At 36.1% G+C, this 72,089-nt stretch overlaps 6 protein-coding genes across 7 annotated transcripts in view; all 6 read left to right on the top strand.

Moving 5' to 3' along the window:
* Positions 1 to 8,291, top strand: part of LOC128226871 (heat shock 70 kDa protein 12A-like) — a 10,464-nt gene extending 2,173 nt beyond the window's left edge. Inside the window, exons 3-9 of one of the 2 annotated variants that reach the window (XM_052936966.1) lie at positions 591 to 797; positions 967 to 1,087; positions 1,663 to 2,324; positions 2,742 to 3,032; positions 3,369 to 3,590; positions 3,671 to 3,806; positions 5,052 to 8,291. In XM_052936966.1, the coding sequence (XP_052792926.1) occupies positions 591 to 797; positions 967 to 1,087; positions 1,663 to 2,324; positions 2,742 to 3,032; positions 3,369 to 3,590; positions 3,671 to 3,806; positions 5,052 to 6,139 (2,727 nt within the window). In that variant the 3' untranslated portion in view covers positions 6,140 to 8,291. The remainder of the gene's footprint in view (positions 1 to 590; positions 798 to 966; positions 1,088 to 1,662; positions 2,325 to 2,741; positions 3,033 to 3,368; positions 3,591 to 3,670; positions 3,807 to 5,051) is intronic. The other variant, XM_052936967.1, reaches the window with a different exon arrangement.
* A 9,449-nt stretch (positions 8,292 to 17,740) lies between these two features.
* On the top strand, positions 17,741 to 28,133 carry LOC128226907 (heat shock 70 kDa protein 12A-like). The gene is made up of 9 exons (XM_052937019.1): positions 17,741 to 17,767; positions 19,517 to 19,782; positions 20,245 to 20,453; positions 20,753 to 20,873; positions 20,978 to 21,642; positions 21,870 to 22,160; positions 24,802 to 25,023; positions 25,144 to 25,279; positions 25,967 to 28,133. Exons 7-9 carry the CDS (start codon positions 25,003 to 25,005, stop codon positions 26,986 to 26,988), a joined length of 1,179 nt encoding a protein of 392 aa, XP_052792979.1. The 5' UTR covers positions 17,741 to 17,767; positions 19,517 to 19,782; positions 20,245 to 20,453; positions 20,753 to 20,873; positions 20,978 to 21,642; positions 21,870 to 22,160; positions 24,802 to 25,002; the 3' UTR covers positions 26,989 to 28,133.
* Positions 28,134 to 28,487: 354 nt separating this feature from the next.
* Positions 28,488 to 34,474, top strand: LOC128226023 (monocarboxylate transporter 13-like). Its single transcript, XM_052935922.1, has 5 exons — positions 28,488 to 29,042; positions 32,729 to 32,872; positions 33,143 to 33,934; positions 34,155 to 34,205; positions 34,353 to 34,474. Exons 1-5 carry the CDS (start codon positions 28,826 to 28,828, stop codon positions 34,472 to 34,474), a joined length of 1,326 nt encoding a protein of 441 aa, XP_052791882.1. The 5' UTR covers positions 28,488 to 28,825.
* A 211-nt stretch (positions 34,475 to 34,685) lies between these two features.
* LOC128226567 (monocarboxylate transporter 13-like) lies at positions 34,686 to 36,758 on the top strand. Its single transcript, XM_052936509.1, has 3 exons — positions 34,686 to 35,424; positions 35,644 to 35,694; positions 35,849 to 36,758. The coding sequence occupies exons 1-3, from the start codon at positions 35,163 to 35,165 to the stop codon at positions 35,968 to 35,970; spliced, it is 435 nt and encodes a 144-aa protein (XP_052792469.1). The 5' UTR covers positions 34,686 to 35,162; the 3' UTR covers positions 35,971 to 36,758.
* A 138-nt stretch (positions 36,759 to 36,896) lies between these two features.
* On the top strand, positions 36,897 to 48,226 carry LOC128226565 (DET1 homolog). Its single transcript, XM_052936508.1, has 5 exons — positions 36,897 to 37,301; positions 41,468 to 42,332; positions 44,112 to 44,591; positions 44,839 to 44,986; positions 47,012 to 48,226. Exons 2-5 carry the CDS (start codon positions 41,486 to 41,488, stop codon positions 47,205 to 47,207), a joined length of 1,671 nt encoding a protein of 556 aa, XP_052792468.1. The 5' UTR covers positions 36,897 to 37,301; positions 41,468 to 41,485; the 3' UTR covers positions 47,208 to 48,226.
* Positions 48,227 to 51,957: 3,731 nt separating this feature from the next.
* LOC128226022 (octapeptide-repeat protein T2-like) lies at positions 51,958 to 53,314 on the top strand. Its single transcript, XM_052935920.1, has 3 exons — positions 51,958 to 51,976; positions 52,534 to 52,720; positions 53,020 to 53,314. Exons 1-3 carry the CDS (start codon positions 51,958 to 51,960, stop codon positions 53,312 to 53,314), a joined length of 501 nt encoding a protein of 166 aa, XP_052791880.1.
* Positions 53,315 to 72,089: the final 18,775 nt, after the last annotated feature.

Here is a 72,089-nt window from a genome sequence, read left to right as displayed (position 1 = left end):
GGAGTAGCATCTTTTACCTGTTATGCTGAACCTTACCGAACTCCTCACATGTCCTGTAGTACATAATGATTTAATCTGAAATGTTCTCACTTATTGAAATCCAATGCAATATTATACTCCTAATATTAGTTTTATGTGTTTATAAATTAATATTAGTTGCCTATTCAATCTTGAAATTAAGCTCGTCTGCCAATGTTTGCAATTTAATGAGCATCTACCGAAATAATATAATTGGTCTTTGGTCTATGCTTTCGCTTAAATAGTTAACAAAGAATATTTAATCGTAACTCTTGTTAGAAACTTGACATTTCTTAATCATTTTTACTCATGACCTACGAATCACTAAGGGCCATAACATTTGATTAGGTAACATACAATGATTATTTTCGTCACACTCTCCACAAAACTTCGGGATCCTTGAAATGGGTAAATTGGAAGCTTTTTACATAGTCCGCGTTTCATTTCCTCCGTTATAAATCCACGTAATAAACTACCTTTTTCTGTTGGTCTTTTACTTTGCTGTTCGGCAATAGCACGGAATATGCATATTTAAGACATTTAAGTAGTTCATATGTCTTCTTTTATTATAGTTGATAAATGACGAAGTGCATATAGCTGATGAGACCGGTGAGCTTTTCTCTGCCAACAAACTGCTGGGAGAAATTGTTGAGTATTTAAAAAACAAGCTTTTAACGAAAATTCCTATGTACAGCTCCATACCTTGGAGTTGGGTCTTCATTGTTCCAGCAACTTGGAATACCAAAGCGCAAACCTGCCTTACAAATTCAGAGATGCAGGTAAGGAAGCCAATGTTCAGGAGACTCTTCTACAGTTCGTGTTTAAACCGTTTTCGTTCGCATAAGATGCAAAGAGAAAAAATGAAATATTGTCTTGTTGTTAATAATGTTGACATAGGATAATCAAGTTTAAAACCCAAACACAGTTTACTTTTAACACATTTTTCAGTCGAGGTTGAGCGTTGATACATTACCTTTATTGTCGGACGCAGAAGCTGCTTCGTTCGCATGTCTAGAAGAACTGAATAACATTGGAGCGAACAAAAAGTGCCTTTTAATTAATTGGAATGGTACGTATCTTTATCAAACAAGTGTTAAAGTACTACTTCTACTTTTGATTCTTCTGCTACTGCTACTACTAATAGCACTAATACTACTGATAGTAATACTACTTTTACTACTACTACTACTACAACTACTACTACTGCTACTACTACTACTACTACTACTACTACTACTACAACTACTACAACTACTACTACTACTACTACTACTACTACTACTACTACTACTACTACTACTAATACTAATACTAATACTACTACTACTACTACTACCACGCCTACTACTTCCACTTCTTCTACTAATACTACTACTACTAATACTACTACTACTACTACTACTACTACTACTACTACTACTACTACTACTACTACTACGCCTACTACTACTATAACTACATTTTCCTGTACTCTGCTACAACTTTTACTATTATTACTACTACTGCTATGCCTACAACGCCTACTACTACTACTGCTGCTACTATTACTACTACGCCTACTACTTCTACTACTACTTTGGTGTTAGATTATTATTTCTTTTGCATAATTTTGTGTTTTAATGCATAATTAATGAAATTCTGCAGAAGCTTACACAGAATTTGCTGAAGTTGAATCAAGTTTTGATAAGACGACAAGGGTTTCTTTCCTGGAAAGCAAACCTTCGAACGACATGGATACTGTTCAGGAAAACATCCAATCGTTTATGGGACTTGGTGCCGATACTGGGTTTCAATTTGCAGACTTCACAGACAAATCGGAGTTCACCCATAAATTGAAGTCAGAACTACGAAGCGTATACCTTGAAAAAAGCGGTCATATGAGTTTACCATTACTTCATAATTTTAGACAACGATTTAGTGAAATGAGTGACAGTAGAAAACAAGAAGTTTTCGGAGACACGGCACAAATGCGTGGCAATAAACTTCGCATTAAACATGAAATGATTGCACCATTGGTAATCGAATCATTGGAAAAAACAGTTGGATATGTGAAAGAAATAGTCTCAAGACCAGAGAACAGAGGCGTGACAGACATCATATTTTTCGGCGATTTTGCCAAATATCCAATTGTAGTCGACATATTGAAGAGCAAGTTGAACATATCGATCCATGTAGCAGATGATGTTGAAACGGTTATACTTAAAGGGGGAGCTTTGTTTTGGCTATCTCCAGAGATAGTTACTTCAAGAATTTTGAGAATTCCAGGCAATGAAGATTACGCATCAAATATATGGACTGAACCGAAGGTAAACACAATTAACTTTAGATGCTATGTAATTAAACGAACGATGTGTATTCCTAATATAAAGCCAAATCAAAATATGTATAATGTTATCATGACCGTGCATTCAATGGAAGGATCCAACTGTTTAAGACCATGTGTGTGCTATTTTTGGGCAAGGATGTTTATCCGATAAAGTTATAAGACAAATTTAAAATATTAGCATAATGACTACAGTCTAGTATAGTTTATTCTGAGTGTTAATGTCCGTTCAAATGAGCAAGATCTCTCTCAGACCCGCTTCTGACCGTTGAATACGATCTGCTGTCGTGATTTTACAAACGCATAAAATGTGATCGCATTTAGTAATATATTTTACAAAGCGTTGACGTTAAGCAATGGGACTCATGGCATCATCGTTGTTCCATTATTTATTTTCTAGGTGACAGCACAGCACCTGGTCATCGCTGCCTTCGATTTAGGAACCACATTCAGTGGATTTGCTTACTCCATAGGAAATAACCCGACAGAAATATGGGCGAACAAACCTTGGTACAATGGTGAACAACTTCTCTCGCTGAAAACGCCGACTTCTGTTCTCCTTAAACCAGATAAGACATTTCATTCATTTGGCTTTGATGCAGAAAACGAATATTCTCATCTTGCTGAAGAAAACAATCATGAAAACTGGATGTTATTCAGAAGATTCAAGATGTTGCTTCATCAAACAAAAGTAAGCATTTTAGACTTTTACACTTCATATTAAGATTGAAAGGCAAAATAAAAAAATATGTTTCGACATTACCATTGCAAACATTAAAGGATGATTTTTCACTTATGTTTTATTTTATATATGGTTGGCAGTTTTTTACCGTCTGTAGATTTATTTTGTTGCAATAATCCCCTCGTTTTTAATTTATGTTTTGATGAAAAGGCTTCCTGTATAGAAACATAATACAGCTTTAATAAATTACCTTGATCAAAGCGAAAGTTTATTGTACATTAGTGAATGTTGTATAAGGAAATTAAAAGTGTATGGTTTATCTAAATAACTCCTGTTCCCTGAAAGGATGGACTTCATAGAGAAACAACAGTTGAAGATATTAGCGGAAGGAAAATGCCTGCCTTGACCATCTTTAGTATGGCCATTCGATATTTGAAAGAACAGCTGATGGAAACGCTTCTATCGAGCAAGGCTGGCATCTCTGAATCTGATATTATGTACGTCATAACAGTACCTGCAATCTGGAGCGATGGTGCAAAACAGTTCATGAAAGAGGCGGCAATAGAGGTATGTTTGTAATTGTGTTTGTATCATTTATTGCGGTAGGATGTCTACACTGGTGATTTCTTATGTATTTCTATATTTAGGCTGGTATTGACGGTAAACAGATTGGTTTGGCTCTTGAACCAGAGGTCGCTGCGATTTGGTGTCGGCATATTCAAATCGATGTGAAGAACGAACTTTTAAAACCGGGAACACGGTTTATGGTCGTTGATGTAGGAGGTAAAAGAATAACAATAGTTGTCGAATTCGAAGGTCAATGATTGGATGATGATAAATGCAAAACATTTAATATTGAAATTTACTGAAGGGTTAAGAGTTCCATAAGTACAAGAAATATGCAATATGTCTAGGTGATGTTATTGTAAAAATTATGCTAAATAAAAAAACCTGAAGTTTAAATATTCTTGAACGGCACTGCATTGAATGTTCATTAAAGGTGTACAATTTAGGTTCATGCACACAAAAAATATGCATAATCATGTTTAACACATTTGACTTTTATGATAAAAACATAAAAACATATGATTGAGGTACAGATACAAATATAAGCCTTTATAAATGTGTGTTTCTTAATAGCTACTTGGCCACAAATTCCGTAGTTAAAAGAGCCCCAAAGTATCGTTAATATGTGTTAATCTGTTCCTCAATCATGTGTACTTTTGTTTTGATGATAATACTCAAATGTCTTAGACTCGATGATAAATTAAAATTAAAAAACATTTGTTTTGAATCAACCTATATTGTGCGTCTTTAACACCTTACACTTAATACATTTATTATAGATTGATCATATTGAATCGATTTTTTTAGGAACATCATATCTGTTTAAAATTATCACAGGATTTAATACCATAGTCTTGCGAAAATCAATAATAGAAGGACCTCATTTTGTTACGGGTATATCTTATATAGTATCGACTTTAACAGCATGTGAGAGCCTGAAAAGCATGCATAAGCTTTTGGCTTGAATGAGAGTAACCACGTATTGTGGCTTTTATATGGTGAGAGTTGCCAGCAACAGGGGTCGGAGTATGTAAACGCACTTGCTGAGCAATTTATCTTGTTTAGGATTGTGTGCCTTTTCCCCTATGAAACATTTAAACACGTATATGCAGCATCCGGGTTGGGCGAATTTGGAGTTTTGCTACTCGAGGGAGTCATGTTCACTACTAACTATTATTTTTCGGCTTTGATGGTTTTTCTCCAAGAAATAATAATCATTACCCCAGCAACATGACTGAAATCAATCGATTTTGATGAAATTTTTAACATTTAGCTATAATACTATATTTTCGTTTATTCAAATAGTTTGCAAATGCTATGAAGGAAACTGTTCGTGCTTATTTAACTTAAACTTAAATACGAATAACTTAACATACCAAATTAGATATAAAAATTTCTTTAGTGCCTTTATTTAATTTTAATAAACTTGATATACTCCATTGAAAACATTTTGCTTTATAGGAGGAACCGCAGATGTATCTGTACAGGAAATAACACCCAACGCCAGACTGAAAGAAATACATCGTCCAGATGGCGGGGCTTGGGGAGGAACGAACGTGGATAATGAATTCTTTAATTGGATTGAGTCGATATTTGGACAAAAAGAACTACACAACTTGAAAAAGAAGCAGATCTGCGAATTTTTCGACATGGTGAAAGAATTCGAATACAAAAAACGCAACATTCGCAATAAGAATGTCTTTATTCAAATTCCATTTTCACTTCGAGAAGACGCCATCAAAATAGAGAATCAAATCGAAAATCTTGGTCTGTCCACACAAGTCAAACTGATAAAGGATAAAATACAAATAGGGGCCGATGTTGCAAAGGGTTGGTTTAGTGCAACAATTAACAACATAACCTTGCTCGTTAAGACGATTTTAGAAGAGCCGCATTTAGACAACGTCCACTTAGTGATTATGGTGGGAGGATTTTCGGAGTGCAAGCTTTTACAGTCGGCTATGAACGACGTTTCGCCGAATGTAAGAGTTTTAATTCCAGAAGATGCTGGTATTGCGGTTTTAAAGGGAGCAGTTGTATTTGCACGTGAACCTCGCGTGATTACTTCAAGAGTAATGCAATGCTCGTATGGTATTAACAAACCTGTTGAATACGACGCGAAAGAGCACGATTGCTCAAAGGCCGTGATTGAAAATGGGAAGAAGGTTGTTCATCTTTTTGAACAATTTGTGAAAATAAACGATGAAGTACGAATTGGAGAAGAAATTGTAAAAGGTTTTAAACCAACGTCACTAAATGAAACCAGGTTGGACATTTACTCCAGTCCTCACCCAAACCCCCGCTATATTTCCGACAGAGGGTGTACGAAAATCGGAGAAATCATTGTAAAGCATGAAAGTGGAAAAACAATGGATGAAAAAATATTTGATGTCCTCTTCGAATTTGGGAAAACGGAAGTGTTCGTCCGAGTAATTCTGCGCATTTCTGGGGAACAATTTGGAACCAAATTGGATTGTCTCGAAGCTGAAGGAAAAACAAAACCTGTTTCTGGTTCATATCTGAACTCCGACGAAACAAAAATAAAATAGCGAGTACGATATATAACATTGTGAAACTGGATTAGAAAACATTCCCTTACATGTAGCTGTCAACTATGTGTAAACTGATATTATAAGATGTGATTTAACCTGATTCATAAAGGACAACTAACAATGTTTATACATAGGATAGTTATATAAAATGTATGCACTATTAGAGGAATTGCAAAATGTAACTTGTCCGTTTAAACTACTTTCTGAGTGCTACGTCATCCAGGGGTGGTATTCAATATTTAACTGAAGTTAATCTTATGGTCCTACATCATTGAATTCATTCACTCTATTGGTCAGTTATTATTGACAAGAAATCCGATAAGCTACATCATTCTTAGATCAATATCAAAAATCAATATTGAATATCAGCCCTGGTGTGTGTATAATGCATAAGTTTTAGGCGTTTAGCCGTAATCGTGGACGCATATAAATGTATCATTCAACTTATAGATTCATTATGTTGTGTTTATTATTAGTTTAAACGTATTAATTTTACAACGATGTTAAAGGTTATGTTTATGTCTCTCGTTGGCACAATGCTACGCGAGAATGTGATCTTATGTTGTAGGTTGTAGGTGAAACCGGAGTTCCCGGAGGAAACCCACTGCTGCACTTATTGGTTATGTTATGCCTGTAAATTGTTGGAATGGTCTTATATAGCAGTGATAAAACGACTGTGTCCTAAGATTGTATGAACAATTGCTTGGTGTTTAACTACAAACAATAAAACAATAATGTTTTTTATGACAAACTTGGGGAACATAATATAATAATATAAAACACATATAATATACTTTGTATTGAAACCGGTAGAAGCTTTTTTTGTTAATGAAAGAGGAGGTACATGTTATGATTCTTTTTAGATGAATTTCATGTTCATCTTCAATGTTAAATATTAAACCAAATTCAAATAAAGATAATAATTAACTTACTTAAAACTAAGTCAAAATTTCAAAGAAATAATTCAATCCGAAAACTGTTCTATATAAAGAAGGGTCGCAACGTTTTCCTAGATACCATTTGTTTAGTTTAAACTTATTTATTTTACAACGATCGTGAAACGTGCTTTTGAAACGTATATTAACCACTCTCGTTGGCAAGATGTTGCGCGAGAGTGTGGTCTTGTGTTGTGGGGGGGAGGAACCGGAGTACCCGGAGGAAACCCACTTGTCCGACTTGGTGACCACACACCAAACTCACATGCGCCCAGGCTGGGAATCGAACCCAGGTCGCCTAGGTGAGAAGCGAGTGTACTGACCACTGCGCTGCTACAAGAAACTCATTGATGTATAATAAGCAAACGTCTCAAAAGATCGTATGATTTATGACAGTTTTATTATTATTTTTATGAGAACATTATTAAGTTTTCCCTTCTCACTGTCATACCACTAATTGTTTGTACATGTTGACTTGTTACATTCTACCAACCATGTTTTTACCAGTTACATACATACATACATACATACATACATGAGTGGGCTTATGCCACAATACGTGTTGTTTTGGATTGCAAGGGTTTTCTGTGTATAAAGCCTTAAGCATTTGGTGAAGTTCAAAAAGAAGGCAATGGTAAAAAACGTTATTGCATCTGTATAACAGATGTTTCTAACGCTGTTCAACTTCACATTAACAAATATGCATGGTATTTTTTCGTGTTATAGTTACATCATGTTGTTTTAATTATCATGTGTTATTGAATGGTGTTGAATTGAAATATAAAATGTTATGTCAATGTATCAGATACTCACATATGTGATGTTTGTATGCCTTCTGACCCATATTATATTGGTAACATGTGTAATGATTTATGCAAAAATAAAATAAGTTTTTACAAATTGCTTAAAATACTAAGACGACATATATTTTGTTGTCTTGAAAAGAGTGTATTACATTTTACATCCGAATTCGGTTAAAGTAAAATGCAGATATACAAACAATATTAACGTTCTGTATAATGAGTTTCTGTATTTACAGATAAGTAGTCAGCAAGAAATGCCCCATTCATATGATACCAAACTTGGGTCAAAAGACTACGACATTTGAATTAATGGTTGAACCATCTGATAATCGGTAAATTGGTGTGTTGGGTGCATTAAACATTTCTCTGAAATATATCATTGAATAATCATGGAATTATGAATCGTGTGTTTTGCAGATGCCATGTCATGATATGTAAATCATAAATAAATATTAAATTATCATCAGCTTTTCGTGTGTTACATATTTGATGGCAGAGCCTCGTTTTTATCGTTTTAAAATGAACTCGTTTAATAAATTCGATGCAAAATAAACCCTGTTATGAGACTCTCTATTAATATCTGTACAGATCATCCAACCTTTCACACTAACACGGTGAGACTGTTCTTCACGTCCTTTGGTCAACAAAGTTTAACTAAAAGTTCACCAACTTCAAAAATCGTTAAAAGTTATATAATTTCATCATTACTGGCTCGATCATACTCCCTTCACATCCAATGATTCAGACTACCTACTAAATGTAAAAAATCGCCTTGCATAACTAAGCTCATTTGATCAATGACTGCCTTTACCTATTCCAAATTTCGACTAACGAAGCTAAATACAATCTTATTCTAAAGACAAACAACATTTCAAAAGCTCCTGACTTATTCTTATAAAAAAAAATTACCAATTTGCATTCCCCATTATAAACAAATGACTTTCCCTGAGATCTGACTTTTTATAAGCGTCTATAATAATGACAAAATCAATCAATCAGACGTTTGATTTCACTGAAACAACGTTGATGTTTTAAGGATGCTATTCATATTTCTGCTGTCTAACTGTAATCAAATAAACGAAAGAGAAGAGCTGTTTTACCGACCAGTCATATTGAAATATCTATGTTTATAAACTGTATAAGCGTTACCAAAACAAAGGGAACAAATGAATGAAGAAACTAATAATTTCGTGACAGAAGTATTGGTATGCGTTATCCAAAATAAGCAGTGTATATAAATAACATTACTTCAACTGAATGAAGTGGTAATAATATACGTAAATGTTAAAAATTACTTGTTCAGAATGACAGGTTCAATGTGCACGAAATCGCTGATGTGATGCATTTGTGTAATTTTAATCTTATGGGCGTCGAAAAGGCAGGGCATATATATTTTTAATAGAATGCTTCTTTTCATTCCGTATGCTCGGTAGAGTTCTCTGAGCGAATTATACATTCGGCCATTTTCGAGAAACAAGAAGCTGGTTTGGCCTTCACATATTGGGCATGAGCCTTACATATAGCACTGGTGTCAATAGCAAGAAGGCTCGGTAAAGAAATGTTCTTATTAGTATCCTTATAATATTCTTAATATAAGTAGATGTATCTTGGGATATTGGATCCCACTACCTGGAAGCAACAAGTGTCGATCAAAGCTTATATGTCTGTTCTAATGAACGTTCAATTTAGCTATAGTAATTCAAGTTAAATGTGTCATATTGAACATGCAACAAGATAGAATACTATAATATGTACACACTAGGGATGGAAACCGGATACCAAATCGGTATCAAGATATTTGTATCAAGTATTCGAATACTATCCTGATACTCGTATGAAATTGTTTTCATAATAAGTTAATTTCCTATTATATGTCACCCTCCTTCTGTTATTTGACATAATTATCCACTTAATTTATAATCGTCATATGGCAATTTCACTTTTTCATTCATTCTTTTTCAGTCTTAATAATTTATAATGTTATAATCAAAGCTAAACAACTCATTTCACGTCATAAAACTCATGATGAATACCACGTAAACACCTCGCGAATTTGATTGTCACTTCGGCCGAGGTGGTTGCTTGGTTACTGCCACGTGCTTTCGAGTTTGTTATTTATCAGCAGGTTTCATGTTAAATGACGCTTTGATTATTTGATAGTCGATTGTAATTTTATTTCATTACATTGTTTGATTTAATACAATACCTACAGTTTATGCGGTGTTTTGTAATGAAGGATATAATTGCGGAAAAGATAAGAAGACAAAATGTTTTTGTATTTATTGTTCAGATAGCAATAATTTCTTCATGCATATTCATCAAAAATACGATTTGTCATTAATAGCTTTGATTGTACGACCCTTATCTTGTGATTGGACGATCAGTTCCTACGGATTAATGATCAAACCGTGTAATATCAACTTGTGTCAATTAAGCACATCTGAGATCATAAAACAACACTTGTCATTGTAAACAAGGTCATAGAACTTCACAGGGTGCTGCACAAGGACAGAATATCACGCCTTGTGCAAACACCCAATTAGCAGAAGATTTGTGACACATACCCGCTTCGCGACAGACACTGTTGATCACCTGAAAAGTTGTATAACAATTGCTATGTCTCTGCTAAGCTATTTCTGCCGAAATTTTAATTCTTAATGAATATTCGAATACCCATTTTGGTATCCGAATACTTGCGTGATAGCCGGATACTCGGATATTCGCTTCCATCCCTAGTACACACACATAGGAGTACAGAAGGATCATCACGACTGTCCGTGTGTAGTCTCCAAAACTGCCTGAGAGCTTTTCGATCACAGAAAGCCTAGTTTTGCGTTATCGACTGCATGCTCGGGTTATACCTTGCAGAATTATGACACTTTACTGCTTTGTTTTATTTGACATATAGAACCAAGACTTTAAATTATCATTTCCTGTCCAAAGCGCTGATTTTTGAAGAGTGTATTTAAAGGGGCTTATTCGTATTTTGGCACTATTCTTTTTAGTTTACCTGAGGACAAGGTGCTTAGTGTAACATATTGTGATAGGATGATTGTCCGTCGTCGTCCGTCGGTCCGTCCGTCGTCAACATTTTTATTCAAAGAACTTCTCCTCCTAAACCACTGGGACAATTTCAACCAATCATCACAGGAATGTTCCTTCTGAGGACCTCTTCAAGTTTTCTTCAATAGAAGATAAGGGCATGTAGAACTCTGGTTGCAATGGCAACCGAAACAAAAAAAACCTGAGTAAAACTCAGAAACCGTTGGCCTGATTTCAAAAAAATAAATTTACCTTATGTGACCCTATATCGAATTTCTTCACCCTAAGTTGATTTGTTAAACAATGACCGCAACAATATGCCTATATGGTAAATTTTGAAAATCTTCTTCTCAGAATCCGCTGGCCCGATTTTAAAATAAGTTAACAAGTGTTTCTCAAATATCCTCACCCCATATTAATTCATAAAAACCATGGCCGCAAGAAGCGGGGCGAATTAGGCGGAAGGCGTCCAGTATGTTGTCCGGTCAAAAACTTTAGAACCCTTTGATTAAATTTTGTCAGAATTTGTATGGGTATACTATGTAGAACAGGTTCGAAAACCAGGTCACTCATATCGCTCAGATCACTCAAGAGCTATCACACTTTAAATATAGTTATTACCTAATAGGTTTTGTCGTATTAATAACTTAAAAGGCCTTTGTCCAACCATCACCAAATTTGGTCAAAATTGATATAGGCATTTTATCTCAGACAAGTTCGATTACCAGCCTTTTGCTTGAGTCATTCGAGAGTTATCGCCCTTTAATTCTAGAAAGCTACATATCATAACTTAATTTGGTCAGAGTAAGAATGGGCATAATATCAAGTTCGATATCAAGCCGTTAAGCTTCGTTCATTCCAGAGTTATCGCCCTTTAATTATGGAAATTGCCCAAACCTAGACTTGCTTGACCAATAACCAGCATTTGGATTCAGTCATTCGAGAGTTATCACCCTTTTAGTATGGAAGTGTCCAAATCATCACAAAATAAGGTGAAAATGTGTATGGCATAATACCTCGGACGAGTTCTATAGTTACTTTTTAATTAGCCAAGTCGCTGCAGTCAACCTAGAGTTATAGTCGCTTATTTTCATAAAAAAACCTTAAATTGCTCTTGTTCGATCAATAACTTTAGAAGCATTTGTCCAATCTTTACCAAATTTGGTCGGTATGTGTATGGTCATTATACCTCGGACGAGTTCAATAACTAGCCAAATCGAAACAGACACACAAGAGTTATTGCCCTTTAATTATAGAAATGTCTAGAGCACTTGAGTTTTAGTCTGGCGAGCGATATAGGGCCATTTTTGCACTCTTGTTTCTATATTACGTGAATTAAAATTCATTTTCTCTAAATTTTGTTGAATTTAGTTTCAATGAATCGATATTCAAGCATGCCTATTCAGATATGAATGAAGGAAACCCTTACGGGCACTTGTGCGCTGGCTGTTTTTTCCTACACAATATTTCTAAAATCTTGTTAAAGTGAGTATAGAAAATTCAGGACAAGTTTGAATATGGCTCGTTATGTCCCAAAGCTTAAAGAAACACTGACTGCCTCAGGGCCATATTTCCTCTTAAGTCTAAAGTCTTATTAAATCTTATTTCAATCAAATTTCTAAAATCAAACTTGGTCAGAATACTTGATATTTTGATATCTAGGTGAAGTTCTTTTGAATAATTTTTTAAACAATAATTATAATAAGGTAAGAGATGTTGGTCATTCAGCAAGTCCTGTCATAAGTTCTGCTAACAATGCCACCTACATTGCCCTTCTTTAAGTGCCGTCTAACATCTTCATGAAACAGCAGAATCACACTTAAACTGGAGTTCGAAAATAAAACCTTAGAGAGTGTGCAAATTTTGATAAAACTTATAAATTGATGAAAAGTGTTATATATTTATATGACAAAATGTTTTGTAATGAGAATTAAATAAAAGATATGCATCTCCCGTCAACAGGCTGTGATCAGATGACACAATAATACGTTTTGACCTTGGACAAAGAAACTTCACTTATTGCTCGCTCTTTACCACTATATGACCTTGACAGTTAAGTGGTAGTTTGCATTGATCCATGTTTTGGGGGTCTGTAGGTCGGTCTAGCCCAACCATGTTTTGAAATGAAGTCAACACTTTAACTTATGAAGGATTGGATAAAGGACTATGAAACCGATACCATATAATTTTGTGTCAGTAGGTAAACATGGTACACAGTCATGACAGCATTTTGACGGAAGACAGCGAAACCATGTTTGGTATATTGCTCTTAATTAGTACATGTAGATGACTTCTTTCGTTGTGATGTCCATTTTCAATAAAGACCGTAAGCAAAAACTCAAGAACGGTTTGACCTAGAACCATAAAACCTGTGACAGGTTGTCATTTTTCTAGGAGTCAATATTACGGTCAATTGTCTTATAAACTTGCCCGCACACTTAATAAAACGGATTGGCATAGGACCATCAACCATCACTGTTATGTTGTAACTGATAATAATATGATCCCAATGTTTTTAGAGTCAATAGATCAAAGTCGTGGATAACGTTCCTATGATAACTTTATCTGCATACTTCTTGAAAAACGTTTTGATCTGGGACTATTAAATTCAGTGATAGGTTGCCATTGAAGAGAAGATGACCCTATTGATTTTAAGGTCGAAGGTCAGTTATCAGTCTTATGAAAATCCACAATATCTTGAAAACTGTCTAATTCGAAAAAAAAATGATCTGGAACCATGAAACTTATGTTTCATGTTGGTATTGACTAGCAGTTGAACATATTCATTTTGAGATCAACAGTCAAAAATAAATCTTTTAAAAATAAACAATATATTGAGAATTGTTTAACCTAAGATCTTTGCACACAAATGGTAGTTTTTTACCAGTAAATGACCCATAACTTGGAAACTATTTGATTCAGAACACTTAAACTTCAGTGGTAGATCCTGATTGTGTTTGTCAATAATTTTAAACATTTCAAGCGAATCGACATGCTTGAGAAAGCGGCGCTCAGAAGGGATCATGTTTGCAAATCATATATTGTAGTCAAGACTTTTAATACACCACACGATCAATTTCTTTAAATTCGCGAAGCCCAGAGCTTCCAAATATCAAAAGAACGTGTTGAAAAAAATTGGGACATCTGTTACTGTTACTGTTAATTGTTAACTACATGTGTAACATGCTGGTACCCAAGTTGCGGTGAAACATTTCTACTATGTTTTTGAGACGTTGTTACCAACTTTGGGAAATATGGTTTTCACCCCTTCGTGAGGATGTTTAGACTGCATTGTTGGCAAAAAATGAAAAGTATTTTACTGACATAAGGCTATTTTCACAATGAATGTTGAGAGTCAAATCGTCCTTATAGCATCAAAATGGTTTAACATTACTAGGGATGGAAGCAATTCCGGATATCCTGATATCACGCAAGTATTCGGATACCAAAATGGGTATTCGAATATTCGTTTAGAAATAAAATTTCAATGAAATAGCTTAGCAGAGACATAGCAATTGTTATACAACTTTTTAGATGAAATATTTCAGGTGATCAACAGTGTCTGTCGCGAAGCGGGTATGTGTCACAATCGTCTGCTAATTGGGTGTTTGCACAAGGCGTGATATTGTGCAGCACCCTGTGAAGTTCTATGACCTTGTTTACAATGACAAGTGTTGTTTTATGATCTCAGATGTGCTTAATTGACACTAATTGGCACTAGTTGACATTAAACGGATTGATCATTAATCCGTAGGAATTGATCGTCCAATCACAAGTACACGCATGTAAATAAAGAAAAATCAGATCGTCTTTGTGTCTTCTTATCTTTTCCGCAATTATATCCTTCATTACAAAACATTGCATTAAATCAAACAATGTAATGAAATAAAATTACAATCGACTATCATATAATCAAAGCGTCATTTAACATGAAACCTGCTGATAAATAACAAACTCGAAAGCACGTGGCAGTAACCAAGCAACCACCTCGGCCGAAGTGACAATCAAATTCGCGAGGTGTTTATGTGGTATTCATCATGAGTTTTATGACGTAAAATGAGTTGTTTAGCTTTGATTATAACATTATAAATTATTAAGACTGAGAAAGAATGAATGAAAAAGTGAAATTGCCATATGACGAATTATAAATTAAGTGGACAATTATGTCAAATAACAGCAGGTGGGTGACATATAATAGGAAATTTACTTATTATGAAAACAATTTGATACGAGTATCCGGATAGTATTCGAATACTTGATACGAATATCCGGATACCGATTTGATATCCGGTTTCCATCCCTTAACATTACTGAATACGTTTCAACTACAAAAGATACCGAGTCAAAATGTCCCTATTTGGTTAAAATTATTTAATGACGCAATTGGTGGCGTTTTCCTTGTGCGTGAATGATTGGATAGGAATTAATCGAAACGTTTTACAGTTAAAACGTCCCCATTTGAGTAAAAACACGTGATAGATGCGCAGTTAAAAGGGTTTAGCCAGACGGAAACATTTGTACTTGCTATATTTTGAAACTTTGCTCGCATAAAGGCTGGGACATATTTTGTTTTTTAGGCAGTTGGATTTAATGTGATATAGTTATAAGAAAAAAAGACATATAGCTCAAATGTTGGTCTGGCAGTCGGTCGGTCGGCACAATGACCTTGAAACATGTTGACCTTGACCAATAAAACTTCAGTGGTAGATTTCCTTTGACAAATACATGGCCCTTAGTGCTTTATGTGTCAGTATGTTAAACGTCATTGCCAACACTGTTTAAAGCTATCGTCTGGAGGAAAACTTAATAACGGTTTGACCTATGACCAAGAAGTTCTACTGGTCGGTTGATTGGACTGGACCAGAATCTTTTTATTTTAAAACTTGAATGTATCTTAATATATAACTAGCATCAAATGGCGCTCAATTGTATATAGTTTAAACCATTCATAAGTACGTTATATCATATTGGCTTTTTTTCCACCATACGGTCTTGAACATATTTGTTCATACCACTTTCATGGAATTGACGATGACGAACAATCTGGTATTTCGGAATGGATTTTCATTGGCCCATGGAAATTTGCAATTTTCTGCACCTTGCATACGTTCTATATGGACAAAACGGGACTGACTTAATTGGTTCCAACTAGACCAACCATTTTAAGGTCCATTATACAGGCATTTAAAAGAAATGCCCATTTATCCTATTTACATGTGAACCGTAACAGGGGTTATAAACATTTCTATGTAAACTATGTTAACTTTAACCTGTATATTATCTATAAACATTTAAATATGTAAGGAAAAATGCAACGTTGAAAAACGTACGTATGGATTTTGTTTGAATCATATGAAACCCTATATATTATTTTATCGTGTCTCATACATCGATCTAATAACAAGGCTTCGTGTTAATTAGGTGCAACATTGATGTTTATTTACAATCAGTTGAAAAATGGAATACTTTGAAAGCATTCAATCTGTTATGAACAACCTTTCTGAAACGTAAGAGGAAAAGCACAAACAGTGCTCCAAAATTTTATCAATAGTCTGCAAAAAAAGAACAACCTCAACAAACACTTGTCCAGAAAGTTCCATCACATGATACTGCCACTGACAAAGAAAATCGACCAAAAATCTACATGCACACTTAACCCGACCGTAAAGGCTGGAAAATGTGCAGCCACCCTCTTCAGCGACCGTTTATTATATTTTTGTGGTGAACATCAACATCTCAATTACAAAAGAAATTAATTATCTCTTTGCCGGTTTAGTTCTAAACACTTTAATATCAACATGAATTAAATGCATCAAATGCATTGACCATGTGGCGATTATTTGCACACTGTGACCTGTAACTTGCGGAATAATTGTCATACGATTAGATAATTGTTATGTGATTGTTCCTTGTTGATGTACCCCCTAAAAAGCTTTTCTGTTTTGAATTAATGTTAAATAACTAAATTGCAATTAGTTTAACTTAATGGTATTGAATGAATTTGAAAAGTTTTGTGAACTATTTTTGCATATTTATACACTGCATTGGTAGTGTGCCGATGTTTATCGAAAAAAAAACAGTTATGTTAATATTTCGCTTCCATTACACTGTTGCAGTATTGGCCTTTGCTCCTTATACTGTGGTGCGCATGTAGCATCTACGTCCCTGACAGTGGTGGATTAGTGGTATTTTTTTCTAATGTTGCGGTAGTGGCAAACACATACTATGTTTTTTTGTTAGAATCCTTCGCTTCCTATAGAGTGACAGGCACGTTGCGCCAGTGATTTATTGGAAGTCCTCGCTTGCCTCCGCTAGTCTTTAAGATAAGAAACTGAAACGTGGTTTTGACATGTGGAGAATCAAGATATACGTTCGATTTAAACAAATTTACTAATATTTTATCAACAAATTGAGATTGGTGATTTATTAATTGTACAACTTTGAGTGAGTGGAAAAAACTATCAATTTGCCTTAGTTCATATAAGTTAATGACCCAGGGATTGCGCAATAGCTCCAGTAGGTATACTTTCAATCACAAATATTTGGTGTAGTAACTGTTTTGTACCATATCCTCAAGCTTACTGTGCAAACAGTAGCTTGCGTATATTGAAATATCGTTGTAATTCAAATTTATCCGCATGCTTCTTCTTGAATGGTACTATTGGCTACCGTACTGGTGTGAGAATAAGAGCTTAAACGAAAGCAGATGAAACTATGGTATAACGCAAAGATATCGTTAAAGGCCTTATGTTTCATTATCTGTATGATGACATTACACCGATAACGATATTCGTTAAATAAAAATCAGGTGATTAATTAACTTCCTGGATAGAATGTGACCTTAGGTAAGTTTCTTTTTTTTTTGTCAAATTAGATATTTAAGCATATACAAATACACGAATATTTCTGTATTTTACCCTTCGTGCATATGTGATAACTATTTATCAATGTTAGTCATTGTTTATAGAATGGAACTGAGATATATTCACAATCAATTCTATGTAGTCCAGTTTCACGCATTAAGCCGTAAATGTACTTTTGTATTCATAACTATTCGGTTAATCCATATAATGGCTAATTTGTTTATATCCACCATAGCTCGTAATGGTAAAGTTACGGGCGTGTTTTATTTTCCATTTACGGCTGCGTTAGAAAAGAAAAACGGATTGCACCGGTTTTTTGTTAACCGACCAATATTTTTTTCTATTAAATCTGATCAATGATAACATTCACCCGAAGCCAATCAAAATTAGGACCAATACACAACCGTGTGTAATATTCCAGAATTCTTGGGGAGGATGTTGGGGTTCAGTTCAAGAAAGTTTATGCAATGTCTGACATGTTATATTATCCCTTACCGACCGGCTGTTGTTTATGGCCCTAGTGCCACAACATTGTAATTAAAATGTAAGCAACACATTTTCATCCTACATATTTTTAATTCAATATGTTACTCGGAACATATATTACTAAATTCAAAGGGTAAAGGGTTTGTATCGGAAGGTAATTGAGTGATATGATGAAAATTATCATACTCTCGATAAAAGTTGTAACTTGACCATATAAAAAGGCCTCTTATTAATAGATAAAAATATGCAATCAATTAATGATATGTAGAGCAACATTGGACGACAAAATACCAAAGAAATATATTGAAGTAATGATAAAATGAAGTTCGTAAACTTTTGAAAGTCTGCACAACATTTTGTAATAACTTGAAGCTGAACTCTATCCGATTACGCCATTAGACAAACGCGCACTACATACACTTATTTAAATACTAAAAAAGTTAAATTTGCTCATCCATGGTTTTTGGTCAAACTGAGCATGATCAATACAGAAAAAGTTGCGTCTATATCAGCGAAAACCTCATCTTAGGGTAAGGTCTACTTTGGAGTTTTGTTAAATATATACATATCGCATGGACGGAAAATGAACTTATACGATAGTATATTCCAAATAAAAACTAATGCATTTGTTTCTGCACTCAAATCAATTATACCTTTTCATAACGCTTCATGTCGATACCATGTTTGCCATTGAACAGTAGAGTAAATAATCAATTCGCTTGAGAATTTTAGTATCGGATAACATTCTTTGTTGTTTGATTTTTTAATACATTGCAGTAAATATTGGGTTTGATTGTACGCTGATATCAGTTCATGTTCAATCTTGTTCATAGTTATGTGTAGCTGCGGACTGAAGATCTTTCCTTAATTATTCATTGCGATAATATATTGTCAGTGTCATAGCTCATATTCCTAATGTTATCGGTCTTGCCCTGGTTCTGCTGAGCAGGCACATAATATTTTTATTGTCAACATTCAATTTCACCTCGTAGTTATATACCCTTATATCGTCCATAATGTTTAAAGCATTGATCAGAAAAGATTGATCGCAAAATGAGAATTAAACCTACAGAAATCAAAGTGATTTTATAAAATTGAGATTTTTTAAAGATTGAATTGCAATTGGTTTAATTCTATTTAAAAAGGTAGACCTCCGCACATTGCAGTTCCGGCGTACATAAATGTTTTTTTTTTGTTATTTTAAATGCGTTTAAGAATTTGTAGAAATTTAGAATATTTTTACAGGAAGAAACAAAATGGCATTGGTAGTTGCTGCAGTCAATTTTGGGATACGAGAAACCTGCATTGGTTTCGCTTTAAAGGGAGAAAAAGCCGTCCATGCACTTAATTTTTATGATGAGGATGCATTTATTCATATGAAAGTTCCTTCATGTGCCCTCTTGAATCATAAGGGTCAGCTGGATTGTTATGGCTTTACAGCACTTGCAAAGTTCAACGATCTCAAAAGTGAAAGAAAAGCGTAGGATGGAAGTATTTTCAAACATTTGGAGGTAAGATAAAACCATTCTTACCAATATTAATTTTGATGTGTGTGTATATGTGATCGGCCGTATGACATGACACTGCGGTTTCGCTTGTTGTATGTCTGTTGAACCTTGAGCCTCTTAAAACGTTTTCAGTTAATAGTTTCCAAATTATTACTCTACCAAATAATACATGTAATAAATGAGATAAATACAATACATATGCAATAAGATATACATACAAACCCGTTAATGAGAAAGGTCAAGAAGTTTGATTATAGATACTTACCCGGTGGTCAGGAAAATATTTCTTGAGCAAGTAACTTATAAAATAATCACAACGAATAGTCAATTTTAAATTGGTCCTTTCACGGACTATCATCCATATTTCGGGAATCTATAAACGTTAATTGTTAAAAAAGTTAAATTATTGTGTTCCGCCTGTGCATATTTGGTGTCCAATGTTTTTTATTTGATCTGCTGTTGTAGTCTATAAATGGCGAAATCTACATATCCGATGAAACCGGTGAACGTGTTTCTTCAAACAAACTGTTCGCAGAAATTGTTGGGTATCTTAAGGACATGCTATTCTCGCATGTTCTTAAGCATTTTCCCATTACCGATGTGACCTGGGTTTTTAGTATTCCGGCGTCCTGGATTCAAGGGCAAAAACATGCCTGACAAATTCGGGTGTACAAGTATGAAAGCCATGTTGTCAATTCCTTTTTCGATTTTAATTTAATTTTTTTAAAACGCTGAATACATGTATGTATTTTAACCATATACAGTTCTTATCAGAATCGACTATAATATTTATAATAACTATAATTATAAACAAGGGTTTATTTACAGGCGGTTTCTGGCGATATTTAAGAATGCAAAGTTACTTATTCCTTCCGTACCTATGATAATGCCTATTTTGAAAAATCATGTAATATTGTAACCTTTTGGAAACTGGGTTTAAAGTTTGTCTACGTTCTACTCAAACAACTTTTAGGTGGGACTGAGTGATGATCATATTCTCTTGATAACGGATGCGGAAGCTGCTTCGTTCACATGTCTAGAGGAACTGCATAACATTGTAGCTAACAAAAAATGCCTTTTGGTTAACTGGAACGGTAAGCAACCAGTACGTTAATGGCATATATCATTTAATAATTCCGAACACAATATTTATATTTTTAAAGTTTACTTACAATCAATGTTATATTATTTCCTGCAGAAAATTACACTGAATTTGCTGAAGTTGAATCTAACTTTGATCAGACGATTCGGGTGACTTTCCTGGAGGGAAAACATTCAGCCGACATGAATACTGTTCAAAAAAAGATACTTTCCTTCATGGGGATGTTGTTAGATGACGATACTGGAATTCATTTTGACGACTTCAGAGACAAACTAGATTTCAAAAGAAAATTAAAATTTCCACTGAAATAATTATCCCTCGAGGGAACCGGTAATGTGCATTTGAACTTGCCTCTGTCTTTAGGACAACGGTTTTGTGAAATCGATATGAGAAACAAACACGTTTTCGGTCCCACCGCAAAATACATAGGCGGTAAGCTTCGCATGAGTAATGAAATGCTTGCGCCGTTGGTACTTGAAGCCTTAGAAAATACAATCGCATACGTAGACGAAATAGTATCTAGACCAGAGAACAGAAATTTGACGGACGTCATTATTTTCGGCGATTTCGCCGAATATCAGATTGCGATAGACGCATTACACAGAAAATTGAAACAAAGGATTCATAAACCAGAGGATGTTGAAACGGTTATATTGAACGGCGGATTATTGTTTGGGAGGTCTCCAGAGATAGTCACTTCAAGAATTTTGAGAATTGCGGCTGACAATGAGAATGGGTCTGACATATGGGCTGAACCGAAGGTAAGAACGATAACGTTTTTAGATTACAATTCGTGTGAACTCGCATGGGTATTCTTTAAAACGGGCTTACGTTATCCTTTGAAGCTTAAAGCGGCATTTTATTTCAGTCAGGTTCTGTTCCTTAAGAAAAAATCATGTATGTTTTGTAAGTCAAAAATATAGAGAGACATGTTGCTGTCGAATTTATTATCAGGGTAAACTTTTGGGTTTGATGTATCATATTGTAGGTGACTGCAAACCATCAGGTGTTTGCTGCCTTCGATTTCGGAACAACATACAGTGGATACGCCTATTCAGTTAAGAACACCCCGGCAGAAATATGGGCAAACAAAGCTTGGAGCTCCGGTGAAAAACTTCTTTCGCTGAAAACCCCAACTTCTGTTCTCCTTAAGCCAGACAAAACATTCGATTCTTTTGGCTTTGAAGCAGAAAACAAGTATTCAAGTCTGGCCGAAGATGACAAACATGGAGACTGGATGCTATTCAGACGATTCAAGATGTTACTGCACCAAACAAAGGTATATCCTTGCATAAGACAGCGGACTTTAAATAAATGATAAAGAAACAATGAGATTAAACATCGTAAAAGATAAGCTAAATATGCGATCCCTAGGGAAGTGTTTAATTGCGGTGCTTTAAGTCGTCACTTCTGAAGGGCAATTATCCTAATTTCTCAATTGGGATAAAATAGAAGGCCAAAATGTTTCTACTGATTGGATTGGCTTGATTTATTGTTAATTGAACGGAGATAGACAATAATCTTAAGGAAAATGTTAAATAGATTAATCTAATAAGTGTCTTATATTGATGAAATGTATAATGAAGGCTGTTTTTAATATATGAGTCCATTTAAAACTTAAACTTCATAAGAAATGGTTCCTCCACAGACAGTGAGAAACCAGTTGTAGTACGAATGTGACACATGAAGTTTTTATAAGAGTATTAGACTGAAAAGATATGACTTGGTAAGTACATAGTATCGTAGTCATTACCTTTCTAAACGATGAAAACAGTTATTACTATAAAGAGATCATACTGCAATCAGGCGCTTTATTTACGGACATAAAATTTGTTCCATTTTTGACAACACATCAGTCTCAGTATCAGTCGTTATTAAAGAGCATGTGGGCATTTTCACAATACAAGTTCTATTCTATATTTCTCCAGTTCTACTCAATATTTATTAATTATAAAAATATTAATGCTTCTGTTTCGTATCGCAATATAGTAACTTAACAATATATCGCACATACCTAATTTATTTTGACAGCCATGTTGTAGTCGTTGACATTGGCATGCAATTGTTTAAACATTGCCTGTAACTTAAAACCATTCAAAATATTCACAAAAAGATAAGTACACGTTTTGTCGCAATACGCACGTGTTTGAAAATGCCAAGAGCTCTAAATGTAATGAATATTAAGTAATGCCACTTTTCAAGCGAAAATTAAAAAATAAAAGACGAGAATTAGCATCCGCTAGTAGTTATTTTGTTAATCCAACCTATTGTCGTGTGTGTTTTGCGCAAATGTCATCTATATGTATTTTTTTTTACTTTACAATGTTACCATTGTATTTGTAGCATCAAATGAATAACTGTTCCTGTAGTTTACATTGCAAACTTTTCCCTTTGGGCTTCACTTGTATAATCGTCTCTGTAGCTTCAATTGCATAATTGGCTCTATAGTTTATATTACATACTTGTTCATGTAGTTTTAATTACACAATTGTCTCTATAGTTTTCATAGCATAATTGTCGCTGTAGTTTTTGTTGCGTTATTGGCTCTGTAGTTTTCATTGCATAATTGTCTCTGTAGTTTTCATTGCGTAATTGTCTGTGTAGTTTTCATTGCATAATTGTCTCTGTAGTTTTCATTGCGTAATTGTCTGGGTAGTTTTCATTGCGTAATTGTCTCTGTAGGTTTCATTGCATAATTGTCTCTGTAGTTTTCATTGCGTAATTGTCTGTGTAGTTTTCATTGCATAATTGTCTCTGTAGTTTTCATTGCGTAATTGTCTGTGTAGTTTTCATTGCGTAATTGTCTCTGTAGGTTTCATTGCATAATTGTCTCTGTAGTTTTCATTGCGTAATTGTCTCTGTAGTTTTCATTGCATAATTGCCTCTGTAGTTTTCATTGCGTAATTGTCTGTATAGTTTTCATTGCATAATTGCCTCTGTGTAGTTTTCATTGCATAATTGTCTCTGTAGTTTTCTTTGCGTAATTGTCTGGGTAGTTTTCATTGCATAATTGCCTCTGTAGTTTCATTGCGTAATTGTCTGTGTAGTTTTCATTGCGTAATTGCCTCTGTAGTTTTCATTGCGTAATTGTCTGTGTAGTTTTCATTGCGTTATTGACTCTGTCCATTGCATAATAGTCTTTGTAGTTTCCATAGCAGAATTGTTCCTGTAATTTACATTGCATAATTGTCATTGAAGCTTCAATTGCATAATTGTCTCTGTAGTTTACATTGCATAATTGTCTCTGTTGTTTACATTGCATAAAATAAATAATGATAAAATCGAAACCATCAAACTACGTATATACCTGCAATTTCGAATAACTGATTTACAGAATTCGGAAGTAAGCGAACAATTTTTCACAACATAAGTGTGTTCATCTGTTTAATTGATATGTTTTACTTCATTAGTTTTATATTTTCAATTTTGCAATTATTGAATATTGTCTGAAGAGATAAGAAGTCTGACAAAAATAGACCAGTTTTAACTTCCGGTGAATGTCACATTATTTGTAAACTGATTTGATTTGAATTGCCTCTCTAGCTTCATTTGCATAATTGTTCCTGGAGCTTTAAGTGTGTTTTTAGCTTCAGATGGATTTTTTTACTGTAGTATCATTGCATTATTGTTCATGTAGCTTTAATTGCAAAATTGTCCGTGGAGCTTCCATTGCATAATTCTCACTTGAGCTTTAAATGCATGCTGTCCATGTAGTTTCCATTGTAAAATTGTCCCTGGCGCTCCCATTGCAAATTTATCTTGAATTTTCCATTGCATATGTATCCCTGTAGTGTTTTTTTGCATATTTGTCCCTTTACTTAGCATAACATTATTATCACTGAAGTGGCCTTGTCGCATGTTTGCCTTTACGTTTATTAACAATGTGGGTCATCATCATGTTTTTCTTAATTGTCTTTAAGGATGGACTTCGCAGAGACACAACAGTTGAAGATATAAGCGGAAAGAAAATGCCCGCCTTGACCATTTTCAGCATGGCCATACGATACTTGAAAGAACAGTTGATGGAAACGCTTCGATTGCGCATTACTGACATCTCACAATCTGTCATTTTGTTCATGATAACAGTGCCTGCCATCTAGAGCGATGGTGCAAAACAGTTCATGAAAGAGGCGGCACTACAGGTACGGTGGTCAACTTGATAATACGAATATCTTGCTGGCCAGATTTGCATAACAATTAAACTTGCGTGATTATGCCTGTTTAGATATTGCCAATATAACATCGAACGTATTATAATACAGGCGGGAATAGACAGCCAGCAGGTTGGTTTAGCTCTTGAGCCAGAAGCTGCTGCTATTTGGTGTCAACATATTCAAACCGACGTTAAAGGAGAGCTGTCAAAACCCGGAACGCAGTTTATGGTTGTAGACGTTGGAGGTAAATAATTATGCAGTTACTATTATTTACCATGTGTCTCTCTCTTGTGTTTTTAATGTCTGTTCTTTTGAACATGGTCATAGTGAAACGACTGCTGGGGTTGTCCGTGTTTGTAACATTGTACATATTGAACGAAAAGAACTGAACTCACGGACATTAACACTACGCAAAGTACAACGAACGTTTTAAAACATGATATTAAGTACAAACAAGTACAAACGTAATTATACCCGAAATGCGTGTGCATAGGTATAATTTATCATTGGTTGTTAGTCTTCGAAGCTACAATGTTGAGTATAAAGCACTGTCAACCGTTAGTATTAATTTTAAAGTTTTATTCTTAACTGAGTAATCTGTGATTAAGAGGAAAATCAATAGGTCACACCTAAAACTCAAATTTAATTATAGTTGAAATTCTACAAATTATATTTCCTTCTGATACACTCCTGGAGATGAATGTTGTCAAAATCCAAATATGTGGCATATTGAATCAAAATGATTTGGTATATATATAAAGGCAAAGGTCATGTATAATCATGTATCATGCAATGCCGAAATTACCTCATACAAAAATAAAAACCTTGTTGCCGTGTGAGCAGACATATTTTAGCCCGACTGTTTCTCAAAGAAAACCTTTGAGACATTATCATAGCATTGATGTACTCTGTATCCGGATATTTGTTGCAGGAGGCACAGCTGATATTTCTGTCCAAGAAAAAAAGCCAGATGGACGTCTGAACGAAATCCTCCGCCCAGACGGTGGGGCGTGGGGAGAAACGAACGTGGACAAAGAATTATTCGACTGGCTTGGGTCGATATTTGGACAAAAACGAATTCGTCAATTCAGAGAATCAGAGTTTGGCGAACATCTCGATCTTCTCAATGAATTTGAAATAAAAAAGCGATCTATTGGTAACAACAATGTTGTTATACGGTTACCATACTCAATGAGAGAAAATTCCAAAAAAATTAAGAAGTCAATCGATAAACTCGGCCTGTCTGAAAAGGTAAGCCTGACAAAAGATAAATTAAAAGTTGACGCCGAGATTGCAAAGCGCTGGTTTAATGCGACGATCAGCAACATAGCATCCCATATAAGCAACTTAATACAGGAACAGTATTTTAAGGAAGTCCGTTTAGTGATGGTGGTCGGTGGATTTGCAGAATGTAAGCTTCTACAGTCGGCCATGATTGAAACGCTGTCGAATGTTCGAGTTATAATACCAGAGGAGGCTGGTGTTGCTGTTTTAAAGGGGGCTGTGGAATTTGCTCAGCGACCTCACGTGATAGCTTCAAGAGTCATGAAATGCTCGTATGGTATAAACAAACCAGTCGAATACGACGCGAAGGTGCATGATAGGTCGAAAGTCGTCATTGAAAACGGGAAAAAGGTTGTTCATCTTTTTGAACAATTTGTGAAAATTAACAATGAAGTGAAGATTGGAGAAGTGGTTGCAAAGGGTTTCAAGCCAACGTCTCTTAAAGAGACCAAGGTCGACATTTATTCCAGTCCTCACCCAAATCCCCGCTATGTTTCCGACAGAGAGTGTACAAAAATTGCACAGATAAATGTGAAACATGAGAGTGGGAAAACAGCGAATGACAAAATAGTTGATGTCCTCTTTGAATTCGGGAAAACGGAAGTATTCGTCCGAGTTATTCTGCGCATTTCTGGTGAAGAGTTTGGAACCAAATTGGAGTGTCTCTAAACTGTTTGCTATCTGACTAGCAAAATAAAACTTCTTCTTGTAACTATCTGAACCTCTACAAAACCACAACAAAGTAAAAAAAGTACAAATGATCCTCAATATGTGTATGCCAATCAATTATGTGTACACTGCTTGTGTTATACCAGAGTAAGAATGTCATGTTTAAAATTGTATTTGATACATAAACGTGATACACTTTTACACAAATGATGTTATGAATGTCTGTATTCTTCTGGGCTTTGTATGTTGTAACAATTGTTAGCGCCTTTGATACATACACAGTTTAGGGGTCTTTAGGTCTTTAAGCTTGTCCTTGTGTTTCGCTTAAAACCATAAGTTTTCATCTTGTTTGTTCTATGTTAAGACAGATCGAAACATTTTAGTTTAAAAACATTTTCAGCAATATATTAATTTATGAATAGCTGGGAAATGTTTCTAAAGATCACATGACTGATTTCAAATGTAATCGTATCAGTAAGGCATTACTGTGTTCTCCCATGACGCTCTTTTACATACATTTGTTCATACATGTTTGATTTCTTACCAATAATTATTGTATTTGAAGCTATGGGTTTATGCTACCTTTAGTGAGTATCAGTAAGCCTGCAAAGAGCGATTCGCTAACAACGTTTAAGTACTTCTGTAACTTGTACGGATAGATACATGGACGAGTAAAATGACACAAAGTGTTCCGCTATATCATGATCATAATTACTGAAGGACGATGACAAGTCGTTTATAATATGTTTATAATATGTATTCTATAGTATTGGTGAAGTTGAAAATGAATGATATGGTAAAACAAACTGTTATTAATGAATAAAACATGTAACAACTGCTGTTTCACTTCACGATAAAACGGTAGTGTTACATGTGTGTCATCAATATATTCTCATAAAACGATAGTATAATAGCAACTATGTTGTTAAACTGTTTTCTTATATGGTGTATTAATTTTTCTTTGATAAAATACATATATTTTCATGGACTTATGAGTCGTGTAGTTTGGAGATATTATGTCGTGAACTGTAAATGAAGTACTAAATCATCACTAGTACATCGTATGTTATATATCTGATGGTTTATTATATCTATACATTGTGACCACGACTGGAGTTTTTAATTGAAAATTATGTTTTTCATTTGGCTCTGATGACATTTGAATACATTTTTTTTTAGAAAAAAAAGATTACTATTTCACCATAAGTTATGTTAAAACAATCGTTCGTTCTGGGTGCGTTGTCATAATAAAATTTGATATTCAACAATCATAAAGCACAGTTATTGAATTAAATATCGAAATCTCACTGGTTTCAACTGCCGAGGTAAAGATAGTTGACATATATGGATATATAATATCGTAAGATATTTGTAAACTGTATAAGGCCATTTATCTAGCTATGCACTACTGATAAAATACAATACAAAATTTAACCCGAAGACATAGAACACTGCTTGCATACTTATAAATCAAAACGATCACTGAAGTCGTGTGTGAATCGAAGTAAAGCGAACGGCTGTGCATTATTTATGGTTTTGAAAGGCTTCTAAAGTATATATTTGTATTTGTACCGCATCAGAGTATTTATTATTCCGGGCTTCAACCTTTGGTGACAGTAATGTGTTTGGATAATATTTCAATAAGATATGTGAAAGTATGAGTTTACCAGGTCGAACGTTAATGTTAAATGCAAAAACTATACATGTTGTGTTGATAACAAAATATGTAGCAGAGTTCCAGAATAAGCCGTGTATATGAAAGGCGTATATTTAGACAGAAGGTTGATGTCTTAAAAGATTAACATTTGAAACAGTGCGTGTTTAAAACAACAAATAAATGTTTGATTCAAAGGAGGACAACTTGAATTTTAGGGACATCGACAGAGGCTGGGCATGGATAGTTTTGATAGCGTGCTTTTTCTCATTCTGTATCCTTGGTAACGCCCAATTTTCTGTGGGGATCATGCATGCAGCCCTTTTAGAGAAACATGGAGCTAGTTTGGCCGTCACATCATGGGCAGGAGCCTTGCATGTGGCACTGGTATCACTAGCAGGTAGGCTCGGTAGATTCGTGTTCATCCATGTGGCACTGGTATCACTAGCAGGTAGGCTCGGTAGATTCGTGTTCATCCATGTGGCACTGGTATCACTAGCAGGTAGGCTCGGTAGATTCGTGTTCATCCATGTGGCACTGGTATCACTAGCAGGTAGGCTCGATAGATTCGTGTGTGGCACTGGTATCACTAGCAGGTAGGCTCGATAGATTCGTGTGTGGCACTAGTATCACTAGCAGGTAGGCTCGGTAGATTCGTGTGAGGCACTGGTATCACTAGCAGGTAGGCTCGATAGATTCGTGTGTGGCACTGGTATCACTAGCAGGTAGGCTCGGTAGATTCGTGTGAGGCACTGGTATCACTAGCAGGTAGGCTCGATAGATTCGTGTGTGGCACTGGTATCACTAGCAGGTAGGCTCGGTAGATTCGTGTGAGGCACTGGTATCACTAGCAGGTAGGCTCGGTAGATTCGTGTTCATCCATGTGGCACTGGTATCACTAGCAGGTAGGCTCGATAGATTCGTGTGTGGCATTGGTATCACTAGCAGGTAGGCTCGATAGATTCGTATGAGGCACTGGTATCACTAGCAGGTAGGCTCGATAGATTCGTGTGTGGCACTGGTATCACTAGCAGGTAGGCTCGGTAGATTCGTGTTCATCCATGTGGCACTGGTATCACTAGCAGGTAGGCTCGATAGATTCGTGTGTGGCACTGGTATCACTAGCAGGTAGGCTCGATAGATTCGTGTGTGGCACTGGTATCACTAGCAGGTAGGCTCGATAGATTCGTGTGTGGCACTGGTATCACTAGCAGGTAGGCTCGATAGATTCGTGTGTGGCACTGGTATCACTAGCAGGTAGGCTCGATAGATTCGTATGTGGCACTGGTATCACTAGCAGGTAGGCTCGATAGATTCGTATGTGGCACTGGTATCACTAGCAGGTAGGCTCGGTAGATTCGTATGTGGCACTGGTATCACTAGCAGGTAGGCTCGATAGATTCGTGTGTGGCACTGGTATCACTAGCAGGTAGGCTCGATAGATTCGTATGTGGCACTAGTATCACTAGCAGGTAGGCTCGATAGATTCGTGTGTGGCACTGGTATCACTAGCAGGTAGGCTCGATAGATTCGTGTGTGGCACTGGTATCACTAGCAGGTAGGCTCGGTAGATTCGTGTGAGGCACTGGTATCACTAGCAGGTAGGCTCGATAGGTTCGTGTGTGGCACTGGTATCACTAGCAGGTAGGCTCGGTAGATTCGTGTGAGGCACTGGTATCACTAGCAGGTAGGCTCGGTAGATTCGTGTTCATCCATATGGCACTGGTATCACTAGCAGGTAGGCTCGATAGATTCGTGTGTGGCATTGGTATCACTAGCAGGTAGGCTCGATAGATTCGTATGAGGCACTGGTATCACTAGCAGGTAGGCTCGATAGATTCGTGTGTGGCACAAGTATCACTAGCAGGTAGGCTCGGTAGATTCGTGTTCATCCATGTGGCACTGGTATCACTAGCAGGTAGGCTCGATAGATTCGTGTGTGGCACTGGTATCACTAGCAGGTAGGCTCGATAGATTCGTGTGTGGCACTGGTATCACTAGCAGGTAGGCTCGGTAGATTCGTGTGTGGCACTGGTATCACTAGCAGGTAGGCTCGGTAGATTCGTGTGTGGCACTGGTATCACTAGCAGGTAGGCTCGATAGATTCGTGTGTGGCACTGGTATCACTAGCAGGTAGGCTCGGTAGATTCGTGTTTGGTACTGGAATCACTAGCAGGTAGGCTCGGTAGATTCGTGTGTGGCACTGGTATCACTAGCAGGTAGGCTCGATAGATTCGTGTGAGGCACTGGTATCACTAGCAGGTAGGCTCGATAGATTCGTATGAGGCACTGGTATTACTAGCAGGTAGGCTCGATAGATTCGTGTGTGGCACTGGTATCACTAGCAGGTAAGCTCGGTAGATTCGTGTGAGGCACTGGTATCACTAGCAGGTAGGCTCGTTAGATTCGTATGTGGCACTGGTATCACTAGCAGGTAGGCTCGATAGATTCGTATGAGGCACTGGTATGACTAGCATGTAGGCTCGATAGATTCGTATGTGGCACTGGTATCACTAGCAGGTAGGCTCGTTAGATTCGTGTTAGGCACTGGTATCACTAGCAGGTAGGCTCGATAGATTCGTATGTGGCACTAGTATCACTAGCAGGTAGGCTCGATAGATTCGTATGTGGCACTAGTATCACTAGCAGGTAGGCTCGGTAGATTCGTGTGTGGCACTGGAATCACTAGCAGGTAGGCTCGATAGATTCGTGTGTGGCACTGGTATCACTAGCAGGTAGGCTCGATAGATTCGTGTGAGGCACTGGTATCACTAGCAGGTAGGCTCGATAGATTCGTATGTGGCACTGGTATCACTAGCAGGTAGGCTCGATTGATTCGTATGTGGCACTGGTATCACCAGCAGGTAGGCTCGATAGATTCGTATGAGGCACTGGTATCACTAGCAGGTAGGCTCGATAGATTCGTGTGTGGCACTGGTATCACTAGCAGGTAGGCTCGGTAGATTCGTGTGAGGCACTGGTATCACTAGCAGGTAGGCTCGATAGATTCGTGTGAGGCACTGGTATCACTAGCAGGTAGGCTCGATAGATTCGTATGTGGCACTGGTATCACTAGCAGGTAGGCTCGATAGATTCGTATGTGGCACTGGTATCACTAGCAGGTAGGCTCGGTAGATTCTTGTTCATCTTATAATTGTGAAGAATGTTCATGACGTTGTATAACTCCACTCACTGTTTCAAACTCGTTACCTCTTTCACCAAGATTACCAAAAAATTGTAGCTGAATGTAAAGGCCGAGGACAATAAAACACAGAGAAATGGCCACTCGTTTTGTGTACTTTAAACTTGTACCATAAGAGGTGTAATACAATCCACAGCAGAACTACTGAATATATTTGTTCTAAGAATTTTCATTCCTGAAAACATAAACACGTATCTTCGTTAATAGATAGGTATGTAAAAAAAAAGGTCTTTGCTGATAGCAACACAATTTGAATTTGAAATATTGGCAGTGTTTACAATGGCTGAGAGATAATGACCCTGTAGCTGATGTATGATACAAAATCAGAACATGATATTCTATATAAATAGTTTATCTAGCAGCGCCAATTATATTGTAACGTTACGTTGTAGGCGGAAGTACGTTGATGTACTTGGTTGGTAGTATGCAAATTGGCATAACCAGTTCTCCGTGTGGAGTTTCAGGGCCTAAATATATATATATATATATATATATATATATATATATATATATATATATATATATATATATATATATATATATAAGACAAGTCGACCCCTTCACGGTCGAGCATGCTTTTCTCTGAAGGAATCTGTTGGCCTTGTTGGCCTCGCACGTTATAATATATAACTCGATAAAGTTGTCCTATTTTCATCTTAAGAATAGTTTGCACACTTAAATAATTTGCTTTATATATTTCCGATCGTTTTAGGATAAATATTGGCCAATCAATAAATACTTCGGCGAACTTGAACCAAACCAAATACTTGAAAAGTTTTATACAGTTTGCTGCAGTTTTGTATCAAAGAGAGGATACAATATCTTTAATGAATGCGTTAAATCCTATATCTTTAAGGTGACTCGATTGTATATGTGTTTTTCAGCGCCATTGTCGACGCTATTATTAAACCGGTTCAATTGTCGACTTGCCATGGTTATATCGAGTCTGCTTTACGCACTCGGTTATATTTTGACTGCATTTTCGCCTCATATAATCGTGTCGATTATATCCTGTGGGATAATTGCCGGTGAGATATGCTTGCTTTCACATAAGAGTACTAATTATTGTATTGATATAAATCAGACACAAATGGAGTTTTAAATTATTTCAGAGACTCTTAGCTTGCAAATGATATCACACAACCCCCTGTCATATGAGTCACGCTTTGTGACGTTTTTACTCATTACTGTACATTGAAGATAAAAAAATTATAAACATACATAGTTCGATTGAACATGACGTACACTATGTGCAGAATGTACAACTGATGATGTCAATGTTTTGTTCTAAATTCCAGGAACGGCTGGAGGTATCGGTTATACAGCGACCATTGTGGCAATCAATTTCAGTTTTCGGAAACATAGGAATCTGGCAACTGGCATTGCACACATAGGAATTGGTCTAGGGTCTTCGGCGTTCGCCCCGTTGATGGAGATAGCAAGAAGCTACTATGGGACTTCAGGCTTTTTCTTCATCGTTGCTGGAATGAACTTGCATATGGCTGTATGTGGAATGGCATGCTTTCCAAGCCAGCTTGAAAAACATATACAAATAACACGACGTGTTGATGCTTTAAAGAACGATTATGCGACCAGTTCTTGTCTTAGTAATGTTTGTCAACCTTATGCTACGATCATCAGAAATAGATATGTGTGGTTACTTTCCATTTCATTGTTCTCGTACTGTTTAGGAATATATCTTGTCGGTTTACACCTGCCTTCTTTTATTGCCTCCAAAGGATTTTCCGCCATCCAGGCTGCATCCCTGATTTCTCTAATGGGATTTTTCTCGGCATTTGGGAGATTGACAGCAGGTGTTCTAGGAAACATGGAATTTGTGAACGATATGACAGTGTATGCTGTGCCGCCTCTCATATTATCCGTTGTCATCTTTACGTATCCGCTGTTTTCCAACGCTCTCGCTGGACATATTGCATTTGCTGTGATCTTCGGACTCCTTTTTGGGTCTCTGTTCGTCATGTACCAGTCGGTGAATGTTCATTATGTGGGAATAAAGAACTTGTCCGTGGCATTAGGAGTGGAGTTTATGGTATGTGGAATTGGTGGAATAATTGGACCTGTTTTAGCCGGTAAGTTTCCTATATCCTTCAACCTGATCAATTTAATTTTATAAATGAAAACAAGTGGAATTAAGATAGAATTTGATGTTTTACTGAGGACAAATAATTCGTGTTTAGTGAAACTAATATTTAGTTTTTATTATGATGAATCCGTCCATCCTATCATATCATTCATATCTAAATATCATCAGTATCTTAATTCTAGTCAAAAAGACTTTATTTAATGCAGGACTGCTAATAGACATGGGAGGGTCGTATGAGCTGTCTCTTCAGCTTGCAGGTATAACATCACTTGGACCTTATCGTCGAAAAAATAATTGCAACATTAGTGACATAATTAGTATTGACTTTTTGGAACAGTATTTTATATTTTTATTATTATTATTCCGTTTCTCATGTTTTTTATCAATGTATCTATTTCTTACAGGCGTTTTTATTCTTCTTGCCAGTATCACAGGTCTGTTGACATTGTGTTTCAAACCCACAAAGACGCCAAACGTTATCTGCTCCATCGACGACGCAGAGTTATCAATGAAAACGAATGAGTGACACACACACACACACACACACACACGCACACGCACACGCACACACACATACACATATATATATATATATATATATATATATATATATATATATATATATATATATATATATATATATATATATATATATATATATATATATATATATATATTATACATCTGTTACTGTTCATCCCTGCATAAGCCGGTGCTAGGGCTGGGACAGTGTTGCATTTACTCGTATCAGTATAGGGAATCAACAGTTACAATCAAACCGACAGGACTTTATATGCATTGTGTTCTTTTAATGCTATCTCTATGTATTTAAAAACCTGCCTACATCAAACAAGGCCTGGGTACATCAAACTATAAATCTTGCATATGGCTGTATGTGGAATGGCATGCTTTCCAAGCCAGCTTGAAAAACATATACAAATAACACGACGTGTTGATGCTTTAAAGAACGATTATGCGACCAGTTCTTGTCTTAGTAATGTTTGTCAACCTTATGCTACGATCATCAGAAATAGATATGTGTGGTTACTTTCCATTTCATTGTTCTCGTACTGTTTAGGAATATATCTTGTCGGTTTACACCTGCCTTCTTTTATTGTCTCCAAAGGATTTTCCGCCATCCAGGCTGCATCCCTGATTTCTCTAATGGGATTTTTCTCGGCATTTGGGAGATTGACAGCAGGTGTTCTGGAAACATGGAATTTGTGAACGATATGACTGTGTATGCTGTGCCGCCTCTCATATTATCCGTTGTCATCTTTACGTATCCGCTGTTTGCCAACGCTTTCGCTGGACATATTGCATTTGCTGTGATCTTCGGACTCCTTTTTGGGTCTCTGTTCGTCATGTACCAGTCGGTGAATGTTCATTATGTGGGAATAAAGAACTTGTCCGTGGCATTAGGAGTGGAGTTTATGGTATGTGGAATTGGTGGAATAATTGGACCTGTTTTAGCCGGTAAGTTTCCTATATCCTTCAACCCGATCAATATAATTTTATAAATGAAAACAAGTGGAACTAAGATAGTATTTTATGTTTTATTGAGGACAAATAATTCGTGTTTAGTGAAACTAATATTTTGTTTTTATTATGATGAATCCGTCCATCCTGTCATATCATTCATATCTAAATATCATCAGTATCTTAATTCTAGTCAAAAAACTTTATTTAATGCAGGACTGCTAATAGACATGGGAGGGTCGTATGAGCTGTCTCTTCAGCTTGCAGGTATAACATCACTTAGACCTTATCGTCGAAAAAATAATTGCAACATTAGTGACATAATTAGTATTGACTTTTTGGAACTTATTATTATTATTATTATTATTATTATTATTATCCCATGTCTCATGTTTTTTATCAATGTATTTATTTCTTACAGGCGTTTTCATTCTTCTTGCCAGTATCACAGGTCTCATGACATTGTGTTTCAAACCCACAGAGACGCCAAACGTTATCTGCTCCATCGACGACGCAGAGTTATCAATGAAAACGAATGAGTGACATAAAAATATTTTATATACATATGTTACTGTTCATCTCCACATAAGCCGGTGCTAGGGCTGGGACAGTGTTGCATTTACTCGTATCAGTATAGGGAATCAACAGTTACAATCAAACCGACAGGACTTTGGATGCATTGTGTTCTTTTAATGTTATCTCCATGTATTTAAAAACCTGCCTACATCAAATAAGGCCTGAGTACATCAAACTATAAATAATAATGTGTGTGTTCATAGTATTGTACACGACAAAAATATTATAAAGGATACGACAGTCCCACATGCACCATCATATTTATTAAAAGTGTAATAATAAAAATCTGTCGCAATTGTATAATAAGTTTTATATAACATTTTAATGAGTACTAATACAAGAACGACACATGGCGTCTGAGCGTATAGTGGTGTATTTTCTGTTGTCTGTATAATTACGTACATGGGTTATGGATAATTTTCGAAGAGAACCATAACAATTTTAGTGCATTTTATAAGTTTCCATTTATTTCATTTGATAGTTCGAAACATATTCGATAGTATATATGTTTTATTTACTCTATTTTTATTTTGCTTTTCCTTCTGGTTTGTACAATGATGCATTCAGTATAAGACAATTTGCAGACATAGTTTAAAAACTTGAATTAACTTGCTTAGGCGAATTATGTCTAATGGCTGTCTTTGAAATGAATGCATCGTTCTTATTTAAGAGTTGTCAATGTTGCTCTGGCTTGATGCATTAATTTAGATGCAATTACTGTATGCGGTCGTTGAGTACTTGAAATTACTTTATCAGTTTATATGTAAGTTTTACTTCATTCTTCATTGTTTTTAAAATGATGCTGGCTCCGAGATGCTTATATATCTAAATTAGTAATTATTGACAAATGTTGGGACAAGTGTGATGAGATACAAACACAAACTAGGGTTTCTTGATTGTACAGTACGTCTCAGCTGATTTCGAAAGCGTGACAGATTTTTTTACCTATCTTATCAACAAGATATTTAAGATTTCTTCTTTAAATCGATAACGCCCTGAAGAATGTACAAGATAATAATATCATTTATTTTAAAAAACGAAATGTGTTTGGCTGGACACACAACTGGTTTGAAACCTTAACGCCATCCTTAACTATTATCTGGGAGTAGGATTGTTTTGGGGCCCAGCTAATATTCAGGACAGTATGAAATTTGGTAAAAGGGATGTAGCCGCTGCGCATAAGAGGTGTTCTGTAGCCGTGAGTTGTTCGGCATGGTATTTTAAAATCAAGAACGGTCACTCGGTTGGTACTATATTTATCGGCTGTCAAAAATAATAGATATCCAGGTTATATTAGTGTGAGTATGTTCGAGAGCTGTGTAATAAAAAAATATCAGTATACTTTTATCAGATTAAAACCATAACTATGTACTGTAATTCCTCACTCAAAATTTTGAACCTATAACCACTATGTTATATATTTCGGAAACAACACAATTTCGGATAAAACCAATATAGATAGATTAACTCGCGCATATTAAGTGTTATAGTTACATACAAAATATCAAATGTAGTTATATCAAAGACGGCAACAAAGAATAAGGAATAAAATCTATATTTTATCACAATACCAGCAAAAATAATATCTAATCTGGAAAATCATATATGACACTTTGTCTTTATCATGGGTGAAAGTTTTCTGTATTTATACGGAATTCAGTATTTTCAGTCTTCTCAGGGGTCATTTTTCCAATTTGTGTAAATCCAGTGAGTTTTTCAGGGGGTGGGGGTAGTCCAAATAATTGTACGTTGACGGATTTTTTTTAGATTTTTGTTATGGCAAATCCTTCACGTACAAATTGTTTAGTATCAAAAGTGGGTAGTTGTTCCGATCAGGATTCCGGGTTAAAGCATATAGCGTCTATAAAATATCAAAAAAACAAGAAATATTACCAGATAATGTTATGTTATATTAGTTCCTTACACAAAAAAATAAATATCCAACTTATAATTATGAGTTTGACGGCTTTTTTTCATTTCATTCTGTCAAAACATAACGATATATACATGAAGGGCACCTGCAGGCTTTAGGGCACAGTTTTAAATCGCTCGGAACATTTCGGCCATGGCCGAGTTGTTACAATTGTATAACGAGGTCTATCTCGAAGCTTTGTCGGAGGAGGCCGAGCTATTACGATTGTATCGAGTTGTTTCCCTTCGCATAATTGTTGTCTGTGACAGTCAACTTTCGTTTTATTGGAAAGGTAAACAACTTGTTTTAATGCACTAAATGCTTGTTTAGTGCAAAATAACATTTCACTTACATGGTAAAATATGAATATAACTCTTTATGATCAATTTCAACCATAAAATACTTCACTTAAAAAAATTTCAATATTTTTAAAACACCCCCTTTTTTTGCACATTCCCGTTTAGACGTTAGGGATTGGAAGAATCCCGTATAACACATCTATTATTTTAGACTAGGGGTGGGGGTACCCCATACCCCATCATCAACATCGTGATCTGCTCAAAATCAAAGACAAAACAAAGTTGTTAAATTTACTGGTTCCCAATTTGTTCTATAAATAGCGTTGCCAAGAGTAGTAAAATTCTGTCGGCGATATTAGCCGAAAATTTCCAAAAACAGTTGTTTCATTTCGTAAAAAAGCATTGTCATTCTGATGTTCTCCGAATAACCTCGGCAGTTTCCGCATCAACAAAAACTTGGATGGCGGAAAAAGCCGGTTTTCGCCGAGTATCCTTTACGACTTTTACGACATACCGAAAATTGGAGGCAAAAATAAACAAAGAAATAAATTGAAATACTGCTGTCAAAATTGAACAATGAAGTTTCTTCCTCATACATTACATAATACTAAAGAGTTGGAACAGCCTGCGAAAAAAAATGGAGGTGGCAATGGCTGTCAAAAGTTGATTCGAAAAAAGGCTTTTTGCAGTCTGTGTGGGAAAACAATCAACTATTTTATTGTATGAATTACAGAGTTAAATAAATTCTTGATTAATGAGTCGATTATTTTTAATATGGGTGAATGTCTCAAATGGCAACAATTTGATATTATTTCCCTAACTGTGTGGTCATTTCTTTAAATTCCAGCTAAAGCTCATTTCATTCAAATATGTAGCAAAATGGGAAAACATGACCATTGAGGTAATTTAATTTACGACTAAGATCGATTAAGAGCCTTTAATAAAACAGGACCTCTACTTTGGTCTATTATTAGCTATGTCGGAGTATTTTTAAAAAGACACACAAGTTATTCACCAGTCATTTGTAACCACGGCCCCCCAAGGTCCGGGGGTATACCAGGGATAATGGGCCAATACCAGGGGAAAATGGGCCGATTTTTTACCTTCCCAGTGGCCCTGTAGTGCCGCGTGAATGCGGTGGTTTTGTATTCGCGCTAAACATAGCGGGGAATGTGCCTTAATTAGGGTCCCATGAACAGAAATGAAAGTGCTGGATTGCTTTTAAAATTGACCTGTCATAAGATTCTATACAAAAACATCAGATTTCAGGGGCAAAGATAAAGGGTTGTCTTATAAGCCAATTTCCTTTAGTTGAGATGTAGACAGGAAAATACGGTAAATAGACATCAAGAGTCCATTTATGATTTTTGGTCTAGGAATACTTGTAGCATACATACTGCAATATTCTTTCACCATTTAGGAATGGGGCGGGAGCATTTCTGTTTCAGACAAATGCATCATTTTGACTAAAAGTGATTATTTCAAATTCCCTAGAAATTAACAAAAAAGCTTTAAAAATGGATAGAAAAGATAAAAGGATGTGATGAAGTTTGTTTCTTTGAGAAAACACCAATTCTTTCATGCACAAATGGTCTTGGTTGTCTAGTTAGTGCAGTGATAAGCCCGCTCGCTTCTCACTTAGGCAAACCAGGTTCAATTCCCGGCCTTGGCGCATATGAGTTTGGTATGTGGTCACCAAGCCAGACAAGTGGGTTTCCTCCCGGTTCTCCCAAAAACACAAGACCATGTATCGTGTAAAATTGTGCCAACGAGAGTGATAAATATAGTGTTGTAATACTCTGAAATCATTAATGTTTGTGGGACATTAATGTTCGTGGTATCATGGGTTGGGTGATCCACAAATTCAAGATCCCACGAAATATAGACCCTTTATTCACTTTTTCAACTGCCATGTTATGTACATACTCCAGTATATTCTTGACAGAGATCGCAATGTACATCGTAAATACCGAACTTACTTTATAGCTTACTATTATTGTTTTCTTAATATATCTGAACAAATAATAAACCGAATCAATTCATTGTGTTTTTTATGAAACAAATTACAGAAACACGTGCTTAAACGTGTGCTGTAAATGTAAATCTCCAGATTTACAAGATATGCGTGTAGAGTGTCGGTACTCGATTTTTTTATTTAATGAAATACTTAATGGATTACATTCATTTGATTGTTTGCTCAAATAAAATGCACCTTCTTGGTGTTTTTACAGTTAGCAAAATTCTGAATTGGCATGCAAAGACTTGTCTATTTATAACTTTGATCAGGGTGCATCTTCTTTTATGACGATGATTGACATAGGTATAGGCACTAATTGGCATGTCATATCACTATAGCGAGTGTCATTAACAGTTTGACGTAGAAGACCGAAATCACCTGCCCAGTGTGTGGAGATTATGCAGACGATTAAGGAGGATCGCAGTTTCGATTTTTTTTTCAAAAATGAACCACGAATTCAAGTACCCATGAAAATGTAAATTTTCGGAAAACTACGATATTTCATGTCAACGAATATAAATGATTTTGCAGTAGCTTATTTCACAATCACTGTACAATAAGTAAGTTTAAATTAAATTAAAATTGTCTTGGTGTCCAATTTAAACAGCCCCATATTGGTGAGAGAAGGAAACACTACCCCTTGTTGCTCTCTCAATGTTGAATGCATGGCAGAAATTATAAGCCTCGCTATTGGTCTGGATATTGACGTGTCAGGTTATTTTACAAATTGATATGACACATATTTAAACGGCTTTTAAATTAAGTGTATCTGACATCTATGGCACAATTGTTACAAAATTCAATGAAAATCTGAAAGTAGATGTGACGTGATGGACTAATGTGCTTGTCATTGCCCTTTTACTTTATATCAAATTCTAACAAAACATCAAATGAATCAAGAAATGCCTAAAGAACAGTCTGGTATAGCAATTAATGAACATGTAGTAACACACTTGTGAAAGTAAAAATACATTGGACAATATGTTTACCACATGTGTTCCGAATACTTCATTTTCTACCCGAATCCTGCATTACAAATAACATCAAGCCACTGTGCATGACTATGTACAGAATAATGCCAAATTATGAGTTTCTGCATACCCCGTACCAACCTCATATTATGATAAGTTCCAAGAACACCTAAAAAAGTCCCAGAATACTGTGCATATATTCTGGGTTTGAGCCTCATAAATCTGTAACAAAACACTGTGTAATATATTTTCCTCCTTTTTGTAGCAACCTCAGACCTAAACAATGAAAGCAGAAGTCGACGATGGAATTTCCCTGGAGTGTTTTCTGAAACCAAGAAGAATTGGGAATCAGAATGTTGTTCACAGACTCTATCAACGGGAAACACATTTGGGTAAACCTGGAACACAGTTTCACTGTGCAAGACGATTTTACACAAATGTATTCCCAAATTTTACAGTGGTAAATGTTGAAAAGCCTCCTTGTTTTCTTAGGAAGTTTTCACCCGATGGAAGATACTTCGTAGCATTCTCTGCGGACCAGACGTCTATAGAAATTTACAGTTTTGAAGGTTCTGCTGCGGCAGAATCCTTAATGAAAAATGTTAAAGGTGACATTGCTGCAAATACCTCAGATCCTAAGTGTTCAGACATCAGGAGCAAACTCTTTGAGAAATTCTTTAAATTAAGGTGCACAGCAATAGTCGCAACCAATGGTGGGCAGTTGAATAGAGAGTGTAGTTTATTTACTGACGATGGCAAGTTTGTAATTGTCGGGTCTGCCCAGAATGTTCCAGAGGACCCTCATCCTTTGTTTTTTGACACTCACAGAAACAATGAGGCAGTCAACGCTAGCCCACGATCGCCGCTGGAAGACTATTGTCTACATATTGTGGAACTCGAGTCTGGTCTTGTGTGCGATTACAGAAGTTTTAAATATGATAAAATATTTTTATCACACAATCAGGGACTTTATTTGTATAAGAACACGCTGGCAGTGTTGTCTGTGTTACAACAGACCATCCATATATTCCATGTGACATCGAGAGGGGAGTTCATTGATGTCCGAAGTATCGGCAGATTCTGTTACGAGGATGATGGTCTTTTCTTCAATTCATTCCAGGAATCTACAGGTAAGTTGATTCACATGATTTTGTGATTTTCATGATATCACATCAAGAGCGCTCCTGTAAAAAAAGTTTGGAAGTATATTACTCCCAAGAAATGAGCTAAAACTTAAAAATTTGATTCCTTGAAAATTCAAAAAACTTCCATATTTCGGGTAAAACTGCCAAAATGCACTCTTGCCGGTTTAAAATAATCAAAACCTGGTGAAAATTAACTTTTATGATCACGTTTTTAATCAGACTAAGTAAAATTAATTATTATAATATATACATGCATATGTCAGGGGCGTAGCTAGGGCCTGAAATACTTGTAGGCACGATGATGCTATGTGAGTTTTGGGACTTTTATATGCACATTTCACACACTCAATAATACTTGAAATGATAACAATAAAACCAAGCAATACACCCTGCACGCAGTTTAAATAAACACCAAACTTGCTTTCGTTAAAATAAAACAATCTTCAAGAGTTCTTCAAAGTGTTTGAGTAGCTATTAGTTTTTGTTTTATTTTTGGGTTATTTAAATCTATCGTTTTCCAAAAAAGTTGTAGGCCCGGGCCTACAAGGCCTATATGTAGCTACGCCAATGTATGTGAAGGTGACTGGTTATAGTGGCAAATTATTTGATTTTTAACATAATAGTTGCAAAATAGTGGCACAAATGGTTGTGTTTAAGAAAAATGAACTTCCACATTTTAGTGAAAAACTTCAATATTAGGTAGGGAAGTTCTTACTTACAGAATTTACTTTAAGGATTTAAATGTTCTTTCAATATCTAATGACTTCTATGAGGTATATTACTTAGAACACATCCGGGGTTTTAGATTTAATCCTGAAATCAGGATAGAGAGCTTTAAACTTCACAGACTATTGTGCAGTAACTGTCGTAACGATTGTTTTTGTTTGGACCTTTGCATCAGAAATAGTAGTGAGTACCTTGAAATTAAATGGCTTTGAAAACAATTTCAAAACGGATCTTATCCCCTTAACCCTGCTTTGGTTATGAATCCGTCCTACTCAAACAGACCCCCAGCAATTTCTCATGATTGACAATTATCAGCTGTAAGAACACCAGGCCCCTTGTATTGTAAGCTCTGCCAAAACGAAAGACAAACCTTATGTCATAAATTTCTGCATTTTAGCATTTAATTACTACTCTTAATAGTATTATCAATACTTAATAGGCCATTTTCTCTGAAATTTGTTGTTTTCTCACTGTGTGCAACAACAATTTCATTCAATTAAAAGCAATAAAAATTAAGATTACCAGTACAAGGCCAAATTAAAAAATATATTGATTTGTCATTTTTTGTCTGATGGTCGTATATATATTTGTTTTCCCTCTTTACTACAGATTTAAGAAAGTAGGGAAAAAAAACTACCTTAGGCTGTGGCTAGGGAAATTTCAAACAAACTGCCCCCCCCCCCCAAAAAAAAAAAACAAAAAAAAAAACAAACAAACAGTTTAGCAAACTACTCTTAATAGTATGTGTAGCTCATCAAAGACCATTTTCTCTGAAATTTGTTGGGGGTTTTCAATTCAATAAAGAGCAATAAAAATTTAAATTAAAAGGCCAAAATAAAAAAGAGTTGATAGTCATTTTCTGTTAAAAAGTCGTATATAAATTTTTAAGAAAGTACACTGTTGGTGTAAAAAAAACAACACAAACCTACCTACCCATACCTGAAACTGTAGATAGCGAAGTGTCAAACAAATTGTTGATTGTTTCTCACCAAATATCATATACATTTATATTCAATAATTCTTGTTTGATCATTTCAGGTCGCAGTGCACAGACGCAATATATGGAGAAAACAATGAATTCTCTTAAACACAGGTTACTGGTATTCTTGTACACCAAAGCAAAAACTAGCTGCTCTGCCTATGAACTACGCAAGTTTTACCAGTACTTTGAACAATTTGCATCGCTTAAAATGTGGAAAATGCAACTATTAGATGAAAATCATCTCCTTATAAAGTACGCCAGTGAAGATGTGGTAACTCTTAAAATTCCTGACCCAAATTCTCAACCCTCCTTCTTTGTCGTGTACAATATGGCGACAACGGAGGTTGTAGCTGTGAATGAGAACACGAGCGACGACCTGCTGCAGTTGTTTGAGAACCACTGTGACATGTTTCGTAACGCGACCCTGCATACTGTTGCTCATTTCACATGCTCGTCATCCAGCAACCTTTATGCAAGACAGATCCAGCAGCGATATAAACAGACCATCATAAATGCCAAGTTTGGTGGAAATACAGGTACAAATTATAAAAAATTAATATATAACATTTAGTGTGTAGTGTGTTACTTTATAAAAACATAGACTCAAAGTTCATATAAAGATTCTTCAAATTTCATTTTGACAATGACCATTACAGTCCATTAATGTTTATGTACATGAACCTGTCTTAAGAACTTTTATCAAAACTGCAATATAGGTACATGTAAAGTAAAATTGTAGATTAAACAGACTAATCAGTAATGTAATCACGTTTCTTAATTCAGAAGCTGTCAAGCGTTTGCTTGCCCAGTTGCCGATCAGTGCCCAATCGTATAGTAGCAGCCCCTACCTGGACCTAGCTCTCTTTAGCTATGACGATAAGTGGGTGTCTGTCATGGAGCGGCCCAAACCCTGTGGTGATCACCCTATTAGGTTCGTAGACAGAAATTTTCGATGTGGTGCATTGATTAGGCGTCACACCTTGGTTAAGGTTTTGCGTGCAAGCACACATAGGTTAATATCTCAGCAACTACTTGAGGTATTGCATTGAGACTTGATACAATGGTACTCAACCATCCAACCTACTCAATTAACCAAGTAAGATAACTCTACTTTGCATTTAATGCAAATAATAGGCCTTTATTATTCGACTTAGAAATTCTGGTTAAGGTGTTGTGTGCAAGCACACATTAGTTTGATATCAAAGCAACTACTTGAAGTATTTCATTCAGACTTGATACAATGGTACTCAACCATCCATGATCCAACCTACTTAATTATCCAAGTTAGATAACTCTAGTTTGCATTTAATGCAAATAATTGCCCTTTATTATTCGCCTTCAAAATTCTGGTTAAGATTTTGCGTGTAAGCACACATAGGTTAATTTTCTCAGCAACTACTAGATGTATTGCATTGAGACTTTATAGAATGGTATTCATCCACTCAACGTAATTGAATAACCAAGATATATAAATGTATTTTGCAAATGATTGCCCTTTATTATTAGACTTAAAAATTCTGGTTGAAATTTTGCATGTAACCACTTTTATGTTAATATCTCACCACATCATGTATTGCATTGAAATCTAATCTAACAGTGATCCATGCATGTTTCGCCAAAACTTTTCAATATTATACTGAAAAGCTGCGGAACAGTCGAGCGCGCTGTCTGTGACAGCTCTTGTTTTTGAATGTGGTACAATTTTAGGTTAATTCAAGACCAAGATCAACATCAATGACAATTCGATATAAAAAAAAAAAAAAAAAATGTTCTTGAACGTTATTATGCATAACTGCAGCAAATTGTGTAAAAATTGGATAAGTTGTCCACAGGTTATATTTAGGCTAGTTATAATGATTTGATTGGTTAAAAATAATTTTTGGATGAATATTGACCAATCACTGAATATTTTGGCCAACTTTATTCAAGCCAAAGATTTAACCAGTTTTATATAATTTGCTGCAGTTGGGGTTTAGCAAGGTTTTAAAAAGGACACTGTGCTGGTGCTGGGACAGAGGGACGGAGTGCCAAGGGGGAAAAGTCACATTGTTTAAGGCTGTGAAGAACTTAAACATTAATAATTTGACAACAACTGTTAGGAATTGTGTTAATTAAAGTAATACTAGTATAAGCTTTCAATTGGTAATTATGATAAGTTTGTATGTACAGAATAACCTCATTGGCTCAAACTCTTAGGGACCGGCAAAAATACCTCGAACCAAGCGGGAATGCTTGACTTCAGTTTAAAGAAATCGGTTCTTTACATTCAGTTTGAGCCAAGCGAGTTCAAGCCAACGGGGTTTGACTGCATTTATAATCATAATATAAGTAAAAACAAAAGAAATGTTTGACAGGCTTAATGCATCTCATTTTATTAAGTCAGAAGGGTGCCCATGCTGGTCTCCACGAGAGCAGAAGGGTGCTACCAAAACTTGGGGTGCAGATCTCTTCCATAACTCTTTAGCTAAAACCCTATGCATACTTGTGGCTAACCACATTAAAAAGTAACATGACACAAATTGTATCTCTGCACATACATATTGCAGGGCCTCCATCAAGAATTTGAAATTGGAAGTTTGAACTTCCGTGCCATCAATTTTGGAAGTTTATTCTCCCAAATATGGAAGTTTAAGTTTCTCGAACATCAAAGATTCCTCCATTATTGTAAAATTTTTCAAAATATAAAATAATTTGCAGCTCAAACATGGCAACCCCATAGAAGTCAGAAATGTATTCATACAATTGATTTAATTCAAGATGTAAAATTTGATTTTAACGCAAGGTTTTTATATTTTTAACTTCCAAGCCTTCACCTTTGGCAGTTTTCTCCTAAATTAGGGATTTTTTTGTACTTCAATTGACTCAATTTGGGAAGTTTTAGCCCATTTTTATACTTCCCAACTTCCTTTAATGGAAGTCCTTATATTAAATGATATAACTGATGTGTTATCTGCAGGTTCTATGCCAGAGACTCGGCTCTGCTTAAGTTCAAGATCTACGCGGGTGTGACAGGCAAGAACACCCAACCAACTGCCCGACGTCTAGTGGCCTTTACCTTCCATCCCAGCGAACCCTTCGCCATCAGTGTACAGAGAACCAACTCAGAATATGTGGTCAATTTCCATATCAGACATGTGTATGTGCCGAAATAGAAATACCTCAAAGTCAAAGCTAACACTACATCAACAATTGACAATGTTCCATGCCTAACATGATTTTGTGCTCCGTACATTTTATGCCCCATACCTGGTATGTGAACATTGACAAGATAAGTATCCTGTGTGGTGACACAATTCATGCTGAACATGATTTGGAGTCAGTAGCTGGATGTGAACATTGACAAGATAAATATCCTGAAGTGGTGACAAAATTCATGCTGAACATGATTTGGAGTCAGTACCTGGAGGTGAACATTGACAAGAAAAGTTTCCTAAAGTGGTGAAAATATTCATCCATGGCAAAGGTACTTGCTGAGCATGATTTTGAGCAAGTAGCTGAAGCGTGAACATTGACTAAATATTTCTGAGGTGGGGGCAAAATTCTTCAATGGACGAAGATAGATGAACCCTAAATGATCATAGCTTATTGCCAGATATGTGTTCTCCTAGAGTGTAGGGTACTTAAAGATCTATTGTGTCAATTTAGTTTGAAAAGGAAAATAGTCGCACAATGAATAGAATGATGTCATATAATATGGAATAATATGATTGTGTTTGTGTTCAGAGACATTTATTGAGGTGGATTGGGGATTGATTAAACAATGAAATTGATAGGAAGTAATGCAGTATTTTACATTATATGAGTGCTGTACTTGTTCCAAATGAACTGTACGTTATAATGTACAGTAGCTGATGTGTGGAATGTTATTGAACTACTGCAAGTTGTTTAATATTGTCATGAATGAAAAATTAAACAAACAACAACAATTATTAACTGATATACTGGTGTGTCCCTTGCTGGACAAGGGCATGTTTTAATTGATTCAATTAACTTGCAGTTAAACCAGTTCAATTAACATTTTCAAAAATGATAGTTTATTGGCTAATATACTGGCATTTCCCTTGCTGGACAAGGGCATGTTTTAATTGATTTAAGTTATTTGCAGTTAAATCAGTTCAAACTACATTTTAAAAATATGTTAGTTTTTTAAATTTGACAGAATAAAATTTGAATTCAGAATTCCAAATGAATTACATTTTAACTCACTTGGGCATGATTGCCTTACTGTGAGTATAAGGATCTTGGATGTCCATTGTCCATTCATCATTCATCCTTTTACTAGCAAGAAGCAACAATTCTGGCTAAATTTTGCTGCAACTTAGCGAGAATGATCCTCTGTAACATCTAGGACAAGTTTTATGCTTGGTCAACAACAAGGTCAAATCTAAGAAAAAACTTTATATTAAAACCGCACCGTCCGTCCGTCCGTGAGTCCGGCTCAATAACTCGTGTCCGGGCTGTAACTTTCTCTTGTATGGACAGATTTCAAAATAACTTGCCACATGTGTTTAACATACCAAGACGACGTGTCGCGTGCAAGACCTGTGTTCCTACCTCTTAGGTCAAGGTCACACTAAGTGTTTATTCACAATTGAATGATGCATATAAGGAAATAGAGTAAAGGTTGTCATGTCCGGGCTGTAACTTTTTCTTGTATGGACATATTTTAAAATAACTTGCCACATGTGTTTGACAAACCGAGACGACGTGTCGCGTGCAAGACCCGTGTCCCTCCCTCTAAGGTCAAGGTCACACTTAGTGTTATTCACAATGGAATGCTGCATAATTATATAAGGACATAGAGTATAGGTTGTCATGTCCGGGCTGTAACTTTCTCTTGTATGGACAGATTTTAAAATACCTTGCCACATGTGTTCGACATACCAAGACGACGTGTCGCGTGCAAGACCCGTGTCCCTACCTCTTAGCTCAAGGTCACACTTAGTGTTATTCACAATGGAATGCTGCATATAAGGACACAGAGTATATGGTGTCGTGCCTGACTGTAACTTTCTCTTGTATGGACATATTTTAAAATAACTTGCCACATGTGTTCGACATACCAAGACGACGTGTCGCGTGCGAAACCCATGTCCCTACCTCTAAGGTGAAAGATACACTTAGTGTGTATTCACAATGGAATGCTGAACATAAGAGTGTAGGTTGTCAAGTATGGGTGGTATTTTTTAATGTTCAGAGGCAATTTAAGATAACTTGCCATATGTATTTGACACGTAAAGGCAATGTCACATTTGCAAGACCAACTCTGTATTGTTGTCAAAGCGTACAGGATTTTCAATCCCATGGTAAAGGTTTTTGGCACATTAAGGCGACATGTGGTGTACTAAGAACCCCCTCTATGGTTTTACTAAGTACATCTAGTTTCATGTTGTGACATTCAGATCCACATTTGTGTGTATATGATACTCTGTTAGTAAGTCATTTCAGTATGGTTGAGTATATGCACATAGATGTCCTAACCGGGCTGTAATTTTGTCATGTATATGACAGATTTACAACAAAAACTTGGCACATGTGTTTGGCATATAAAGATTGTGTGTTGTATGCAAGAACCACATGCATACATCAAAGGTCAGTGTTTGATTTTTAACTTTTCATGTACTGACCTTGTCCATAGGTCAATGTCACATTCGGGGGCATTCGTCACATATTGTGACAGCTCGTGTTGAACTATCTAGAGGCCACGATTTCAAGGTGATCTCTATGAAACTTGATCATGTTTGTCAAGTTGAAATATTGGTCACATAAGAGCAAAAAGTATATATAGTACAAAATCAAATGTTTGAAAAAGCATGTCAGCGCTCGCGACGATTACAAGCCAAGTCATACCAACAAGAAGTCGTATCACATTTTCTGCCCATTATTGATGAAACTTTGTCGGAAGGTATTAACGCCCACGAAGTAATATTTCGCATTTACCGATTTTTTATAATTTAAGCTGTGACCAATAACATCATTCCAGATTTAATTAATTAATGTGCTCCGAAAATGGGGTTTATGTAGCATCTTGTCACTGTTTGGTCCACTCGTTTGCTCGTCAAACCGTTTTGTCCACGAAATTCATTAGCCACTGTCTTCTATTCCACAACACTTAATGAAAGGATATTTGTATATTGTCAGCATGTTTCTGCTCCGTTATTTATATTGCGTTATGGCCCTTTACCTTTACTACATACAGGTATATAAAATTATGTATAGTGGACTTTGAGCACCATTTTTGTCCGCACTGTTTGTTAGTTATCAGTACTGTTTTACAGCAACAGCTTAATTGGAAACTTTTGCGCATAATCGTCAGCATTTTCTAATCCGTCCAGCGCATGTGAGTTTGTTTGTGGTAACCAAACCGGACAAGTGCTTTTTCTTCGGATGCTTCGGTAACCGCCACAACACTAGACCACACTCGCGTAACTTCGTGCCAACAATGGTGATTAATATAATGCTGTAAGAAATTCTTTCACAACCGCTGCAAAATAAATAAGTCAAAGCTAAGCATCATCCCCCGATCAGAACATTGTTCCCAACCTAAGTCGTATATAGCATTTGATAGCTGTGTGAAATGTAGTTTATAATAAACACTGGTACTGTAACAAGAAGTTTAAATATGTGGTCTTCAAAACTGAATGTATGTTTATTTAGAATACAATTGAATTAGCATTGTAACCACACTAAAAACAAGAAAACTGAAAAGAACACGAGCATTCCAAACTTGACTGCATGTATAATTACAGCAACGTTGTTAATATTAATATCATAGACACCGTCCATCAGTACCTACTTAACTTTTATTTAGACTGGATGATATCACCTTTCAACTAGTTTGTTGTTGTAAAACTTAGTAAGCGATGCTTGAAGAGCACGCATAACATTTTATTCGTGTTTAAACATTTTCAACTTTTAACTGGTTAGATAACACGTCTGAAGCCCAAGTTTCTTTTACTCACATGTAAGGACATGCTTTCCAAGTCAGTCTGGAAGTTTATATGTCTGGCCACGACATCTTAATTGTTCCACAGCGCCGACAATTTGCACCGAAGGAATGGCTACCCACTTGGGAATCAGAGGCGACTCCATCAGCTACCTATTTCCCAGGAAGTCCCGCGTGCGCAGCTGACACTACTGCAATATTATCACGTGACAATAATGGATTTCCTCGATTATATTTATTTGTTGGCTAAGATCAACATGTTTCCTGAAATAAAATGTCCATTTTAAATGCTTTAAATAATGCATGCAAATGTCAAACTCGAAAAGTGATCTATCGGTTACAACTCCTCTGCTTCCGGCCAATCTGATACAGTGGTTACTTCCCTTGACTTGATTTCTGTTTTTTCTCGAAAAAAAGATAAAAAGGGTAGTTTCTTATTTAGAATATTTGGCACCCACCAATGACGTCCAGGCCCCTCTCCCTTCCCCAACCCCGTTAAATTGTTCGAGCGATTGGTAAAGACAATTTAGTTGAACGATATGCAAATACAACACCAAAATGCACAAACACTGTTCAGGACCCCATGTCACTTTTAGAACCTATTTCGGTTCACCACAAAAGTCATGGAGACACCCCTGCTCCCATCATAGTAGCATGTAGTGTTTGAAAATCGGACTTTATTTGCTATCGATAATCGAATCGATTCGGACCAAGCATTTCGATTTACTATCGGACAATAATCGAAAGTTCATAATATCAATAAGGAATACATTCTTTATACATTGTATCATCATGGTCATTTAAATGGTTTAACCTGCAATCAGTACGTGTGATGCTATAGTCATGCTTTTTGCAACAGTAAGTAAATTTCCATAACCCTTTTCGGTCTTTAATAACTTAACGAAAAAAAGCATAACAACACAACCCAAACTTAATAATTGCACATCAATTGCAAAATGATGCACACCGCATCAAGTGCGTTATCCTAGCATTTTATCCATGGAAAGCATATTAAATATATGTGAACAAGCCTATCATTCAATAACCTGTTAAATTGAACATGTTATAAGAATATCTTAATTTCATAAAACTTTTACAAAAAAGTAAATTTCATCCCAAATCTTGTATAATTATCTATGGCACACTAAAATAACAATTAAAATGCTTCGATTGTTTATCCTATGTACTATATAACATGTATAAGAAGAGTCATTTTGATAAGAACCTCAAAACTCCCTGCTAAAAGAAAAATTGTCATTACATGTTGGCGGTTATATAATAAGGTAGACACGGTTATTCTTTAATTCAAATAGTGTTTACTTAAGTTGTGACGAACTAAATTTAAGACGTTTAATTGTTGACATGCTTGATTCTGTCTATATTCGAAGTGTCTTTTACCATTCGTCTGGAGTTCATAAGTTATACGTGTATAACCCTTTACAAAATGTATGAAATAAAATGTTTTTCCGCGCCTCTACCTATATTTGATTGAAATTATGTAATTAAAGATAAATTGTAAATATAATATATAGGGGAGAAAGAGAAGGGAGAGAAAAGAGGGGAGAGGAGAGGAAAAAGTCTTGGAGATGAAGGGGAGGGAAAGAAGGTCGGGGAAGAGGGGAGAAAAAGAGAAGAGAATGGGAAGGGGCGGGAAGAAAGAGGGGGAGAAGACAGGGGGAAAAAGAAAGACAAGGGGAAGAAAGTAGGGAAGCAAGAGGGGTAGAGGGAATGGGGAGAAAGAGAGGAGAAAAATAGGGGGAATTGGGGAGGGGAAGAAAAAAAGGAGGGGAAGAAAAAAAGGAGAGGAAGAGGGGGGGAGAGAAGAGGGAAAAGAATAGGGGAAGAAGAAGGAGAGGAGAGAAAGAGGAGGGAAGAGAGAAGGGGAAGAAAGAGAGGAGATAAAGAGGGGGAGAGAAAGAGGGAGAAAAGAGGAGGGAAAGAAAACAAGGAGAGAAAGGGAAGGGGAGAAAGGGGAAGAGGATGGAGAGAAAGGGGAGGGGAAACGTTTGGGGGTAAAGAGGGGAGAAAAAGAGAAGAGAATGGGAAGGAGAGAAAGAGGGGGAAAAGAAGGGAAAAAGAATAAGGGACGAAAGAGAGGAGGGAAGTAAGAGGGGAAGAGAGAAGGGGGAGAAAAGGAGGAGAGAAAGGGAAGGGGAGATAGAGGGGGGAGATTTAGAGGAGAGAAAGGGGAGGAAAGAGAAAGAGAGGAGAGAAAGGGGGAGGGAAAAGAGGAGGGAAAGAAAGAGAGGAGAGAAAGGGGAGGGAATAAGATTGGAGGTAAAGAGGGGAAAAAAGAGGTGGGAGAGCATATGAGTTAGAAGGGAATTGAGAGATATTGGAGAAAAAGAAGAGAATGTGGTAAAGATATTGTTGGATGTATGAGAGAGATACAGGCGAAAGGTTGAAGTGACAGGGGGAAAAGAGCGAGGAAAGAGATAAGATGCGGAAGTTGAGAGGTTGAAAGCACATAAGAAAGTTTTTGAGACGTAAGAAGAAAAGAGGGGAGGGTGTGTAATGGGAAGATAAAGTGTTGGGAAGGGAGGCAACGATAAGAAAGTTATCAAGATTTTATAGATCTCGAAACATGTGCGACCACATACACATGTTCGATGGAGGCTCATAGAGCCAGAAGGAAAGACAGAAGAGAGGAGACAGATCTCGTACCATGCACGACCACACGTACGAGCGGTGGCTCTGGGAGCCAGGCTCGAGAACCAGCACAGCTAGTTCCCGTACAAATTGATCCAAGATTTGAAACCCTGTGATTTTATCATAATACAAAACTTGAAGGTTTAAATGACAGATTAATTATACATTTCCGTGGAAATGTTATTTGTATAAATTCATGCAGTGGGACGCAAAAAAACTAAATGTTATAATATTATATTTTAAGAGTTTCATACTGGAATTACAATTCTTAAAAAAATAGTTAATTGCCTTATTTTAGCTATTTAGTATTATTTTTATGCCTTCCGTTTATTGTTTATTCAGTCTATTTATATTATCATAAAATATTCTATAAATAGGTGTATTATTATAATAACAATGAAATACAGTAACGCCTTTGGCCATCACAATAAAAGGTGCGAACATATGGCCATGAATGAAAATATTACTGTAAGTTGTATACCGGCAGAAAATGATAGATTAACTCTTGAATTATAAGAGTTCTGAAACAGTGCCGTATACAGTGCGACATGGAGGCACCCCGCCGCCGCTTACAGTATGCCGCAGACATATCACTGCATTTAGGTCCCGTTACGGTGCCCCGCATAAAGCACCATTTGAAATACTGAAACACCGTATGAAGATATTCGTTTATTTATTATTGACTGTTTTGGACAAATAGTTGATACAGTTTTGAGCAAATAATTGATACAAACATGAAGGAAATGAAATAGAAATATAGTGGCCGAGAAACTAAACAATAAATTTGCTTAGCCTAATAGTGCATCATTACAGGATACACAATTTATTAAAAGTATTTCAAATGTTTAATAAATACACGGGGAATGGTCAATTATGTGTCTTCAAACATTCAGAAATTAGAACGGTATATTACAACTTTAAAATGATGGCATAAAACTGCCGTAAGATAATCTGTTTACATTCGCGAATTGTTTCGTTTTAACCACTTTATTATCGCGATAATTATCTATCTTTCTTGTTTTAATTTTATGCAAATCTTTTTCGGTAAGATAAAAACAATATCATCAGACTGAAAACTGGCTTGAACGTGTCAAGAACTGTGCGTTTTACAGAAATATATCTCTCAAAAGTGCATTGTCATCAAGTTTTAAGTACAATTTAGGGCGAAATGTTTCAGGCTTTTCTGTGTTCGTAAATTATTTTTCATTTAAATTGGCGTGTGTCATGATTACGCGAAAGTACATGCTCCTGTTTATATCAAAACCATTCCATATATTACAGATTTCAACACCCGTTTTATATATTTTAAGGGTGGTGAAAATGCGGCGTACCTCAAACTCTCTACTTTGGAGGCTGATATAACTTCACAATAGAAAATTAATGGCCAGAAATCAGACCTTATAAATCAAAAGTGCCAACAAATATTTCACGAACATTGATACCAAAATAATACAATACCTTGTTCTGTAGTCAAATCGGCGGGTGTATAAATCAATCTCCCTATTTTTGGCAATCATGAATACTCTTGTATGCGACGGAGCCTTAAAGATACATCTTATCACAGCAAATATAAATCTTTGATAAGAAATCTTATAGAATTACACTTGACAAAATTGGCCACGATAGCGAACGTGGATAATGGTTATTTACGAAGCCAGGTCCAGCCCGTAATAATGGCCCAGAAATAATGTATCAAACCCCTTGTCACTGCCCAGGAAGCATTAATCACGGACCGTATGTGATTTTTCATCTTTCTTAGATCCTTATGAGAGCAATTATCAAATTTCTTAAATGCCTTCGATTATTTAGAGGCCACGGAATTAGTCTTGTCTGGTGTTTTGTATGCTTTTGCGTTCCCCTGCCAAAACTTTTTTGATTTTGTAATTTGTGCCGTGTACTCAATGTTAATGTGCAATTGTTTGGATACGGATTGTTAGTAATCATAAACATTAAAGTGACTCTCTTATTAAAATTAATACATATACATGTGTAACAAACATAAATTTAAAGTGATAAACCTTTAACTACTTATTCAATAAAAATATTAATTACTGTTAACAAAATTGTAACCGTGTATTTAAAGCTGCACTCTCACAGATTTAATGTTTTATGGTTAATGTTTTATGGTTACTAACGGTTTAAGAAAAAATGCATAAAACATCAATTTAGGAAAGGAAATACAAAAATCTGCGATCTGATCTTTTGTCATCAGTCTTTTATCTCTGGTTTTTAGATATTTACGCAAAAAACTACTCGTTCCAAGACAAAAAATAAAAAAAGTTCTCAAAACGTTCAATCTGTGAGAGTGCAGCTTTAATAGCTGAAAACGCACACATGTTAAATGATTGGTGAGTGCTCAAATATTCACAGTGATCAACTTTTGTCTCGTGAGGTAGAAATACCGTGGTTTCTGCACCTCTCTTTCAAATAAAACACGGCATCCTTCATAAGAACCATTGTTTTGGATATTTATTCATCGTTTTCGGTAAATTAAAATATTTGTATTAATTCTTGTAAATTTTATTTGGGAGTAATAGTGCATCTTTAATGGTTTGACGGATCCACTCGCATAACAATTTATTTTGTGTACACACTAACAATCATAATAAATTTCGATCAGTGGTCAACAACATATTGTGTAAAATGCATACTAATTTGGCCAGCCAATGCTTACATCTACCGCTTCACCTGATTAAGATAAATCACGACCGCCTGTTGATTAACCAAATAACGAGAGAAATATTTCCTTCTCATTGTGGACAAAATATCATCAAAGAAATGTATAAATTTATAAGTCTCTTTTATTTAATTTGTTATCATTGCTTTTATCATTTTGTCAGAACTACAGACTAATTATGTAATCGTTTCTGTCTACGAGGCTGTATGTCGGAGATTTACATCATGATAAGATTTCTTTTATCGAGTTTTGTTTTCTTTGTTTTAGATTTTTTGCTCAATATCCCATTTTTTTCGTAATGTTTTATTCTGGTGCTCATAACAGAGACTGTGTTCGTTTATATGACCACATTTTGAATGACGCCCCTGTTTTGTAATATCGGGCGCCAATTTTCCTAAACTTAAATGCATATTAACAAACACAGAAGGCGACTATCCTCGTCACCATTATAATTCGTTAATCATTCTAGATTAATTGGGCTGGACCCCATTCTTGTAACTGGGGCTATATAAACTGGATTCAATCGCCTTTTTTTAAATTTTCCTTTCACCGAAAATAAAATGTAAAGTAAGTGATTACATAGCATCCGACGGCACTACGCCAATATACTGAAATGACTGTACGTCAATATACTGTGGTGGCAGTTCGTCAATATACTGTGGTGACTGTAAGTCAATATACTGTGGTCACTGTAAGTCAATATACTGTGGTGACGGTACGTCAATATACTGTGATGGCAGTACGTCAATATACTGTAATGACTGTAAGTCAATATACTGTGGTGGCTGTAAGTCAATACACTGTGATAGCAGTACGTCAATATACTGTAATAACTGTAAGTCAATATACAGTGGTGGCTGTAAGTCAATATACTGTGGTGGCAGTACGTCAATATACTGTGGTCACTGTAAGTCAATATACTGTGGTGACTGTAAGTCAATATACTGTAATGACTGTAAGTCAATATACTGTGATGGCAGTAAGTCAATATACTGTGGCGACTGTAAGTCAATATACTGTGATGGCAGTACGTCAATATACTGTGGTCACTGAAAGTCAATATACTGTGGTGACTGTAAGTCAAAATACTGAAATAACTGTAAGTCAATATGCTCTAATGACTGTAAGTCAATATACTGTAATGACTGTAAGTCAATATAATGTTGTGACTGTAAGTCAATATACTGTGGTGGCAGTACGTCAATATACTTCGGTCACTGTAAGTCAATATACTGTAAGGACTGTAAGTCAATATACTGTGGTGACTGTAAGTCAATATACTGTGGTGGCAGTATGTCAATATACTGTGGTCACTGTAAGTCAATATACTGTGGTGACTGTAAGTCAATATACTGTGGTGACTGTAAATCAATATACTGTGGTGACTGTAAATCAATATACTGTGGTGACTGTACGTCAATATATAGTGGTTACTGTAAGTCAATATACTGTGGTGACTGTTAGTCAATATACTGTGGTAGCAGTAAGTCAATATACTGTGGTGACTGTAAGTCAATATACTGTGGTGACTGTAAGTCAATATACTGTGGTGACTGTAAGTAAATATACTGTGGTGACTGTACGTCAATATACTGTGATGGCAGTACGTCGAAACACTGTGGTGACTGTACGTCAATATATTGTGGTGACTGTACGTCAATATACTGTGGTGACTGTAAGTCAATATACTGTGGTGACTGTAAGTCAATATACTGTGGTGACTGTAAGTCAATATACTCAGGTGACTGTATGTCAATATACTGTGGTGGCAGTACGTCAATATACTGTGGATACTGTAAGTCAATATATTGTAATGACTGTTAGTCAATATACTGTTGTCACTGTAAGTCAATAAACTGTGGTCACTGTAAGTCAATATACTGGGGTGACTGTTAGTCAATATACTGTGGCGACTATACGATAATAAAGTGTGGTGACCGTTAGTCGATATATTGTTGTGACTGTAAGTCAATATAATGTGGTCACTGTAAGTCAATATACTGTGGTGACTGTACGTTAATAAACTATGGTGACCGTTAGTCGATATATTGTTGTGACTGTAAGTCAATATACTGCGGTCACTGTAAGTCAATATACTGTGGTGACTGTAAGTCAATATACTGTGGTGACTGTAAGTCAATATACTGTGGTGACTGTTAGTCGACATACTGTTTTGACTGTAAGTCAATATACTGTGGTGACCGTAAGTAAATATACTGTGGTGACTGTACGTTAATAAACTGTGGTGACTGTTAGTCGACATACTGTTGTAACTGTAAGTCAATATACTGTGGTCACTGTAAGTCAGAATACTGTGTTCACTGTACGTCAATATACTCTGGTGACTGTAAGTCAATATACTGTGGTGACTGTATGTCAATATACTGTGGTCACTGTAAGTCAATATACTGTGGTGACTGTACGTCAATATACTGTGAAGGCAGTACGTCAATATACTGTGGTGACTGTAAATCAATATACTGTGGTGATTTTAAGTCAATATACTGAGGTGACTGTAATTCAATATACTGTTGTGACTGTAAGTCAATATACTGTGGTCACTGTAAGTCAATATACTGTGGTGACTGTAAGTCAATATACTCTAATGACTGTAAGTCAATATACTGTGATGGCAGTAAGTCAATATACTGTGGTGACTGTAAGTCAATACACTGTGGTGGCAGTACGTCAATATACTGTGGTCAGTGTAAATCAATATACTCTGGTGACTGTAAGTCAAAATAATGAAATGACTGTAAGTCAATATACTGTAATGACTGTAAGTCAATATACTGTGGTGACTGTAAGTCAATATACTGTGTTGGCAGCACGTCAATATACTGTGGTCACTATAAGTCAATATACTGTGGTGACTGTACGTCAATATATTGTGGTGACTGTAATTTAATATATTGTGGTCACTGTAAGTCAATATACTGTGGTGACTGTACGTCAATATACTGTGGTGACTGTACGTCAATATATTGTGGTCACTGTAAGTCAATATACTGTGGTGACTGTACGTCAATATACTGTGATGGCAGTACGTCAATATACTGTGGTGACTGTAAGTCAATATACTGTGATGACAGTACGTCAATATACTGTGGTGACTGTAAGTCAATATACTGTGGTGACTGTTAGTCAATATACTGTGGTCAATGTAAGTCAATATACTGTGGTGACTGTAAGTCACTATACTGTGGTGACTGTAAGTCAATATACTGTGGTGACAGTAAGTCAATATACTGTGGTGACTGTAAGTCAATATACTGTTTTGACTGTACGTCAATATACTGTGGTGACTGTAAGTCATTATATTGTAATGACTGTAAGTCATTATACTGTAATGACTGTAAGTCATTATACTGTAATGACTGTAAGTCAATATACTGTGGTCAATGTAAGTCAATAAACTGTGGTCACTGTAAGTCAATATACTGTGGTCACTGTAAGTCAATATACTATGGTGACTGTATGTCAATATACTGTGGTGACTGTAAATCAATATCCTGTGGTGACTGTACGTCAATATACTGTGGTGACCGTAAGTCAATATAGTGTGGTGACTGTAAGTCATTATACTGTAATAACTGTAAGTCAATATACTGTGGTGACTGTAAGTCAATATACTGTGATGACTGTAAGTCAATTTACTTTGGTGACTGTAAGTCAATATACTGTGGTCAATGTAAGTCAATAAACTGTGGTCACTGTAAGTCAATATAATGTGGTGACTGTTAGTCAATATACTGTGGTGACTGTACGTTAATAAACTGTAGTGACTGTTAGTCGATATATTGTTGTGACTGTTACTCAATATACTGTGATGACAATACGTCAATATATTGTGGTGACTGTAAGTCAGTATACTGTAGTGACTGTAAGTCAATATACTTTAGTGACTGTACGTCAATATACTGTGGTGACTGTACGTCAATATACTGTGGTGACTGTACGTCAATATACTGTGGTGACGTCACAGTTAATATACTGTGATAGCAGTACTTCAATATATTGTGATAGCAGTCCTTCAATATATTGTGGTGACTGTACGTCAATATACTGTGGTGATTGTAAGTCAATATACTGTGGTGGCTGTACGTCAATATACTGTGGTGACTGTACGTCAATATATTGTGGTGACTGTACATCTATATACTGTGGTGACTGTACGTCAATACCTGTGGTGACTGTTAGTCAATATACTGTGGTGACTGTAAATCAATATACTGTGATGGCAGTACGTCAATATATTGTTGTGACTGTACGTCAATATACTGTGATGGCAGTACGTCAATATATTGAGTTGACTGTACGTCAATATACTGTGGTGACTGTACGTCAATATACTGTGGTGACTGTAAGTCAATATACTCTGGTGACTGTAAGTCAATATACTGTGGTGAGTGTACGTCAATATACTGTGCTGACTTTTAGTCAATATACTGGGATGACAGTACGTCAATATACTGTGGTCAATGTAAGTCAATATATTGTGGTGACTGTACGTCATTATACTATGGTGACTGTACATTAATATACTGTGGTGACTGTACGTCAATATACTGTGGTTACTGTAAGTCAATATACTGTGGTGGCAGTACGTCAATATACGGTGGTGACTGTAAGTCAATATACTGTGGTCAATGTAAGTCAGTATACTGTGGTGACAGTAGGTCAATATACTGTGGTGGCAGTATGTCAATATACTGTGGTGACTATAAGTCAATATACTGTGATGGCAGTACGTCAATATATTGTGGTGACTGTACGTCAACATACTGTGGTGACTGTAAGTCAGTATACTGTGGTGACTGTAAGTCAATATACTGTGGTGAGTGTACGTCAATATACTGTGCTGACTTTTAGTCAATATACTGGGATGACAGTACGTCAATATACTGTGGTCAATGTAAGTCAATATATTGTAGTGACTGTACGTCATTATACTATGGTGACTGTACATTAATATACTGTGGTGACTGTACGTCAATATACTGTGGTTACTGTAAGTCAATATACTGTGGTGGCAGTACGTCAATATACGGTGGTGACTGTAAGTCAATATACTGTGGTCAATGTAAGTCAGTATACTGTGGTGACAGTAGGTCAATATACTGTGGTGGCAGTATGTCAATATACTGTGGTGACTATAAGTCAATATACTGTGATGGCAGTACGTCAATATATTGTGGTGACTGTACGTCAACATACTGTGGTGACTGTAAGTCAGTATACTGTGGTGACTATACGTCAATATACTGTGGTGACTGTAAGTCAATATATTGTGGTCAATGTAAGTCAATATACTGTGGTGACTGTAAGTCAATATACTGTGGTAGCAGTACGTCAATATACTGTGGTGACTGTAAGTCAATATACTGTGGTGACTGTACGTCAATATACTGTGGTGACTGTTAGTCAATATACTGTGGTGACTGTACGTCAATATACTGTGGTGACTGTATGTCAATTTACTGTGGTCACTGTAAGTCAGTCAATATATTGTGGTGACTGTAAGTCAATATACTGTGGTGACTGTAAGTCAATATACTCTAGTGACTGTATGTCAATATACTGTGGTGAATGTACGTCAATATACTGTGGTGAATGTACGTCAATATACTGTGGTGACTGTAAGTTAATATACTGTGATAGCAGTACTTCAATATATTGTGGTGACTGTACGTCAATATACTGTGGTGACTGTAAGTCAATATACTGTGGTGACTGTACGTCAATATATTGTGGTGCCTGTACATCAATATACTGTGGTGACTGTACGTCAATATACTGTGGTGACTGTTAGTCAATATACTGTGGTGACTGTACGTCAATATACTGTGTTGGCAGTACGTCAATATATTGTTGTGACTGTACGTCAATATACTGTGATGGCAGTACCTCAATATATTGAGTTGACTGTACGTCAATATACTGTGGTGACTGTACGTCAATATACTGTGGTGACTGTAAGTCAATATACTGTGGTGACTGTAAGTCAATATACTGTGGTGAGTGTACGTCAATATACTGTGCTAACTTTAAGTCAATATACTGGGATGACAGTACGTCAATATACTGTGGTCAATGTAAGTCAATATATTGTGGTGACTGTACGTCATTATACTATGGTGACTGTACGTCAATATACTGTGGTGACTGTACGTCAATATACTGTGGTGACTGTACGTCAATATACTGTGGTGACTGTATGTCAATTTACTGTGGTCACTGTAAGTCAATATAGTGTGGTGACTGTAAGTCAATATACTGTGGTGACTGTAAGTCAATATACTTTAGTGACTGTACGTCAATATACTGTGGTGAATGTACGTCAATATACTGTGGTGACTGTACGTCAATATACTGTGGTGACTGTAAGTTAATATACTGTGATAGCAGTACTTCAATATATTGTGGTGACTGTACGTCAATATACTGTGGTGACTGTAAGTCAATATACTGTTGTGACTGTACGTCAATATACTGTGGTGACTGTACGTCAATATATTGTGGTGACTGTAAATCAATATACTGTGGTGACTGTACGTCAATATACTGTGGTGACTGTACGTCAATATACTGTGGTGACTGTACGTCAATATATTGTGGTGACTGTACATCAATATACTGTGGTGACTGTACGTCAATATACTGTGGTGACTGTTAGTCAATATACTGTTGTGACTGTACGTCAATATACTGTGATGTCAGTACGTCAATATATTGTTGTGACTGTACGTCAGTATACTGTGATGGCAGTACCTCAATATATTGAGTTAACTGTACGTCAATATACTGTGGTGACTGTACGTCAATATACTGTGCTGACTGTAAGTCAATATACTCTGGTGACTGTAAGTCAATATACTGTGGTGGGTGTACGTCAATATACTGTGCTAACTTTAAGTCAATATACTGGGATGACAGTACGTCAATATACTGTGGTCAATGTAAGTCAATATATTGTGGTGACTCTACGTCATTATACTATGGTGACTGTACGTTAATATACTGTGGTGACTGTACGTCAATATACTGTGGTTACTGTAAGTCAATATACTGTGGTGACAGTACGTCAATATACGGTGGTGACTGTAAGTCAATATACTGTGGTCAATGTAAGTCAGTATACTGTGGTGACAGTAGGTCAATATACTGTGGTGGCAGTATGTCAATATACTGTGGTGACTATAAGTCAATATACTGTGATGGCAGTACGTCAATATATTGTGGTCACTGTAAGTCAATATACTGTGGTGACTGTACGTCAATATACTGTGATGGCAGTACGTCAATATACTGTGGTGACTGTAAGTCAATATACTGTGATGGCAGTACGTCAATATACTGTGGTGACTGTAAGTCAATATACTGTGGTGACTGTTAGTCAATATACTGTGGTCAATGTAAGTCACTATACTGTGGTGACTGTAAGTCAATATACTGTGGTGACAGTAAGTCAATATACTGTGGTGACTGTAAGTCAATATACTGTTTTGACTGTACGTCAATATACTGTGGTGACTGTAAGTCATTATATTGTAATGACTGTAAGTCATTATACTGTAATGACTGTAAGTCATTATACTGTAATGACTGTAAGTCAATATACTGTGGTCAATGTAAGTCAATAAACTGTGGTCACTGTAAGTCAATATACTGTGGTCACTGTAAGTCAATATACTATGGTGACTGTATGTCAATATACTGTGGTGACTGTAAATCAATATTCTGTGGTGACTGTACGTCAATATACTGTGGTGACCGTAAGTCAATATAGTGTGGTGACTGTAAGTCATTATACTGTAATAACTGTAAGTCAATATACTGTGGTGACTGTAAGTCATTATACTGTAATGACTGTAAGTCAATTTACTTTGGTGACTGTAAGTCAATATACTGTGGTCAATGTAAGTCAATAAACTGTGGTCACTGTAAGTCAATATAATGTAGTGACTGTTAGTCAATATACTGTGGTGACTGTACGTTAATAAACTGTAGTGACTGTTAGTCGATATATTGTTGTGACTGTAACTCAATATACTGTGATGGCAATACGTCAATATATTGTGGTGACTGTAAGTCAATATACTGTGGTGACTGTAAGTCAATATACTTTAGTGACTGTACGTCAATATACTGTGGTGACTGTACGTCAATATACTGTGGTGACTGTACGTCAATATACTGTGGTGACGTCACAGTTAATATACTGGGATAGCAGTACTTCAATATATTGTGATAGCAATACTTCAATATATTGTGGTGACTGTACGTCAATATACTGTGGTGATTGTAAGTCAATATACTGTGGTGACTGTACGTCAATATACTGTGGTGACTGTACGTCAATATATTGTGGTGACTGTACATCTATATATTGTGGTGACTGTACGTCAATATACTGTGGTGACTGTTAGTCAATATACTGTGGTGACTGTAAATCAATATACTGTGATGGCAGTACGTCAATATATTGTTGTGACTGTACGTCAATATACTGTGATGGCAGTACGTCAATATATTGAGTTGACTGTACGTCAATATACTGTGGTGACTGTACGTCAATATACTGTGGTGACTGTAAGTCAATATACTCTGGTGACTGTAAGTCAATATACTGTGGTGAGTGTACGTCAATATACTGTGCTGACTTTTAGTCAATATACTGGGATGACAGTACGTCAATATACTGTGGTCAATGTAAGTCAATATATTGTGGTGTCTGTACGTCATTATACTATGGTGACTGTACATTAATATACTGTGGTGACTGTACGTCAATATACTGTGGTTACTGTAAGTCAATATACTGTGGTGGCAGTACGTCAATATACGGTGGTGACTGTAAGTCAATATACTGTGGTCAATGTAAGTCAGTATACTGTGGTGACAGTAGGTCAATATACTGTGGTCGCAGTATGTCAATATACTGTGGTGACTATAAGTCAATATACTGTGATGGCAGTACGTCAATATATTGTGGTGACTGTACGTCAATATACTGTGGTGACTGTAAGTCAATATACTGTGGTGACTATACGTCAATATACTGTGGTGACTGTAAGTCAATATATTGTGGTCAATGTAAGTCAATATACTATGGTGACTGTAAGTCTATATACTGTGGTATCAGTACGTCAATATACTGTGGTGACTTTTTTTCAATATACTGTGGTGACTGTACGTCAATATACTGTGGTGACTGTACGTCAATATACTGTGGTGACTGTACGTCAATATACTGTGGTGACTGTATGTCAATTTACTGTGGTCACTGTAAGTCAATATATTGTGGTGACTGTAAGTCAATATACTGTGGTGACTGTAAGTCAATATACTTTAGTGACTGTACGTCAATATACTGTGGTGAATGTACGTCAATATACTGTGGTGACTGTACGTCAATATACTGTGGTGACTGTAAGTTAATATACTGTGATAGCAGTACTTCAATATATTGTGGTGACTGTACGTCAATATACTGTGGTGACTGTAAGTCAATATACTGTGGTGACTGTACGTCAATATACTGTGGTGACTGTACGTCAATATATTGTGGTGACTGTACATCAATATACTGTGGTGACTGTACGTCAATATACTGTGGTGACTGTTAGTCAATATACTGTGGTGACTGTACGTCAATATACTGTGATGGCAGTACGTCAATATATTGTTGTGACTGTACGTCAATATACTGTGATGGCAGTACCTCAATATATTGAGTTGACTGTTCGTCAATATACTGTGGTGACTGTACGTCAATATACTGTGGTGACTGTAAGTCAATATACTCTGGTGACTGTAAGTCAATATACTGTGGTGAGTGTACGTCAATATACTGTGCTAACTTTAAGTCAATATACTGGGATGACAGTACGTCAATATACTGTGGTCAATGTAAGTCAATATATTGTGGTGACTGTACGTCATTATACTATGGTGACTGTACGTTAATATACTGTGGTGACTGTACGTCAATATACTGTGGTGACTGTAAGTCAATATACTGTGGTGACAGTACGTCAATATACGGTGGTGACTGTAAGTCAATATACTGTGGTCAATGTAAGTCAGTATACTGTGGTGACAGTAGGTCAATATACTGTGGTGGCAGTATGTCAATATACTGTGGTGACTATAAGTCAATATACTGTGATGGCAGTACGTCAATATATTGTGGTGACTGTAAGTCAATATACTGTGGTGACTATACGTCAATATACTGTGGTGACTGTAAGTCAATATACTATGGTCAATGTAAGTCAATATACTGTGGTGACTGTAAGTCAATATACTGTGGTAGCAGTACGTCAATATACTGTGGTGACTGTAAGTCAATATACTGTGGTGACTGTACGTCAATATACTGTGGTGACTGTACGTCAATATACTGTGGTGACTGTACGTCAATATAATGTGGTGACTGTATGTCAATTTACTGTGGTCACTGTAAGTCAATATATTGTGGTCACTATATACTGTAATGACTTTAAGTCAATATACTGTGATGACTGCACACATTTTGAGCAGCTGAATTGTGTTCAGACTCAGATAATGACATCAATCCCGCATTTCATTCCTTAAATGATGGCAGTACGTCAATGTCCCGTGATGGCAAAACGACAATATAATGCAATGACAGTTTGTCGATTTCCTGTTATGTCAGGACGTAGATAGACTGTGATGATAAAACGTTATTATAACTTAATATACGGCGATGAGAGTACATGTCCGTTTTAAAACCGTCAATTAAACAAACTTAAAATGCTCACCAATATATTTTTGTTTGCTACACAATAATGAACAGGTCACTGTTTCGTTCCATCTTTAACTGCACTGAAATGTGATTACCCGTATGATCCACTGTGGAAAACTCAATCAGTTTAATTCATTAAAAGCATCTCGGGGAAAGGTTGATTATGTGCGTGTAAATTAAGGGACAATTAGCACAGATAAGGCAAAGATTGAAATTGCCATTGCCTTGCAATTAGTTCCTGCTTTACCGTCTTTATTTAAGAAATCAGCTAAATCAAATATTTCGCAAGGAAGAGCGCAACTTGTTTTTGACATATGATCTTATTTGTTCAGGCACCCCTCCATTAACATTCTCTCAGAAATAAGCATTCGTTGTAAGTGTAAAACCAGGCTACGGTAACGTAACAAGTGTAAAACCAGGCACCCCCGGTGCATCGCGATACTTTTGACGAGTTTTTCATCGCCACGGTGAGAGAGGGATTATTTGTAGTAGTTTAGTCAAAAAGCAAGTTTCTTGTGAAAAAATGTGTTTATTTTCTGGTAAATTGAACAAGCTTGAGGTATTCAATGAGCGGTGAAGGATGTTGAAACGACGAACGATTTGAGGTGATGATTGATAAGGGTGGTAAAGAAGCTTTCCTTAGATTTTCTCAAGAATCTTGACACAGTCTATGATGTATTTAAATGTATAAATCAACATGATTACTGATATCGAAGTTGGCTGCATTGCAGGTACATTATGGATCATTTTATTTTCGCAAGTTAATGCGTCAATTAATGATTTAAAGATGTCCATTACTTCGATTGCCATACATTCCACAATTATAATAATAGCTAATAAACTTTAAAAATTGTGTAAGTCCTTTTAGATTTTATGGTTAGGTTTAACGATTATATATATTTAATGTAGGAATACATAAATCTGGAGCATTGTAAAGGATAAATTACGAAACATAAATAGTGAATACAATTATGTGAATGAGTTATGCTTACAAAACTAGTAAACTCTACAGAATTGAGAAATAAACAAAAAAAAATATTTTTTCCTGAGCTCTGTCTTCTCATTTTATGGGTTTTATTTCTTAGTGGCACAATTTTTTATTTTTTGATTCAATGAATTGTATACTAAAGATGGGGTTGGAAAGTGAAAAAGGATATGAGAGAAAACTTGGTGAGAGAGATATGAAGGAAAAGAAAACTTAATTAGAAAGAACAAGTGGAGGTATGAAGAGGGGTAAATGGTGAGACAGTGAGTGAGCAAAGAGAAAAAGCAAGGTTGGCAAATGTATGTATATGAAAACGAGAGAGAACGAGAGAGGGGTGAGGAAAGGAAGGTGAGAGAAGAGAGAAAGAGAGGGGGAGAGATAGAGAGAGGGGGGAGTAACAAACAGATAGACAGACAGACAGGCAGTCAACCAGAGACAGAGAGAGGTCTGGAAAGGGAGGGAGGGGAAAGGTGGGTGAGAGTGGCGAAGAGTAGGAGAGGAAGGGGTTAAAGAGAGATATACGAAAAGGGAGGTTGGGGAAAGGTGGGTGAGAGTTGCGAAAGATGGTGAAAGAGGGGGAAGGAATAACATGGGGACTTAATGGAAAGTGAGAGAAAGGGAACCGAGACGTTGATTTGGTGTTGTTGTTTTTTTCGTGTTTTTTTTCTTTTGATAAACGATGTTATTCCGTTGCGTGAAATGCATAAACAGGTACTCGCGAACCCGCAGGTGGGGTACCCGGGCCCCAAATTTCTACCATTCCATGCTTACACAAGTCTTTTATAACAGGATAAAGCTGAGCTCATTAAGTGTGATGTAATTTAACTTAGTATAAATTGTGTAATTTCTTCATTATAAAAATTCAGAGACTTTAAATAAAACCTTTTTTTATAAACTAAGTAAATTGGCTAAATAAAATAAGATACTTTAGCATAATATGCTTTAAGCTGCACTCCCACATATTGACAGTTTTGACGTATTTAAATTGTTTGTCACAGAATCAGTTGATTTTGGTATCAATGCCTTCAGTTCAATCATATAAGATAACTCACAACAGAACAGATCTCAATTGTTTGGGAAACTGCCGAAAATTTCATATTTCTGAAAGCGTTACTTAATCTTTTAGCCATAACATATCAATTTTTGAACATAAATATAAAAACTACGATTTTTTTGTCAACAGTCTTATATCAATTGTTTCCTTCGAGACATATACGCAAGAATTTGTTCATTCCAAGACAAATAAAAAAGTTGTCAACGGTTAATCTGTGAGAATGCAGCTTTAAAAAATTTCAAGCAAACAATTGTATCATGGCTTGCTATTTTTTTAAGCAATCCAATGTCTTGATATGACTGTGTTTGCTATCCTAAATGCAATAAAAGTTGTTGTTGTTGATGTTGATATTTGGAATATCGGCCAGTCGATTGTGATACTAACATGCCACTTCAAAGATCGCTTGTATTGATTGGTTGCAATGATTATAGGAATTACACCTTAATATCATCATTCCCGCAGTGCAGACAACGAATCTATTGCTTAGCCCACTCAGCGTCAATTCAAAACCTCACAGGAAAACAAACACAGACTCATAAATAAAATGATCAATATATGACAGCAAAAGATTTCACCAATACAAAAATCAGCGTCTATCATTATATACGATGCTATAAATAGCATGTTATGCAGTTGGAAAATGTGTGTAATATCATATAATTGTATTTTATTTCATCTGTATGGAACGTCGATGCGATATGTTTCTCAAGCCGTAGTCATTCCAATGACCGACAAACAATGTCCAGTCGAACCCCGTTGGTTCGAACTCGCTTGGCTCGAACTCCTGGTTGGCTCGAACTGGATGCTGAGGTCCATTTCTAAATACTGAAGGTAAGCTTTCCCGGTTGGTTCAATTTTTCCAAGGCTTGTGGTATTTTCGCCGGTCCCTGGGAGTTCGAGCTAACGGGGTTCGACTGTAAAGAATGCCCTAGATTATACCATTTTTAGTTTTTGATTGAATTTAAATACTGTGATCTTATATAATTCAGTCCAGTTCTGGGTAGATCCCAGTGCTGGCACCCATTGAGATCGTTCATATGGTGGAATTTAAACTCACCACCTTTTGGATGAGGGACGAACGTCTGTATCACTAGACCATGATCACCGCTATGAACACCTTGATGTATATAAACTATAAACTAAAGACAAAGCGGCAATAGCATGAACATAATAAAACCACAGCTCAAACAATGTTTTAGTCAACTCAAATATTGTAAGATCGGCATTTTCTCTCACATTTTCTTCATAAACAGGTAAGGAAAGTTTTCTTTTCTAGCTCTCTAGTCAACATTCTTGCTCAATTTTGTTTATTTTCCGGAATAAAACGGTTTACGATACCTGCATTTCTTTCCGACATATAAACGTCCATCGTTTAAAACTGTATAAAACATATGTTGTAGGATAAAACAAATATTTTGTCAGCTGGTTTTAATGAAACTATCATGCTTGTATATTTACAAAGTCAGTTATCTATGTTCTAACATACACCCACCTGGTAGAAACCGAGGGTGGATTGCTTTATTTGACAAACCTAAGAACTTTTTTGACACATTCATTTTCAGCATATGAATTCCATAGTAATCGCTTTGATTATTTCCCATGAACGTAAAACGTGCTCCAGATATAACAAAATCAGTATAATGTTGAATAACTATTCTGGTTGCTGCTAAGTCAAATTAAGTTCACTAAGTAGTCACTTAGTGAATAAAACACATAACGACCAAGTCATAACAAATTACTTAACCAGGTACAACATTAACTTTTAAGGCTGTGTGAAGTTAGCTAAACATACGACATTGGACATTAGACATTCAAAATCGAATGTTGTGCTGGCACGACATTGGACATTGGACATTCAAAATCGAATGTTGTGCTGGCACGACATTGGACATTGGACATTCAAAAGTGAAAGTCGTGCTAGCACGACATTGGACATTGGACATTCAAAATCGAATGTTGTGCTGGCACGACATTGGACATTGGACATTCAAAAGTGAAAGTAGTGCTAGCACGACATTGGACATTGGACATTGGTATTTCAAAAATGAATGTCGTGCTAGCACGACATTGGACATTGGACATTCAACATCGAATGTTGTGCTGGCACGACATTGGACATTGGACATTCAAAAGTGAAAGTCGTGCTAGCACGACATTGGACATTCAAAAATGAAAGTCGTGCTAGCACGACATTGGACATTGGACATTCAAAAATGAATGTCGTGCCAGCACGACATTGGACATTGGAATTTAACAAATGAATGTCGTGCTAGCACGACATTGGACATTGGACATTCAAAATCGAATGTTGTGCTGGCACGAGATTGGACATTGGACATTGGTATTTCAAAAATGAATGTCGTGCTGGCACGACATTGGACATTGGACATTCAACATCGAACTTTGTGCTGGCACGACATTGGACATTGGACATTCAAAAGTGAAAGTCGTGCTGGCACGACATTAGACATTCAAATATGAATGTCGTGTCAGCACGACATTAGACATTGGACATTGGGATTTCAAAAATGATTCAAAATCGAATATTGCGCTGGCACGGCATTGGAAATTTAAAATCGAATGTTGTGCTGGAACGACATTGGACATTGGACATTCAAAATTGAAAGTCGTGCTGGCACGACATTGGACATTCGACAGTCATAAATGAATGTCGTGCCAGCACGACATTGGACATTCAAAAATGAAAGTCGTGCTGGCACATTCAAATTAATGTATGACGTGTTTTATGAATGAATGTTTTCTACCGACTTTAAATTAATCCGGAATGCATTCAATTTTCGGAATTAATTTTTTTGAGATATTGTCTTAAAATTATTTGAAAAGGGTTAGAGATCACAAAAGCAATGACTCATTATAAATTTATAAACACCAAGAGAGCATTGTCATTACGATTCCATCGCAATATTTGAAACTTAAGCATGATTCAGATAG

The sequence above is a fragment of the Mya arenaria genome, chromosome 3, assembly GCF_026914265.1.
Source record: "Mya arenaria isolate MELC-2E11 chromosome 3, ASM2691426v1".
Taxonomy (NCBI): Eukaryota; Metazoa; Mollusca; class Bivalvia; order Myida; family Myidae; genus Mya; species Mya arenaria.
The sequence above is the reverse complement of the archived record's forward strand: the minus strand, read 5'-3'. Positions and strand labels throughout refer to the sequence as shown.

Coding starts and splice junctions, on each gene's coding strand:
- LOC128226907 (XM_052937019.1), top strand. CDS start 25,003: ATGAAAGAGGCGGCACTACAG. Junction 25,024..25,143: donor TGAAAGAGGCGGCACTACAG/GTACGGTGGTCA, acceptor ATTATAATACAG/GCGGGAATAGACAGCCAGCA. Junction 25,280..25,966: donor TATGGTTGTAGACGTTGGAG/GTAAATAATTAT, acceptor TATTTGTTGCAG/GAGGCACAGCTGATATTTCT.
- LOC128226023 (XM_052935922.1), top strand. CDS start 28,826: ATGTTTGATTCAAAGGAGGACAACTTGAATTTTAGGGACATCGACAGA. Junction 29,043..32,728: donor GGCACTGGTATCACTAGCAG/GTAGGCTCGGTA, acceptor TGTGTTTTTCAG/CGCCATTGTCGACGCTATTA. Junction 32,873..33,142: donor ATCCTGTGGGATAATTGCCG/GTGAGATATGCT, acceptor TCTAAATTCCAG/GAACGGCTGGAGGTATCGGT.
- LOC128226567 (XM_052936509.1), top strand. CDS start 35,163: ATGGAATTTGTGAACGATATGACTGTGTATGCTGTGCCGCCTCTCATA. Junction 35,425..35,643: donor AATTGGACCTGTTTTAGCCG/GTAAGTTTCCTA, acceptor TATTTAATGCAG/GACTGCTAATAGACATGGGA. Junction 35,695..35,848: donor GCTGTCTCTTCAGCTTGCAG/GTATAACATCAC, acceptor TATTTCTTACAG/GCGTTTTCATTCTTCTTGCC.
- LOC128226565 (XM_052936508.1), top strand. CDS start 41,486: ATGAAAGCAGAAGTCGACGATGGAATTTCCCTGGAGTGTTTTCTGAAA. Junction 44,592..44,838: donor CAAGTTTGGTGGAAATACAG/GTACAAATTATA, acceptor TTCTTAATTCAG/AAGCTGTCAAGCGTTTGCTT. Junction 44,987..47,011: donor TGTGGTGATCACCCTATTAG/GTTCGTAGACAG, acceptor TGTTATCTGCAG/GTTCTATGCCAGAGACTCGG.
- LOC128226022 (XM_052935920.1), top strand. Junction 52,721..53,019: donor AAAGTAGGGAAGCAAGAGGG/GTAGAGGGAATG, acceptor TTGGGGGTAAAG/AGGGGAGAAAAAGAGAAGAG.